The sequence below is a fragment of the Prosopis cineraria genome, unplaced genomic scaffold (assembly GCF_029017545.1).
Source record: "Prosopis cineraria cultivar Desert tree isolate PC_DT_omini unplaced genomic scaffold, ASM2901754v1 PC3, whole genome shotgun sequence".
Taxonomy (NCBI): domain Eukaryota; kingdom Viridiplantae; phylum Streptophyta; class Magnoliopsida; order Fabales; family Fabaceae; genus Prosopis; species Prosopis cineraria.
Window position 1 is genome coordinate 44,323,153 of NW_026555334.1, and position 58,509 is coordinate 44,381,661.

At 35.7% G+C, this 58,509-nt stretch overlaps 9 protein-coding genes and 1 non-coding gene across 17 annotated transcripts; 3 read left to right on the forward strand and 7 right to left on the reverse strand.

The window, feature by feature from the left end:
- The first annotated feature begins 5,040 nt into the window (after positions 1–5,040).
- LOC129306185 (serine/threonine-protein phosphatase BSL1) lies at positions 5,041–11,970 on the forward strand. Of its 2 annotated transcripts, XM_054946630.1 has the most exons (21): positions 5,041–5,623; positions 5,743–5,803; positions 5,914–5,992; positions 6,085–6,164; positions 6,257–6,351; positions 6,968–7,067; positions 7,162–7,231; positions 7,465–7,566; positions 7,703–7,784; positions 7,903–8,073; positions 8,266–8,443; positions 8,518–8,722; positions 8,796–8,963; positions 9,060–9,298; positions 9,645–9,729; positions 9,825–9,923; positions 9,993–10,192; positions 10,286–10,361; positions 11,035–11,170; positions 11,248–11,387; positions 11,470–11,970. In XM_054946630.1, the coding sequence occupies exons 1-21, from the start codon at positions 5,422–5,424 to the stop codon at positions 11,551–11,553; spliced, it is 2,652 nt and encodes an 883-aa protein (XP_054802605.1). In that variant the 5' UTR covers positions 5,041–5,421; the 3' UTR covers positions 11,554–11,970. The 2 variants fall into 2 exon arrangements, with proteins under 2 accessions (XP_054802605.1, XP_054802606.1); XM_054946631.1 differs by lacking the exons at positions 5,041–5,623; positions 5,743–5,803 and having other exon boundaries at positions 5,911–5,992; positions 6,271–6,351.
- A 3,354-nt stretch (positions 11,971–15,324) lies between these two features.
- LOC129307460 (peroxidase 3-like) lies at positions 15,325–16,861 on the reverse strand. Its single transcript, XM_054948431.1, has 4 exons — positions 16,526–16,861; positions 16,244–16,435; positions 15,926–16,091; positions 15,325–15,844 (listed from the first exon to the last, which is right to left on the reverse strand). Exons 1-4 carry the CDS (start codon positions 16,820–16,822, stop codon positions 15,438–15,440), a joined length of 1,062 nt encoding a protein of 353 aa, XP_054804406.1. The 5' UTR covers positions 16,823–16,861; the 3' UTR covers positions 15,325–15,437.
- Positions 16,862–23,958: 7,097 nt separating this feature from the next.
- Positions 23,959–26,547, forward strand: LOC129307492 (rho GTPase-activating protein 2-like). Its single transcript, XM_054948472.1, has 4 exons — positions 23,959–24,404; positions 25,070–25,190; positions 25,312–25,662; positions 25,809–26,547. Exons 1-4 carry the CDS (start codon positions 24,154–24,156, stop codon positions 26,232–26,234), a joined length of 1,149 nt encoding a protein of 382 aa, XP_054804447.1. The 5' UTR covers positions 23,959–24,153; the 3' UTR covers positions 26,235–26,547.
- Positions 26,548–26,588: 41 nt separating this feature from the next.
- On the reverse strand, positions 26,589–28,064 carry LOC129307494 (uncharacterized). Of its 2 annotated transcripts, none has more exons than XM_054948474.1 (2): positions 27,256–28,064; positions 26,589–26,726 (listed from the first exon to the last, which is right to left on the reverse strand). In XM_054948474.1, the coding sequence occupies exon 1, from the start codon at positions 27,870–27,872 to the stop codon at positions 27,462–27,464; it is 411 nt and encodes a 136-aa protein (XP_054804449.1). In that variant the 5' UTR covers positions 27,873–28,064; the 3' UTR covers positions 26,589–26,726; positions 27,256–27,461. The 2 variants fall into 2 exon arrangements, with proteins under 2 accessions (XP_054804449.1, XP_054804448.1); XM_054948473.1 differs by lacking the exon at positions 26,589–26,726 and adding an exon at positions 27,095–27,171.
- A 2,052-nt stretch (positions 28,065–30,116) lies between these two features.
- Positions 30,117–35,471, reverse strand: LOC129304452 (RNA-binding protein BRN1-like). 5 transcript variants are annotated; one of them, XM_054944115.1, is made up of 9 exons: positions 34,960–35,471; positions 34,715–34,797; positions 33,086–33,137; positions 32,805–32,930; positions 32,622–32,731; positions 31,503–31,682; positions 31,073–31,385; positions 30,827–30,970; positions 30,117–30,733 (listed from the first exon to the last, which is right to left on the reverse strand). In XM_054944115.1, exons 1-9 carry the CDS (start codon positions 35,129–35,131, stop codon positions 30,702–30,704), a joined length of 1,212 nt encoding a protein of 403 aa, XP_054800090.1. In that variant the 5' UTR covers positions 35,132–35,471; the 3' UTR covers positions 30,117–30,701. The 5 variants fall into 5 exon arrangements, with proteins under 5 accessions (XP_054800090.1, XP_054800087.1, XP_054800089.1 ...); XM_054944112.1 differs by having other exon boundaries at positions 30,117–30,717; positions 34,715–34,876; positions 34,960–35,468; XM_054944114.1 differs by having other exon boundaries at positions 30,117–30,717; positions 32,622–32,701; positions 34,960–35,466.
- Positions 35,472–39,575: 4,104 nt separating this feature from the next.
- LOC129307022 (uncharacterized) lies at positions 39,576–40,859 on the reverse strand. Its single transcript, XM_054947872.1, has 2 exons — positions 40,568–40,859; positions 39,576–40,063 (listed from the first exon to the last, which is right to left on the reverse strand). Exons 1-2 carry the CDS (start codon positions 40,817–40,819, stop codon positions 39,797–39,799), a joined length of 519 nt encoding a protein of 172 aa, XP_054803847.1. The 5' UTR covers positions 40,820–40,859; the 3' UTR covers positions 39,576–39,796.
- Positions 40,860–42,469: 1,610 nt separating this feature from the next.
- On the reverse strand, positions 42,470–44,586 carry LOC129305949 (probable indole-3-pyruvate monooxygenase YUCCA10). Its single transcript, XM_054946188.1, has 4 exons — positions 43,892–44,586; positions 43,542–43,775; positions 43,099–43,224; positions 42,470–42,969 (listed from the first exon to the last, which is right to left on the reverse strand). Exons 1-4 carry the CDS (start codon positions 44,501–44,503, stop codon positions 42,778–42,780), a joined length of 1,164 nt encoding a protein of 387 aa, XP_054802163.1. The 5' UTR covers positions 44,504–44,586; the 3' UTR covers positions 42,470–42,777.
- Positions 44,587–44,638: 52 nt separating this feature from the next.
- Positions 44,639–44,719, reverse strand: TRNAL-AAG (transfer RNA leucine (anticodon AAG)). The gene has a single exon. It is a non-coding gene; the product is annotated as a tRNA-Leu (tRNA).
- Positions 44,720–50,005: 5,286 nt separating this feature from the next.
- LOC129305951 (classical arabinogalactan protein 26-like) lies at positions 50,006–50,722 on the forward strand. The gene has a single exon (XM_054946191.1). The coding sequence runs from the start codon at positions 50,138–50,140 to the stop codon at positions 50,555–50,557; it is 420 nt and encodes a 139-aa protein (XP_054802166.1). The 5' UTR covers positions 50,006–50,137; the 3' UTR covers positions 50,558–50,722.
- Positions 50,723–50,974: 252 nt separating this feature from the next.
- LOC129305950 (protein NETWORKED 3A-like) lies at positions 50,975–53,733 on the reverse strand. Of its 2 annotated transcripts, none has more exons than XM_054946189.1 (3): positions 53,523–53,733; positions 52,837–52,952; positions 50,975–52,114 (listed from the first exon to the last, which is right to left on the reverse strand). In XM_054946189.1, exons 2-3 carry the CDS (start codon positions 52,931–52,933, stop codon positions 51,249–51,251), a joined length of 963 nt encoding a protein of 320 aa, XP_054802164.1. In that variant the 5' UTR covers positions 52,934–52,952; positions 53,523–53,733; the 3' UTR covers positions 50,975–51,248. The 2 variants fall into 2 exon arrangements, with proteins under 2 accessions (XP_054802164.1, XP_054802165.1); XM_054946190.1 differs by lacking the exon at positions 53,523–53,733 and adding an exon at positions 52,379–52,471 and having other exon boundaries at positions 52,837–52,958.
- Between the last annotated feature and the right edge of the window lie 4,776 nt (positions 53,734–58,509).

Below are 58,509 nucleotides of genomic sequence, written 5' to 3' on the forward strand. Positions count from 1 at the left end.
TTATCATAAAAAACAAAAGGTAAAATTTTTGGCATTGCATAAATTATTAGATTTCAAATTCAAAAACATAACAATATTTCCTATATTTATACTAATATTTGGTCCTAACAAGACTTAATTAACTCACAAGGAACATTCTAGAGCCCAAAATACATCCCAAGTTACAAAACATCAATATAGTGCTAGTATATACAAAAATGCACCTTAATTAATAATATTCTAACTATTACACAAAAATACATGAGGATAGAGGCTTTACAGTATGAACCTAAGATTCCTAAGCCTTAGAACCTTTTTCCTTTTTACACTAGAGCTAGAGCTTATAAAATATTAAGAAAGAGGAGTAAGTATAACTACTCAATAACTAAGGTACATCTATTCTATATAGTTGCATATCAATTAATAAAAAAACACATAAGTGGGAGTTGAATGCTTAAACATTTGAGATTGCATACAATACACGTTGTAATTTCACAAGTTAACTCTTTTTTATTTTTCATATGTTCATATCATGAGACATGTTGCCTCAATACAGATAACCATAGATAATGGTCTTATCAACAAAAGTGATACACATTACCACAATATAGACAACCGTGTGATAATGATACACTCAACTATTATGACTTTCCATAAATTTAACAACCATGTGACACGTTGGATACACATATGCATGATCAATACCTCCTTATAACATCTTTATTTTCTCCCACTGAAACTGTGAGATAGATTATTAATCAAGGCTTCATCCATATGACCAGACTACCCAAACTCACTAATTATGAGATGTGACCCACTAAAAGATCATAGCACTTACTCTCAAACTATGGCTTTCCCTACTCTCAAATCTCTGAGGTGTCCTATACTTTAAGCTAATATTCTCAACAAGCAGGTGGAGATAGTTAGGTTTTAATATTTTGACAAACTATAGGACAATCCTATAATAAATAGTGGGATAAAAGTAACCTTCATGCACCGAAAGGTGGCCATAAATACCATATAGATTTTATTTATTCCTCTCCTTATGTGAACTCCCACTAAATGATCGTGCAATGTCTTATGCTCACATATATTTTCATATGTTCATGATTCACATTATCAAGCTTATTGTTTTCAAATCACCTAGTCAATTAATATATATGAGCATAAACAATATTAACTCAACATGCACCTTCTAATCAACCATTCCTTACTAACACACAATCATCACATCACATATTAGACACTTATCATTCCAATACATATTCATAGTTTGAAAATCATTTTGAATTCAACTCCACATTTAGGTCAAATTAAGGTTAGTACATTATCATATGGTTTATAGCATGTTTTCACACTCGTAATTTTAATCATACATGTAAATAAACTCATTTTCACATTATAGCACAATTAACAAATAAACCTAAGATAGGTTTTGTCCAGTTATCTTAAACCTTTGAGAGATCAAAGGTTTACCCTAAACAGCTTGCTCCCAAGCTTGTTTTCCAAGCCAACTATAGCGTTCGAATGATTAATCTGTAATTAATCAAGTCTAAACTCATCAACATTGTTAAATACACACTTTTAACTCTTATTGTCCATAACTAAAATACTTAAAGCCCTTATTTTTCACATGCAGGATAACCTATTGGATGTATTAACTCTTTTTAACTCTAATTAGCTTTATTAAATGTTTCTAAGGTCATTAATGTCTTCTAACAATCTCATTATCCCTATTTTTTAGACATTAATGGTTCTCAACCATCATTAATGTATAAACCTATAATTTCTAGGTTTAAATACTCAAAACAATTCTTATTAACTCCATTTGAACCATCAAGTTTAGACACATAACCTATATGAACTCAAAATTGTCTCCTATTATCAAACCCTAATAAAAAACTTAAGAAAATGGGTTGGGAAGGAAGAAGAACAAGCTAGGAGACTTATCCTTAGAGTTTAGTAACTTTAAAATGTCCCAATCCCCTTCTATAAGTAAATCCTAGTAGAGCTTTCTTGGTGCTCTTTATTTTCTATTTCTTCTTTGTTTTTCAAGTCTGATTTGTGACTGCAGAAAAAATGTACCATACACTACAGCGCATGCACCACGCACTCATGTGATATAGAGAGGTAAATTAGGTGTTCTAGTGGCTTGTGCATAAAGCTGGGAATTTAGGTGGGCCGGGTCTATTCGGGCCAAACCTGAATAGACCTGACTCCTTGAGAAGCCCGAATAGCCAAGCCTGACCCGAATTTTTTTAGGCTTCAGGTGGCTCGAATACCCAAATTTATATTTTTAAAATCATTTTTAATTAAATTTTTCACTTTAAAATTAATTATTTTATTTTATAAAAATATAAAATATATTTTTTGATACTTAAATGATGTATAGGACTCAAATATATGGTATTTTAGTATAAAATAACCTAACACTTAATTAATTAATTAATATTTATCATATTTAATATATTTTGTAAAAATAAAATATTTTTATTTGGCTATTCGGGCCAAGCCCGATCTCGAGCCTATTTGGGAAAGCCGGAATAGGCCCGAACATAAAAAAGTTAAATTTTTTCTAAGCTCGGCCCTGACTTCTTTTGGGCAGATTCGGGCTAACCCGTTAGACTCGGTCCAAATTACTGGCTTTACTTGTGCACCGCAGCATGTGGCACAGAGTCGCTTCTCTTTGTTTTTCTCACTTTTTAATGTTTAGTGGCCCAACTTCATTTCAAACTCAATCCTAAGGTTACAACTACAATCCAAAATATTTATTAGCTCTTTGCAGCCACACACTACATCAATCTTTAGCCCTTCACTAAGTCCACTTAACAGTTTAAACTTGATTATTTCGCTACTTAATTAAAGATTTAAATTTTAGATGTTATAGAAGACACATTATCGATCGTCGAGTAAGGAAAAGGAAGGGACAAGGGGGAGAGAGACAGGTGAGGCAATTTTGATTGAATATTTTCAATCCCAATATTGATTTCGCAATGTTGGGGGTGGATAGTATTAAATATTCCCATGTAAGGTGGGATTGGGTTTGGATTACTCAATAATCTATACTAAACATGAAAAGTTAGGTTTTCTTAATGCTAGTTAGGGGTATGCAAAAAACCCACTGGTCTATATAACTCGGTCCAATCCAAGCAAATTTGATCTAACTTAATCTACGTAAAAAATAACTTGATGCAAGAACTAGACTAAGTAGACCAGGTGGATTGGTTGGGTTGGACTAGACTCCAAACTAAGCTGCTAGACTTTTAGTTTGGTTTGACCTGGTGTTATAATATGTAATATGTATATTACAATATTATATAATGTATAATATTTTATAATATATAGTATATCATATTAGTCTTTCCTTTTATTACGGCGTGTCACTTTCATTCAACCTAAGCATCACCTTTCTGCAAAGTCTTCATCCTTTAATTGGAACTACTCTAACCTTATCTCCCTTAACCTTCAATGCTTGACGTCTCCCTATCCTTTGTCCTTTCTTCCGTCTACAATTCCTCCACACAGCCTCTCTAGTTCTTTACATTGGTCATTTCTCATGTGCAAATATTGATGAGGCATCCCACTGACAATACGAAGAAAAACCAAGTCGATTTGCCTTTGTTTTGTCTTCATGGTCAGCTTCTTCATCATCCTCGCCGCCTGCTCTATGCTTCTTCTTCCTTTTTTCTCAATCGCTGTATTGTTGGTGGTGGTTAAAGATGTTTAAGTGAAGCCCATAGTCTAATAGAAAATTGTTCTTTTTCTCTATAACCTAAAAGTGATATGTTTGAGTGGTTTGATTATTTGATTTGTATTTGTAATATTTTTATTACAAATTTGTGATAATTGATATATTCTTATGTAGTTGTTCATCTTCTCTTGAGTATGCAATTCAAAACTTTTGTCTAGATTTAAAAAAAAAAGGTATAGTCTGTGAGACTGGTTTAATAACTCAAGGGACTTTATTTAGTTTGGTCTAGTGCTGGGTTTCATGCTGGACTGGATTAGACCATGGACTACCATGGCTAGCTCAATCTAAAATTAGATCATACCTTGAGTTTGGTTTTAACTCGATCCAGTCCAGTATTTGTGCAACCCCAGTGCCTGTCTCAATCCCAAGCCTTCAATCCCGTGTGCCAGCCTTTGGGTTTTGGGATTTTTAATCCATGTGTTTCTTTTGTTGGCTTGAACATGGAACGTGCTGAGAAATGATCGCCATGTCTATTGGACCACATCAGACGGACACATCAGCCAAAGGCTCCACATCAGACAAAAGCCAGAAATCATCCTCATGGCCTCTCTTATTTCTAGATTGTTTTTCATTTGTAACGTGTGTCAACCCGTTATTGTACGTGTCTCTGCATGAAGTATAAGTGTATAACTCCTGTTCATTGTAAATCAAGCCAATAATGTACAGAATCATTTTCGGGCTCCACCACTTTCACTTTTGCCTTATTAAAGACAAGTGAAGAAGCTTGCCTCCCAAAGTATCGGTTCAGAATTCCCTCCCGTCGCAGAATTAAAAGAAGTTCAGCTGTCCTAGGAAAACGGTACAGCTATTTAGCAATACGCTCATTTCATAAACATGGGAAAGAAAAATGACAAATCCTGAATTATCGCACACGCACTCGCTGTGCGTTGAAATGTTAGGGGACGTGATGTATATGCCACTCTGTGATCTCAATGCTACTTTCACCCTTCTTCCTCTGTTACTATTCCAGAGACCCAGCTGAAACTGTGACCCGTAACTATCAGAAGCCCGAAGGATAGCTTCCACGGCGACACTTTCTTCGTAAATGTAATAACCAGTGGATTGATTTCAGAAAATAATTTCATTTTCAATAAACTACAAGAATATAAATTAATAATATAGACAGAAGTAAAAGGAATAATAATCAATCATCAATGCAAAACATAAAATTCATATTAATCAGCATCGTCCATGAAACTGTGAAAGGATTGATTAATGGTTGCCAGAGTGTCCAAGTCTCGCGTTAGAAAAGAAAACGAAGCAGTCACATACTAGCCGTGGTCTCTCAGAAAGCGAAAGCGGGCGCACGTGTCATCTATACGAGCGCCTGAGTAGTTGACGTTCAATTCCCAATCACTAAGGGCGGCTTCAATAGGGAGCTGCGTGAGCGGGCGGGTGCTCTCTTTCTCCCTACAAGCGCCTTCATCGGCGAACCCCAATTTAAATCGCAATCATGAATCTTCTGAGCTCGACTGCGATCCCGATCCCATTCACACTCCGCTATCTAGGTTAATCAAGGAGATTTTATATTTCAAGTAAAAGACTACACCTTGTGTTGTGCTATGGGTCCGGGATTAGTCCGGGTCCCACCACTACCTGCCTTGTATGTAGGGATCTTCGATCTTTCTGGTGGATTTTAGTGTTACATTTGTGTGTGTGATCTGTGCCGCTGAATCTGGGATATTTGGGGAATGGGCTCCAAGCCGTGGCTGTACCCGGCTCCGAATTATCGAACTCTAGAGACCCTCTGGGATACCGATGAAGATGCCCCGGGTCCCCGAACGGGCCACACGCTCACGGCCGTTGCCGCCACCAAGACGCAAGGCCCCCGCCTCATCTTATTCGGGGGCGCCACCGCCATTGAAGGAGGCTCTTCCTCTACTCCCGGCATTCGTACTAATGCTTATTCTACTACAAACCCTTCTCTCTCTCTCTCTCTCTCTCTATATATATATATATATCCGTTCATTCCTGAATTCTGCTTACTTTTGGTTGTTTGCTGTGTTCTGAAGGATTAGCGGGAGTCACAAATTCAGTTCATTCCTACGACGTTGCCTCGAAAAAATGGACCAGGTGATTCCCATTTTCAATGTTAAATTTTTGAACTGAACTTCATTTCTGTTCTTTCTTGTTAGCGGTCGGAATGTTACTGAATAACGATCTTTGCTGTTTTGAATGTTCAGAATAAGACCCGCTGGCGAGCCGCCCTCTCCTCGGGCTGCCCATGCTGCGGCTGCTGTTGGAACTATGGTTGTTTTCCAGGTAATTTAGAAATAAATCCCTGTTGTGGGAAATTTGATGATTGCTAGTTTTGGATAGTATAATGATCTAATTGATTGATGCTGCATGGCTAGGGCGGGATAGGTCCTGCCGGGCATTCAACCGATGACCTCTTTGTGCTTGACATGACCAATGATAAATTCAAGTGGCACAGGTGAGCTTAATTAACAAAGCTTTTTCCTTCCTAATGTTTCCAGTTTAGTGAAATTATAGTTTTAGTCAATCTTGCAATTGACGTTAATGTAGAGTCGTTGTGCAAGGACAAGGACCTGGGCCTCGCTACGGTCATGTGATGGACTTGGTTGCTCAAAGATATCTTGTCACTGTTAGCGGGAATGACGGTGAGAGCAACTCAGACTTCATTACCATGTTGGCTGTTTAGATTTCTTTTTAATGGAAAATAAAAATTGGAACCTGCTGTTAAACCACTGAATAGGCAAAATGTTGCAACTTAGATATGAATAACAGCCATTATTGCTTGTGAAAGACAAGCATGGAGGTTGCCCGTTTTTCAGAGTTCTTTTTGTAAAAATTAAAGAGTTCTGATAACAGAATCAGTGTCTGATTTAGTCAATCATAGTTTTAATATTTTTAATCCTGTTCTCTTTATTCAATTCTGAATTCTTGTTAAAAGGATAAAAATAATAGCTTCTGATTTGATACTTGGGATTTTTCCCCTGGATGTCCATGAGTTGTGGGGACTGGGCTCAGTGGGAAGGATAACAATTGAACCCATCAAGCTTACTTCAATCTATTAGAATTAAAGTTGATGCCTGCTAGCTACTAGCTCATTGGGAGTGCTTGAGCTTCCTTGAAGTTGTTATATTTGTTTGGCCAATGCATTTATCTGGCTCTAATGCACATTTTATTAGTACATGGCTGTGTCACTGTAAATTTGTTGTTATCCATGACTCTTGCAATATAAAAATTATTTTATTATATTTAATCATGTTATAGGGAAAAGAGTCCTGTCTGATGCCTGGGCTCTGGATACCGCTCAAAAACCTTATGTGTGGCAGAGGTTAAATCCAGAAGGTGACAGACCTTCTGCTAGAATGTAAGTCTGTTCTGTCTCTTGAGAAATGAAGGTCTATTATGTTTTTCAACATAATCAGACTAAAAATTTTGCATTATGCTACCTCATTAAACAGGTATGCAACTGCTAGTGCCCGCTCAGATGGTATGTTTCTGCTGTGTGGTGGAAGAGACTCTTCTGGAGCAGTATGTTCTACATACTTTTTTCAGTAGCTCATTATGATGTTTACTTTTAGTGAACTATGAGAGTGATAGTTTATTATTCTTTCTTTTGTATATTTGACGTCACATTTTTTGTGTTTTAAGGTCACTGTCTGATGAATGATGATTGATATTATGGGAGATCATATTTTCTTAAAATTCATATTCATAACAATCTTGCTTGAGACACGTGCATTTACTGTATGTATCCTTCTCAGGCACTAGGTGATGCCTATGGACTGCTCATGCATAGGAATGGTCAGTGGGAATGGACTCTTGCACCTGGAGTTTCCCCTTCCCCAAGGTATCAACATGCTGCGGTAAGTATAGATACCTACAACAAATTTGGAATTTTGGTATTTGGGAATTTTAGCCCCTTTTCTTCTATTCACCAAGTTTTGCCATTTTTTTTATTTTTATTTTTTTCTAAATCGAATTTGTTGTTGGGATACTCAGGTTTTTGTAGGTGCAAGATTGCATGTTACAGGAGGTGTTCTTAAGGGCGGACGTGCAGTAGAAGGTGAAGCAGCCATTTCAGGTAATTAAGGCTTTCTCTTTTATTATGATATCTTATGATCTTATCATTGCATGTGTTGATATCAATGTTGTTTTTGCCAATTCCTATGGTAACCTATATTTTGTTTTTCATTTGATAGTATTGGACACTGCTGCTGGGGTTTGGCTGGACAGAAATGGCCTTGTGACCACCTCATCACGTGCAAGCAGAGGTTATGATTATGACCCTTCTTTGGATCTCATGCGTCGTTGTCGTCACGCAGCAGCTGCTGTTGATGCTCACATATATATTTATGGCGGTCTCAGAGGAGGTAAACACTCAGAATGTACAGTTGAGAAATGTTGTCAGCAAAGATTGAGAGCTTATTTTGATACTGAAAATCAAGTGTGGCACATTGAATTGCTAGTCTGACTTAGCATATGTAAATACTAAATTAGTTGTTGTGAGATGTGATTTCTTTGTCCATCATATCTAATGTATCCAAGCATATTATCCATTGCAGATACTCTGCTGGATGATTTCCTAGTAGCTGAAAATTCACATACGTCTGAAATTAACTCTCCTGTTTTAACGGCTGAGAGAGCTTCAACTATTGCAAGCCCCAACAGGAACCAAACTAATAACCTGAAAACACCAGGTTTGGGTGATGGATCAGACATTCACTCATCTGGTGGCATGGGGTATTTTATTTATTGCTTCTTTGTTTGAAACTCTGCTTCTTGAACGTGTGTAACTTGAAAACGTTTATCTTCAGCACCATGGATAAAAACTCCATGGAGAAACTGAGGGAAGCATCTGCCGCTGAGGCTGAGGTGGCAAGTGCTGTCTGGCAAGCTGTGCAATCTGTATCAAGCAGCCAAGCTGAAGTAACATCTGTGTCAGATGACAACTCACAAGCTGCAGAAACAGCTTCAGATGGCAGTGATGTAGAGGGGGATGTTCGCCTTCATCCAAGAGCTGTATGGGTTTGGATTCCTAATCTATAATTGATAATTCTCGCATGGCTGCAAAATCATATGAACCTTGTTGCAGGTTGTAGTTGCTAAAGAGGCTGTGGGTAATCTGGGTGGAATGGTGAGACAGTTATCACTGGATCAATTTGAAAATGAGAGCAGAAGGATGATTCCCATAAATAATGATTTGCAATGTTCTGCAAAAAGGTTCACCAGGCAGAAATCCCCTCAGGGCTTACATAAAAAGGCAAGAATTGTTACTGGCTTTAACTTGTCATTCTAAACTCTTCAATTTATCATAATTAGTAGTCAAGCTCACTTGTTTTCATCATCTTCTTGCCAGATAATTTCAACTTTGCTCAGGCCTCGCAACTGGAAAGCTCCTGCAAACAGGCGGTTCTTCTTGGATTCCTATGAAGTGGGTGAGCTGTGTTATGCTGCTGAACAGATATTCATGCATGAACCAACTGTTCTACAGCTGAAAGCTCCTGTCAAAGTATTTGGTGATCTTCATGGGCAGTTTGGTGATTTGATGCGGCTATTTGATGAATATGGATTTCCTTCAACTGCTGGAGACATAACGTAAGTTTGGCATCTTTGCTCATTGTAGTACTGCTTTTCTGTCTAAAATAGCTGATGAAGAGAACACAGCTCTCTCTTCCAACAGTTTAGTGAATCTTCCTTCCTTCCTTCCTTCCTTCTGATGGACTATCCAAGTCTGAACTGTCTGTTAACATGAAGCATGGTTTCATCGGCCATTTGGCCTGCTTCATTCTCTGTTTTTTTTTTGGTCAGAACACACTTGTCTAGCTAATGGTTAAGTGAGGGTGTGTTGAAGGCGTTTAGTCTCTTGCTTTGCTTTTCATATAAACTGGTCACAATGTTTTTTGGGATGTTTTAATGATAAGCCCCTCATTTGATATTTTAGGTATATTGACTACCTTTTTTTGGGGGATTATGTTGATCGAGGACAGCATAGCTTGGAAACCATCACCCTGCTTCTTGCTCTTAAGGCAGGCTACTCTCTTATTCTATTTTATTTTTAGCTTGCTACCTCCTGTTTACTTCTACTCAACAACTGACCGTGTACTGCCTTTTGACTATGCAGATTGAATATCCTGAGAATGTTCACTTGATTCGCGGAAACCATGAAGCAGCTGACATAAATGCCCTATTTGGTTTTCGCATTGAGTGCATAGAGAGAATGGTAGGAATGAATGCTTTCGTGGTGCTTCAGTTTTTAGGTTCAACTCTGCAACTAACTATGTGTTTGTAGGGAGAAAATGATGGAATATGGGCATGGACACGGTTCAATCAACTTTTTAACTATCTTCCTCTTGCTGCCCTCATTGAAAAGAAAATTGTCTGTATGCATGGTGGTATAGGAAGGTCTATCCATTCAGTAGAACAGATAGAAAAGCTTGAAAGGCCCATAACAATGGATGCAGGATCTATTATTTTAATGGACCTTTTATGGTCTGATCTCATTTCCTTTCTGAAAGTCATATTATATATACACACACACGTTTGTGTTGGTTTTGACTAAGTAGTTTAACATTTTACTTGTAGGTCTGATCCCACTGAGAATGATAGCGTTGAGGGTTTGAGACCAAATGCCAGAGGGCCAGGACTTGTCACATTTGGGGTATGTACGATATCATTCATTGCACGCAGGGTTTTGTCATGTGGAATTCATTCTTCCTACCCTTGCTCCCATGGTGTGTAGATATGTAATCTCATGCTTACAGCTTAGACTGTAGATAACTAGATAATGTAATGAAATTATAGGTCTTAGTTGATTATTTTACTGTCAGTATTGTGTGGAGGACTGGCTCATCCTCGTCCCACATGCGGCTGGGTCCAAACCATAATTGTGAGCCCTATGGCATGCTGCAGCAAATATGTAGCCAACATATTTTGGCATCACCCATGTGATCATAGATGGGAATCGCTATATGGCTTGCTTCTATTTGGAAATCATACTGCTACCCTTAAAATCAGAGTGATGGAATCATGATCTTGTGTATGATTTAGCCTTTAAAAAATATTGAATGACGATGGAAATTTAATAATCATACTGCTACCCTTAAAAGTTTCAGTTGTAGAGATTCCATTTAAGATTCTAAAATTATATATATATATATATATATATAAATGAATCTTATTTATTGAGAACATAGTGTTATCAATATGATCTTACACCAATATACAATAAGACAACGGAATGGTAATTCGATAGCAAAACATTACAGGATTTAAAAACTTTTTTTATTTTGGTACTCATTTAAACCCTTCTCTTGAATTCTTATAATATGCAGCCCGATCGTGTGACCGAATTCTGCAAGAAAAATAAATTACAGCTTATTATACGAGCGCATGAGTGTGTCATGGATGGTTTTGAGCGATTTGCCCAGGGACAGTTGATCACTCTTTTTTCTGCGACTAATTATTGTGGTAAGTCCAATTTTCATCAGTTTTCTGTTTTGAATGTGATATCATTTCGGTTTCACTTATAGCTAATTTGCATATAGGGACGGCTAACAATGCTGGAGCCATACTGGTAGTTGGAAGGGGCTTGGTTGTGGTTCCAAAATTAATTCATCCCTTACCCCCTCCCATTCAGTCTCCGGAGACATCTCCTGAGCGTGTCATGGAGGAGACGTGGATGCAGGTGAGCTTTTCCCTTGATCAGATTTCAAAATACCTGGTAAGTTAATTTGTTGAATGGCTAATTTTTTCCCCTTCTTTCTTAGGAGCTTAATATTCAGAGGCCCCCAACTCCTACTCGGGGTCGACCCCAGCCAGATCATGATCGCAATTCACTGGCGTACATATGAGTGACATTATTTATGACTTAGGCTTGCCGCAACCGGGGATTTTATTGGCAAGGCTTGATCCAATGTTCTGCTACTCCTATGTAGTCACTGGTGAGTGGCGATAGTATACAACGTATTTTTTGTTGTACTTCGTTTTTGGTTTTGTAGTGGCGGAAAAATCAATTCTGGCCGTTTCGTGTACAAAAAGCTTTAGAGTGCCTCTTGATGTACGGATGATGTTCCTGTTCATATTGATATAGCGCACGTCGGGCATGAAGGTGGAAGAAATGGAAACTATCTTCTGCTCAACATGGCCTTAACTACATAGTGAGGAAATTTGGTTGATTGGCTTGTAAATTGCTATAAAAAGGATTGTATACCACTTTGCCTTCGCATGGTGTTTATAACATTTTGATCAAAGCGTCTTTCAAGTTTGAATTGCTTTATTCACATTCCAAGAAAGAGGACGAGACCCAGACAATTATTAGATTTGGCAAATAAGCACATCTCTCCTTAGATAAGTAACCATCCATGTGGTCTCGGGACACTGGGCGGCGAATTTGCTTCAGCGAGTAACCTGTGTATATCCAAGTACTTTAGATTTTCCTCTTATCTGCCGGTAATGATTTCTTTTAGAAATTTGATCATGTTTGGTGTCTGAATTATGTTCATTATACTCATCATCTAAACAAATAATTGGTGTCAGAATCTCAACTTTTATATATTTAGCAACTTAATTATGAGATATCTACCTTTTGTCTTCAATATTTTCAGGAATAATCTTTGTTGTAGTGGAATTTACACTTCTTATGTTCACGAGATAAAGTTATTATTAGTATTATTATTAAAATGTCTTACGAGTTATATTAAAATTATGAAAAGAAAAATACCTTTTAAATTGTATTAAAACATGGTGCTTTTTTTTAATAAAGGTGTAAATTTAGTTATAAATTATTTTTCTGAATATTGTTGGGTAACTCACACTAGTAGAAAACAAATAATCAATTATAAAAAAGCAGAACATCTACACCTTTCGTTAACTTTTAATGAAGAGCCATTTAATTAAAATTGTGGGGTAACGGTCATTTAATTTTGTTCTCTCTTCCCCTCATTTTTAGAATGCACGCCTCTCTCACTTGTGCAACTCCTCATCTCTCTCTCTCACACACACATTCATGAACTTCTTCATCTTTCCTTCATCACAATCACACACATACATCCATAGATGGGAGGGTTAGGATCATTGGATGCGTGCAAGGCATTCTTGTTGCAGTTCTGGTCACAATATCATTGCCTTTTTCACCCAACACTTGCAAAGCTATTTTGAGCACATTCCCCAACTCCTCGCACTCCAAGACCTTCGTGCTCAGCTCCTCACACACGAACACCCTTTATCCACACAAACTCTCACATTCTGTTTCTCCATCCCCAAATTTATATATACAAGGGTCCCTTCTTCCTCATTCATCCATTTCAGACTCCAAACTACCTCCCCCACCTCTCACACCATTATGGAATTTGGTAGGATTGGACCCTCCGAGCTGGGCGGCTTCTACAGAGTGGCTATCCAACAAGAAGAAGCTTGTCCTTGCAATTGTCGCCCTCCTATTAATTGTTAACTCTGTCGTCTTTGCTGGGATTGTCCTCGGCGGCCACGCTTGTGGGTCCAGCCAAAGCGGGGCTGCTATTTGGGGCAAGCTCGTGGAGGCAATTTCTTGGACCTACAACAGAACCCACTAACCCAATTTATGAGCGAACTCGCTGCTTGACTTCCCAGATTCCATGACAGTGAAGAAGCAGGAGCTCGTCCACATTTCCTTTAACATGACCCTACAGCACTTGAGCAAAGCTCCCTACTCCTCCACCGGGATCTCTTACGCCCCAAATTTACTCCAACAATCGGCGTATGAGGATTGAGGACTGCTTCGAGCTTCTGGAGGATTCCGAGCTTGCACTTGAAAATGAGAGAGAGAATGAGAGGGGGAGAGAAAAATTAGATGGCCCTTTGTTAAAAGTCAACAAAAGGTGCCCGGTGCTTCATTTTTTTTATAATTAATAATTTATTTTATGCCATTTGATATTCAGTCATTTTTAAAAATTAGTTTGTGAACGAATTTATACTTTTACATTTGTTTTTTTTTTTGTGTGTGTATTTCGACCTAATAATAGCATTTAATTGGCACAAAGCTTGATATTAGCTGATAATCACATGACAGTTTATCATTCAAAATATGGAATGACTAAATTTATGACGCAAGAAATTACACCACTATCCGCGAGACCGTAACTTGAGGTGGGTGAATGATTCTTTTCTTGTTTTGGGACACGGTGAAATGTGAATGATTCTTGGGTGACTTGAGATCGAAGAGGGCCCAGCATTGGCATTGCGGCGTTGCGGTAATGCGACCGAACTGCGGCCACGATCCCCATCTGGAGAATCCTCCCCTGTCCCTCGCCCGAGGGAATGTGCGAATCTAGACAGTACATACTGTACAAATTTAATGTTTTAATTATTTTATTTTATATTTATTAAACTATAAAAATTATAAATTTTTTTATTTATTTGATCACATTAAAAATTTCATGGATTGAATGTCAAAATATATTTTCAACAGTGTAGATTTAATATCAAATATTTTATACATAAAATTTTTAATATTAAATTTAGATTGTCTAAATTGATGATAAGATTTATTAATAGTTTAAGGTTTTTGTAAATATAGCTTATGTTATATGATTAAATTAAGCAAATAACCTAACATTTATTATATTTTACATTATAACTAATTTATTATATTTTTCAGTGATATAACAAATCCCTTATAAATTTTTAAATTTTTAATGATAATTTTTTGCATATTAATAATAAACTCCTTATATATAAATGATAAACTCTTTATATATCAATGTAAACTAGTCATATTTTTAAATTTTTATAAATTTAGTTTATATTTTTTGGGGCACAAGATTTTTTCAATCAATGGACCAATTTATTCAAAGTTTTTAATTTTTATAAATTGACCATCTAAATATATTCTTAATAGTAAAAATTTAATATTAAATTTGTTATAATTTTTATAAACTTTTAATATTAAATTTGGTTTATTTATATTAAATCTAAACTACTACCCATTATCAGGTTTATTAAAATTTTATAATTTTTTGTAATAAATATAAAATAAAAATAAAAAATTTTATATTAAACCTGAACTATGAAAACGATCCAAATTTTTTTTTCAAATGAAGTGGAGGGGCGGAGGAGGAAAAGGGAGAGCAGAGAAGCCGAATGGCCCCATTTACCAAATGATCCAAATCTTTTTTCAAATGAACTACGAAAACGATCCAAACTTTTTTCCAAATGAAGTGGAGGGGCGGAGGAGGAAAAAGGAGAGCAGAGAAGCTGAATGGCCCTATTTACCGACTCAAAGTAAGTGGGGAAAATAACTTAACACTCGAGATTGGATCCCATCACAACTGATGATTCCACCGGTGGAGGAGGCCACGTGATTATGTGATCAAGTTTCTTCCAATCCCCTGACAAACTGCTCCTATCCTAATATCCCTCGCCTAGGATCCCTAAGGGGGTTTCCCGCTTACAGATGATGGATCTCGTCATGTGCAAGTGTAGGTGCTGTGTAATGCCTCAACTCTAATTAACGTTTAATCAGTCGAGGTTGAGTTTGTCGCTTATTATTATTATTACTTTTTTTAACTTTCTCTTCTGTTTGACCTTCATCCACAAACTTCCATGCACTTTACATTTACCCTGGAACCCATTTATTCATCACTATGAAAGATCACATTATCCACAAGTCCTTAATAAAATAGGCCTTATTCCAGAACGAATCCGGTCGATCATAGTTAACGCCAATGGAAGGCGAAAAGTGACAGAAGAGCAAGCATATTTACGAATTAACAAGCCCACAAACTGTCCTAATTTCACCAGCTTCGCCTTTGAGGACCTCGATGGCCGCCAACTTCTGCATCGAGGCTGCGAACTCTTTAAGGAATCGGTCTTGTTGAACCAACTGGGTGACGGTGGTTCTTGAATTCTGGTCAGTGAGAAGAGCAGCATCTGATGTGAACAGACCCTCGTTCTGAAGAAGGATCGAATAATAGTTGGTGTCGAAGGTGGTAGAGCTTCCGGGGTCCATCTCTACAGCTGTGGTGAAGTCGGTGAGGCCTCGGCACTGAGTCTTCAACAACTCAGCATAGGTGGAGTTCAATGCAGGATCTTGATCACCGTTCCCACTGAAGTTGAACAGCCTCTTGCTGAACAAGTTGCAATGCCCTCTTCCGATTGTGTGCGCACCTACATATATCCATATATGCATAAAGCTTAATTCATTTGTGTGTGTGTGTGTGTGTTGCAGCAGATGAGTAATTGATGTACCTGATAAGACAACTAAATCATGGACCGTAAGCTTTTTAGCGGCGAAGTTTTGTTTGAGTTGGGTGAAGTTGAAGAAAGGGGAGGGGAGATTGGCCAGGGCTTCAGCGCTGTTGGAGACCGTGCCATCTCTTCTGCCAGTGAGCGCTCGCCACAGTGGCTTATCGAACTGCACTAGTGGGTTGTGATCAATGTTATATTATATCCCAGGGTCAAACAAAAAAGCATTAATTGCAAACGAAGTGTGTATTTGAGAAACAGAAACATGCATGAATTGTGGAAAACTGGAAATGGAAAGAAGAAAGGTTTTGATGAGCTTACGGAGGAGGAAACAGCGTCCCTAGCAGCTAGTGCGAGTATGTCGGCACAGGATACCACTCCTGGACACTGGGCCTCCATTTCTGTTTTAATTTCGTCAATGACATCGAAACCTGCCAAACTTAGATTAGGAAGTGCGTCCCTCTCTGCAGTATTGTTGGCCGTGGAGTTCAGCAGCACAGACCCATCACAACCCTGGCATGTGTGTTCACCCCCGACAAGTTATTCGTGAATCATGATAAAGACAGAGAGAGACATGCATGCATACTCAGGTTTAATATATACCCTGACAAAGCAGTCATGAAAATGCAATCTCAGCAACTTGGCAGGCAAATCAGGCCTTTCCAACACACGCTTCTCTGTTATGCTCTTCACAATCTGCTTGGCGTTAGGACACGTCATCTTGTAAAAGTTCTTACGAAGCCCACCTCCTTCACACACTCCAATAACACCAATTACTATCACACACGCTAATACCGCAAATTTGTTGGACTCCATGTTTAAACTGTGGAAATGGAGAACACTGGGTGCCACAATGACGGTGTGATTCGCTATGAGGCCGCTGCTTCCCTTTATAGGCATTTTGTGTCATCTTTCCGAAGCAAGTCCAGTTCAGCATTCCATATTTTATTCGTGAGGGCTGGTTTATATTTTTCCAGTTCATTGCTTGCAAAGCGTTGCTGGTGGGATAAAGATAATCAGGTTTATTATTTTGCATTAATTGAATACACATATGTACACTCTCGTTGATCCAAATGTGTGAGTTCTCTCTTCTTCTTATCCATTGACTACTTCGCGATTTTTGCCATTGTGTGTTGTTCTCTTCACAGCCATTTGCTTAACTCAATATGCTGTTTAATCTGCCTACGCATGGCAGGTTGATTTAGAATAGTTGAGAGATTTTGCCCATTGTCTCAACTTGGTATGAATACCTTTCTTCCCCTCCCTAAACTTTGCCCTTATTTTTTTTTTTTTAGACTAGGCCCAACCCGAATTATCGTGTTCAAGTGAGATTAGAATTACCGGATCAATCGAGTTCATGTTCAATCACTTAACTCTCTAAGTTTTTTTTTTTTTTTTGCCCATCGTTTAACTTTAAACCAAATGAATGCATGTTAACATATTTTCCAAGTATATGTTTGGATAACTAAATCAATTTTAAAGGTTAAAACTATGGTTTTGTCAATATATCCAAACACCTCTCTTGTATGTCAAAATTAATTATAAATACAAAACAATAATTTTCTTAAAAATATCTAAACACCTATTATGCATGACAAAATTAATTATAAATTGAAAATCATGGTTTTTTTTTTTAAATCTATACTCCCCTATATATGCCAAAATCAATTGCGAACCCACAAGCATGATTTGTTAAATAGTTTATATAATTTTTAGATAAAATTTTAGAAATGTATAATTGAAAAATTGAATTAAAAAGCATGTAATAGTAGCTAATGGAATGTTTATAGTTTTTGATTCATAATTAATTTTGACATACATGTATAGGGTGTTTGGATATTTTTAAGAAAATTATGATTTTGAGTTCACAATTTTGGCATGTATGAAGAAGTCCAAAATTCAAACTTATATAAGATAACATTATTGTAGTTTAAAATAGAACAGTTGATTTGTGCAAATAAAGAAAACAGGTGCATTCAACGTGCTCCAGATTTTGGATGAATCTAATTATAGGGAGAGATTTCAAATGCGGAAACCTGCCGCAAAGCTCGTAGCTTGGTCAACAATCAAAGTGATCAAGTTGCGTTAATTATAGTGTAATTTAACTTCTAATTTATGTACAGAATAACGTGATGTTTATTTCATCATGTTCATTACTTACTAATCACACAAGAATATTATCTGTGCAAGGGCATAAATGGTCGTTTCGGTTGAAGCTTTTGAAACCATCTTCAAAGATTTACTCTATAGGGTTAGCTAGAGAGACCAGCGTTTGCTTTATATCACGCAAATGTATAACAGTGTTTAATTACTTGTAATATGACGTGATTAATGGCTGAAATAAAGCAGATATATTATGTTTCTTAGATGTTAAAGCGATAATCAACACGCGAAAGCAAGTTGTTGAAAAATTGTTGGACGGGTTACTGACGATGATGTTTTTAGAAGACAAAGCAGCGAGTGCCTTGAGATGGAGAGCATGCATGGCACGGTACAGTGTTCTATATTCTCGAAGACTAGAACACCCCTGCCTGTATTTAAGGGAAACAAGCGCACCCGAAATTTCTTGAAGCGAGGAGAAAATCTGAAAAGGAAAATGGCAGGGAGAGTCCCAAAAGAGAAGATTTTAAAATTTGATTTTTTTAAAAAAATTCAAATTTTATATATTTTAATTTTTGATATTATATTTATCAAAATAAAAATAGCGCTTTTTCTCTTTTCTTACAGTTGTAGGATCCAATAGCAATATCCTCTATTTGGACTTTGGAAGTATAATTGGTGATATATGGTTCCTGCCTTCCTGGATATTTCTTCCTCATTATTATTGGACAACCCATCAAAGAGAATATTTCTTTTCTGTAAAAAATCGATTTTATATAATATTAAATATTTTTCCAATGTAATTTCTTACAAAATCATCTTGTTAATTTGATGATTGATCTTTTACGAATTGTTGGGGAAAATCTGAAAGTTTTTTTTGGGCAAAACAGACTCATGAAGCATGAATGAAATATGATGAGATGTTAATGGAAAATATTTTTTGGTAAAATTTTAATGAAAAATATGATGGGATGAAAAAGGCAATGAAATAAGAAGGATGTGTTGAAGAGGAAGGAGGGCCCACCAACCCAAACAAGGCTTTTGTCGCAACGGTCATGGATCCTTAAAATTCAAACTGTAATGTGTGAGAAGAGAGTACCACCGACTCTTTCCAAATTGGATCCATTCTGCTTCCCACTTACATCCATCTCTCGTCCACGCAAAGTAGTGCCTTATTCCAACCTTTTCTTCCTTCACTTAAACTTGATATTCCCTTCTCCCTCATCGACGAGATAGTCAAGGACTTTGTTTTGATTTTAAATAATGTAACATCTTAATCCATTTTTATAAATTTTTTTTAAGCTACTCTTGTTGATTATATATATCGAACAGAGTTTTCATCAACAAGACTCATTTCTAACGTTATAATTAAAGTAATGCTTTAGAAAAACTAACGCACATTTGAAAAAAAAAAAAAAATCTAACGTTATAGATTAATTTCCTTGCCCAACCAGAGATGAAAAATATTAGCCCAAGCCCACAAAATAAAAACGGGAGCATTTTAGCTCGCCAAGAAAAAATGTGTGGACCCCCCCCCCCCCGGCCTTCTCTTTTTTTAAAGATTTGAGTGATTGGAAAGTTATGCATTTCACTTTTTTTTTTTTTTTCCTAAAAAGCCTTATCCACCAATCGTTTCAATCATCCCCGCCATAAATTCAGTGCTATTTTTTTTTTTAATAACATGCGATTTAACTTTAGATTCTTTTTGCTGGAACTCCAGACGAACTTTTGAGCTGAGGTTATTGAAATTTCAATTCATGAAATCCTGAATGCTGATGATGGGAAAAATCTAGGGGAAATGATAAATAGATCCTTCCAAAATAAAAAAAATTACAATTTGATCTCGTAAAATATGATAATATTTTCTAAATTTCAAAAAGTCTAATTGTTGTTATAATTTTTAATGGAATGATAAAAATACTTTTTAATTTAAAAGAGTGAAGGAAATGATTAAAAAAATTGTGAACGTCTGAATCATTTTAATCATTTATTGAACTAAATTTGTGAATTTCATAACTAAAATTATGAATGGAAAAAAAAATTGTTGCATTTTGTTAATTGAAAAAAAATGGTGAAAAAAAGTTGCCAATGTTTTGAAGTAGAATTGTAAATTTTAAAATTAAAATTGTGAACAAAAAAAACTTCATTATGCTTTACTAATTGAAGAAAAATGGTAAAAAAAAAGTTATGAATTTCTAAACCACTTTAATTATTTACTAAACTATAATTGTAAATTTTAGAATAAAATTTGTAAACAATTTTTTTTACACTTTTTAAATTAAGGAGTTTTTTTTATCATTTTATTAAAATTTTTAATGATAATTGAATTCCTTAAAATTTAAAAACATTATCATATTTTACAAGGGCCAAATTGTTTTTTTTTTTTGGCCAGAGGGGGCCAAATTGTTATTCATATGTTTTGAAGAAATTTATTTATCATTATCCCAAAAATCTAAGACCATTTTCATCTTAGGTGCCCCTTTTCTTTGGTGAGAGTGTACTTTTAATTCACCTTAACCATTTAGGTACATCTTTTTAACATATTTTTGAATGTTGGTTCATTTTATTATAAGATACTATTTGTTACATTTAAATCCAACACCCATTGATTATTTGTCATTTGTTTAATAATAATAAATAAGTTCATTTATATTCTTAGGCTAAATTAAAAAAAATATAAATCCATATTAGTTTGCAAATCATTTGAATTGATACGATTCTTTGAAGTCATAGTATTATATGTATTAGATAAATTTATAGATTAATATGCAATTTGAATTCTAAACTATAAATGGACGATTTGAACCATAAAATTTTAAATTGTACATTTTAAACTTTAAATAATTAAAGTTGAGATAATTTCATCCCTATTGTTAAATCTTGACAAACATCCATTAAATGAGGCTTAATGTGTAATTTTTATTAAATAAGGGTAGGAGAGAGAGGGTTTAAAATTTAAAAAAAAAATTACACATGATGTCCCAATTTGACAGACATTTGTCAAAATTTAATTGTAGGAAAAATTACCTTGATTTTAATTGTTTAAAATTCAGAATATACTTTTTAAAAGTTTAGAGTTCAAATCACCCCTAACTTATGGTGTAAAGTTTAAATTTAATATTAACCCTAAATTTATTAAATTTAAAATATACTTTTAGTTATTTAATTTTACATAAGATTTTATTTTTTTCTTTAATTTTAGTAATTATTTTTTTAGTCATTTAATTCTAACATTGTTAATTATATCAATAAAAATTTCTTACATTAAATTTTTTAAAATACAAAAAATATTATCAAATATTGACATATTAAATTTATTTGTTTAAAACTAATAATAATTGGCCAAAAATATCATTTAAGTAAATAAAAAATATTTTATAAAATTAAGAGATCAAACTGAAAATGTAACACACCAAATTTTTTTTTTTAATAATTTAACTCAACCATAGTTGGGTTACAGCCACCCAACACATTTTTATATCAATAATTTCAATATAAAATATTTTATCATTGGCTTCAACTCACACACTATAACATTTCAAATAAATTTTTACCTCCCACATGCCATTAGACTAAATCACATTTGTCCATCCTTATATTCCTAATAAGTAAACTAAATTATATTTGTCCATCCTTATACTCCCAACAAGTAAAATAAGCAATTTAGTCAATTTTTAACATAAGCCAGTTATTTGACCTTATAATCTTGCCATTTTAATCAATCCAAAGTAAATCTAATATTAAAATTACAGTCATCCAAATTGTACCAAAAATAGAAATAGTTTAAAAGACATAATTACATTTATATATTCATATAATTGACAATAAACAAAAAGCCCTAATATTGGCAATATAACACATTATAAATCATAAATTAAATACCCAAAAGAGACAGTCGATCTATACCACTAAGCCTCTGGGACTCCTTCACGTGTCACTCGTGGCTCTTCTCTTGAAAATTGTTAACCACATAATGAGACTCAAAAGTCCCAGTAACCAAAGCCAATTTATGATAGTGTATACAAACAGTTAAGTGTGTGCTTACTACGTGAGAATTAAAATAATATAATTCCAACAAATATAAGAAATATTACAATAAACACAAACAACCATCCTTATATCCCTCCATTAACCTCGAGCCGTAGCCCTCACTCGGTGCTAAATTACCCAGTCAAAGGTAGATTAGCCCGAGCCTTTACAAGCCACCTATTGAGCTCCAATAGGGGCGTACCACATGGCACATAAATACAACAATAATAGCAAGTTTCCCAACACTTCCCACAATAATTAAACAAATTCATAATAATATTGCACAATTATACAATATTACAAAATTCATAATTTTCTCAATAATCACCTAATTAACATGAAGTAACACTAATCATAAATTAAAAGCATGGTTACCTTGTGGCTTTTTCAATAAATTATTCCTTAAAATTTCTCTCTCATCACAATATTCACCAGTAATACAATCTACAGATAACATATTATTTATAAATATTAGTTTCAATTTTTGAAATTAATAAAATAATTCTAATAATAGAATTAAAAATATAACATAATTCCTAATCTCAATCTTAATACAAATCTAGAGTTAATACTATTAAGTAAAATTTTTTTAACTCCTCTTTTAATTATCAATAAACATTAATAATCTAAAAATTAACTTCTAAACTAATTTCTATTATTAAAATTTTCTTTTTATTTCATAAATTCGTACCTAAAATACTCAAAAATTAAAAATTGAGTCTCTAGTTTAGAATCATAATCCTATAGCCATAATAATTCATTTCTCATCCCAAATAATCATCTAAACCTCAATAAATCAACATATATTTTCAGATCTAGTTTAGAATTTGATCCATAAGTCACAAATTCAAAGATCATCAACAAATTTATACTTTAGAACATTTATTATACTACTAACAACCTCAAAAATCATATTTATTCAACATAAATTTATCTCTCTTCCAGATCTTAAATTTTCTACCACTACAAACTCAGAAACCAAAGAAGAAGGATGACTAAGAAAAATTTTTAGAACACTTACTTAGTCTTGAAAAGCTTAAAATCACACCCTAAATATCCTATTAAAAACTCTTACCTTAAAACCCAGCACCGGTGAACTTGGCTCAAACGCTCTCTCTGATCGCACACGAAATAGAAGAGAAATGAAGGAAAAATGAGAAGAGAACGGTGGCTTTTAAAAATGAACGTGGGTCCCACAATTTTTTTAATTAATTTTCTCTTTCCTTTCTCTTCTTTCTTTTTTTTTATTATTATTATATAAATATAATGATTACACACGCACAGTGGAAAGTTTTCTTGTTCTTCTCGTTTTGCTTGTTTGTTTGTTTTTTTACCTTTTCTCTTTTTTTTTTAATAATAATAATAATTTAATAATATTTTTTTTATTTTTTTTTATTTTTTTTAAATTTTTTTAATTTTAATTTATAATTATATTCTAAGTTAGATTTAATAATCATCTCCTACTAATTTGCTTACCTCTAAATATTTTTTAAAATTTTTATTAATTCAAATTAACTATTAAAATTTAAATTGAGGTGTTTCAAAAAACTTATATAAATTTAGAGAATTAAACGTACACTTTAATCATTTATTAAAAAATACTGATAATCTTTAATTACAAATAAAGGACTGATCATAACTTCTTTTTCAACTGAGACTAATTAACCTACTCCCTTCACGAGCAATCATTTAACAGTTAAAATAACAAACTTGACATTAAAGATTTCCAAATTGTAGTTTGTTGCCTTTGCTTTTTTAAGAAGCCAATTGAAATTGAAACTTAACCTTAATAGTTAATAATGCGTTAATTTTGCTGGCAAAAAAATCAATGCCATCACTTTAATTAAGCGAACCGAACTTCGGAATTTAAAAGAAGAACTGCAATTTTACAAGCAAATACCCAAAAAAAAAATGTGGGGTATAATATAATTAATGAAGGGGCGGGTGTGGCAATATAAAAGACGACAAGGGACTAGAGATGAAATCAAAGTGGAGGATCGGAACAGAATTTGAAAGAGTGACCGTTAGAAGTGCGGAAGGCAACAAAACCTGAGAATCAACATCGACAGATTTGTGAAGCCGAGCAGAGCAGAGCAGCCACGATGACCCAGCAAGACAAAGACCACACCAACTCCCTCGTCCCCTTCCTGTTAAGCGCTTTGAGAAAATCAATGGTGTCATGTCGGATGCAACCACCCGACGATGTGATCTCCGCCGTCCCTCATGACTTCGAAACCGGATGGCCCACCAACGTTCAGCACATCACTCACGTCACTTTCGATCGCTTCAATGGCTTCCTGGGTCTGCCTGTCGAGTTCCAGCTCGAAATTCCGGGTCGGGTTCCCAGCGCCAGGTTCCTGCTTGCTTCTTTCATTTCTCCCCATCTTGCTACACTTCACACGTGATTTCATTATCTGCTTCAATCTTACATGCCTGTTTATTTGATGAGGAGCCAAAGCTTTTATTGTTGTTAGGTCTAGTTCTGCCTGTGTGAGCGTGTGTGTGTGTGTGAGAGAGAGAGAGAGAGAGGCCCATTTTCATTCACAGAAACCTCGGCGTTCTTCTTAACTGGTTTTAAAGGAACCTTGAACTTCTTCAACGGTCGCGACCAAGCTCTTGTAAATTGTTATGACTGGGTTGACCGCGGAAAGCATCAGACATAGCATTCTTAGGAATTTTCTATTAACTGGGATCCCTTAAAATGAGAGGAATGCTTGTGATTGTTTGGGACATATCACATGCATAGGATTCACAGTTAACTCGAAATAAGCTCAGATTGGCATAAAGGTTAGTTCAAAAATCAAATATGTGCAAAATAGAATTTGACTGAACAATGCCTTCTTCTAGGCAAAGATTTGAACTTTGAGCTTCAAAAATATCGTAAACTAGTTAAACACCGCAGCTATTACTAAAAGCCGATTATTCTTTTTCTGAATTCCATTTTTCCTAAATAACCTCATCTCCTCATCTATGTTTAATTAATGCATTGTTCTAACTCGCAGTCATCTATAATTGCAGTAAAAGTGTGTTTGGCGTCTCAGCTGAATCAATGCAGTGCTCTTATGATTCAAAGGGGAATAGTATCCCCACTATTTTGTTGCTAATGCAGGAGCGTCTGTACTCACAGGGAGGCCTGAAGGTACTGACTGACTTTACCAATTACAAATACTTGTACACGTCGCTGGCCATAACAAAAAGATGTGGCAAGAAGGAAGTGAGTTACAGATTAGCAAATTCATTCTTATTTTAATGATTTTCAGGCGGAAGGAATTTTTCGCATAAACCCAGAGAACAGTGAAGAGGAGAATGTGAGGGAGCAGTTGAATAGGGGGATTGTGCCCGACGACATCGATGTGCACTGCTTGGCAGGCCTAATCAAGGCCTGGTTCCGGGAGCTTCCTTCCGGAATTCTTGATGGACTTTCTCCAGAGCAAGTTCTTCACTGCAACACAGAAGAAGAATACGTTGAACTTGTGAAGCGACTAAAGCCCACAGAAGCTGCCCTGCTCACCTGGGCTGTTGATCTCATGGCTGATGTTGTTGAGCACGAAGAACACAACAAAATGAACGCGAGAAATGTTGCCATGGTTTTCGCTCCGAACATGACTCAGGTTTGTCATTAATACATCCGCCTGATGCACTTACTGATATATATATATATATATATATGTTATATCATTACTTCTTTAGCTCCTTTCACATGAAAAACCTGCAACACTTATTATCTCTTCTAAAATCCGCACTTCCCCTGAAACAGATGTCCGATCCATTAACTGCTCTGATGCATGCGGTCCAAGTGATGAACTTGCTCATGACTCTTATAATGAAGACACTCACAGAACGAGAAGATGCCGCGGCATGTTCGCCCACGTCGTTTCATTCATCTGAGGATGAATATGAAAGTGGGGAAGAAATGGATACTAGTAATGACGAAGGGGAAGGGGACGAGGAAGAAGAGCAAGAGCAAGAGGAAGCCGAACCTTCATGTGAGAGAGAAAAATATGCTATGTCGTTTACTGAAAGCGAAACCGGGCAATCCTGTTCCAGTTCTTCATGCGAAGAAAAGTCCGTGAGATCTAGTGTTGACACAAGCAGTCCACCGATAAAATGTGCAGGCACTAGTAACGTGGAGATAACTGCTAAATTAACGGACCCTTCCCCTGGTGCCACTGTCTGCATCTAAAGAACTTTTTTGTTTTTCCTTTTTTTTTAAAAAAATTCAGATTATATGTCTCTAGGACAATTGTTCATCGTGTAAATTGATTGACAGGGCAGGAAATGTTTGCTTGTGGTGGTGGGTTATGTTCAGTTTAGGGCTGACCTTAATCCAGTTCTTCCCTTATTGAAGTGAAAATTTTTTATCTAGACGTGACAGATGGTGATGTACTGCCATATAGGAGAAACTTCATGTGATGTGCATATTTCACACGGGTGAGATTCATAGGCATTCAGTCTTCTAGGCTTGTATGGTATTTGCTTTGTATGTTATTAATGGATTCCAAATTCATCGCTGTGCTATCCTATCTTGCGCCGGATGTCTTTCCCATGCTCACGAATGAAAAGAATTTAATACTATAAATCAAATAATGAACTGCACATATTTTGAGTGAACCTTCGTGCTGGGGTGGTTGGTGCCTGGTGGCGGCATGTGATTATCTGCATTTCGAAAGATACCCTGTTGAAAGTTAAAAAATAAGTAATTTTTAAGTTCAGAGATTTTATTAAAAAAATTATCATATAAAAATTTTATAAGAAGCAGACATTATTTTATATTTGATTATAATAATAAAAAATAATTATTAATTAGTTATTTTTAAATTTTATAATATCTTTATTAATTTTTGCTTTATAAAAATGATTAATGATTATATTATTTTAAAATTTTATGATTCTTCACCTCTTTAAAATACCTGTTCTCCTCTACTTGAGAAATTTTTTTTGATATTTTAATTATTTTTAAAAATTTAAACAAATATTATAAAAACTCACAAAATAAATTTAAACAAAAATAAGTAATTTTTTCATAAAATAAGTTAAAACAAATGGCTCCCAGACCTTTTAGAACAGCTAAATTTAGAAAAGAGATACAAACCCAATACTCCGTGAAACTGATCCGTAATCTGTCACAGTAGAAACTGTAGAGATTACAACTTTAAATCAAACTAACAGAAAAAAGAAGGAAAATGCAGAAGTGACTTACGCACCGATTACGAATCTCCGAGAGGTGAGCAGCCAGCCGCATCATTTTAAGCAATTATGTACAATTAAATGCTACTTAATTGATCCACCGCCCCATTCTCTCTTTGAACACACGGGGAAAAATTACACAGAATTCTGGTAAAGCCTAGATTACACAGGAAGACGACCGATCGTATAAAGATCAAAGGCTCAGGAAAAGAAGAATATAGAGTCAAGATGCCAAGCAAGCTTCCCAGAATCGCCTGTTCTTTTCCATCTCGTCCATCAACTGCTGCGCCGAGTCCACCGACAAACTTGATCGGTGTTGGTGTTTCTGAATCTCATCATCGTCACAGTACGACGTTCCATGTACATCGGCTTCTTCTTCATCATTTTTCTTCCCGTCAGGATGCTCACACTCAGCATCGGCAACGCAAGGTGTATGTCCTCTGAGCTGTTGATCAACCAGATCCCAATTGTGACTCTCAGATCCCTCATAGCTGAAAGATTCGGCGTCGTCGTCGTCGTCGTCACCATCGGCTCCGTCGGATTGGTCATCCATGATGGCATCACCGTCGGCCTCGGAATCCCCAGTGGCTTCAAAAAGCATGAAACGAGATACATCCGTCGGCTTCCTGTCCATCGAGCCAGAACCTCGCACGAATAACTTTGGAATGCTGCCAGTATCGTATTAGAAATCGAGAGAGAATATCTGGGAAAAGCAGAGACGAAATTGAAATTGGAAAGTGAAATAACAAGCGAAGGTCATCGGGGGCTGTCTTTGTTTGACAGATTGAGAAAGAAGAAGGGGGGGGGGGGGGGCCAGATGAGAGGCGAGAATAAAAGTATTAATAAAGAAGTAGGAGGAGGAGCTTGAAATTGACGAGGGCGACATTCTTCTAGAAGCTTAACAAGCGGAGCATGCCCATGCTTTTACCCACTCTTCTAGATGGAATGGTAGGGGACGAATCAATGACGCAACGTATATGACTCCTCGTTTTCCTTTCTTAGGCCGTCCAAGCAACCATTATATATTTCTCCACAATCTCCGACTTTACGGTTTTTTCAACTTACATCCACGCTTCACTTCATTTCCTTTTCTACCTACGGAGTTTCTACTAAAGGGTGCACTGACTTCATCCAACTTGACGGAGACCCCATAAATAAATTAGAATATTCAATTTAGATGCCTATTTAAAAATACTTAAACGTACCTTTTCAATGGATGGGCGGGGAGAGTTGTTTGATTAAACAATTTTTAATTTAGGGCAAGAAATAAAATTCCCTCTTAAAAATTTTCAAACTCCTTCTCCTTTTCAATTGACCACTGCTCCTCATACTTCTTTCTCTGAAAAATAGAGGAGCCAAAATTGTAATAAAATCTAGACCATGAAAATTATTGTCCAGACTCAAGAAAAAAATATAAAAAATTGAGAATAAAATTTGAGAAAGAATTGTAAATGTAATAATAGAGTTAAATGGCACAAATGAGCAGTTGAAGACGTGAAGGGAAAAGAAAATGGAAGGGAGGGAGGTGAGACTGGGAGGAAAGAGCCGACAGAACAGTTGAAATGCCGTCTAAAGTAGGTGTCATGATTTTTGGAATTTGCGAATAGATGAATGACCGTTGGATAAAACTGCAAGTCTGTCACTGATCACGCTTCATACCAATCACCACTCCATCTGCCTCTTCCTTAGTTCCGCATTTTCCAAACAGCTAAATCACCATTCTTTTATTCCCTTGTGGATTTGATCCTTTCAAAAAAGAAAAAAAATCAACCCAAGTGTTCTATTATGTTCTTGGAGGCCTCTTATACTAACAAAGTAATTTAATATTTCATAATATTATATGTTAATAAGTTTTACAATAAATAATAATTTGTCAATAAAGTTTGTTTTAAAATTGTTCTTCATTCATTATTTCACTTTTTAATTTGTTTTCTTCCTTTTCTTATGTCTCGATGGGACTTTACGGACTCGTGGCAGTTTCAAACTCTAGAAATTCTGACAACATGAAAAAGTAATTTAAGAAACCACATGTTTGACACGTGTCTCCAAAATGATCAAAAGGAACAGAGTTGGTGGGTGAGGTGCCCTCCATGATCACAATTAGCATGTGCTCGGTGAGTTAAAAAATATAAAATATTTTTAATTAAATTTTAACTTTAATAAAATATTTATTTATTTTTAGGCTAATATTTTAACATATTTATATTCATTTAACAAGATATTTCACTTTAAAATAAATATAAAATATTTTTTTATTAGAGACACTTTTTAAAAAAATATAATAATAACACTTTAAAACACTAAAAATATTTTATATTTTTTAATATACAACTTTACACAAAATATTTTATATTTTTTAAAGGAATAAATTATTATATTAATATATATTCTCATGTTTTTTTCCTGAAACAACACGGTTGTTGATGCTATCTGATGTTCAAAACAAGCTAACATTTGATGATTACCTGAGAGACTTGTATTCTAATATTTAAATTCCATAACACGTATCAGCATTGCACTCACACTTACACCCCACTTGTGTATTTCCTACCCATCACTTCAAAATACGCCCAAAAAGAACAAGTTGGAGGGAGGCTAGTACCACGTGTTTTGATATAATAGATTAGCTTAGAAAGGCATATATATGCATTGTATGTTGATTTATAAACCGTGCCCCTTCTTATAAATTGTTTAATTTTATATTGACAGCAGCATTCACCGGGTTTTAGGTTTATTTAAAACATGAGTGGAAAAAAAAAAAAAAAGATACTCCATTAAGGGATTAAAACAGCGGTTAAAATCTTTTCCTGAAACAATCACATAATCCTAGCATATTTTGTCATGGACCAAAAGACAAAACAAAAAAACAAAAAAGTGGTACTCAAACGGGATTAGTTTGAAACAAAGCTGAGTCTGAAACTGTTACCGTCCACTAAGGTCCTATCTCCAAAGGGGAGGCTAAAGGCCACCGTCCATCGTGACCAGCAAATGAATTCTCGCCTTTATCACAACAATGGAGTGGGTTTACTGCTTAGTTTGATTTTTCTCCCTAAAAAAAAAAAAAGAGTTCCACTAATTTGAAACCACTGGATGGCTAATAGGTAGTTGATACTAGCTGGTGGAAACTGGAAACTGGAAACAATACTTCACCTTTTGACTCCTTTTAAAGAATGACAAAACTAAGTGGGAACCTGTGTCGTTTCCAAAGCAATCGACATGCCTTGTGAAGGGAAAATCAACAAGTTATTAATTATTAGTAATTAATAATCAATAGATATATATCATCAGTGAGGGGCTGAGGGGCCATGAATTGTACAGATCACCGTCCATGTTCATTCAGCTCTGTCATCGTCCGTAAGGCTTCCTCAGTTTGTTGTCCCTCTTAAGCTGAACCTTCATTTTCTTACCACCTAACTCGCATCCATTCATCCTCCTAGTAGCTGCTTCAGCTGCTTCTGGAGATTCATAGCTCACAAATCCTGCAAACACCACCACCTTATCACTCCAAATCATAAAAGCCACACAATTAAAAAAAAAAACACACACACATTAATAAACAAAATAACTGCAGCTTTAGGTTGGGCTCACCAAAACATTTGCTTGCACCAGCTGTTTTATCAACAAAAACCTTAGCACTCAAAACACTACCAAATGGTTGAAAGTATATTGCAAGCTCTTCATCACCAAATTCTTGAGGTATGTGATAAATAAAGAGATTGGCACCCGGCGGTCCTGTGTCATAGAACACGGAATAATGAGCATATTCTCCCACGGCAACCTTTCCATCTTCCTAGAGACACAGGAAAAACAAGTGCAGGTAATATTGAGAACAACCTTCAACCTGACTTTTGGAAACTTGACTGCCCCCTGAAGAGGTAGCAGAGTCACTGTTCCACGCAGGACAGGAACTACTCAAATGCCTTGGACCTATCATTCTTCCAGGATATGGATGCTGTAGAGCTGGTACTGCAGTGTAAGAACCAACATAATTTGCATGACGCAGGGGATAATCCCTAGGGCTCATATTAGGGCCAAGATTAGGCTGCAATGCATTTACTTGATTCAAGCGAGGCATCATATTATGGAAACCAGGCTGGTTCTGCATTGGTGGCAAACGGTAGGACACAATCCTGTAGCCCCCAGCAGCCTATCAAGAGAACATGATGCACAAAATTTCAGACCATGAATTTACGATGAAATTGAAGAAAAACAGGCCGAATTAAGAGAAAACCATTATTTTTAAGTGCATCTCAACAGAGCAAACCTGATAACCATATACATTATGTGGAGGAACATAGCCCATTGGCAGGGCTCCAAATAGAGATGGATGATGAGTATTAGGATGTGGCACCCTAGATGTTTGGGACTTTGCTTTCTGAGCCCTCCGAGCTTGCCTTACCTTTTCAGTATCTGCCCACTTGACAACCAAAGGTACACTTGAACCCTATAGAAGAAAATATAACACTCAGATCAACCCATTGTTAATGTTGGCAATATCATTGACAATTCTAATCAAGTGTGATCGGTCCAAATGTGAGCCACAAACCAAAAAACTTCAGGCACGTAAGCACACCGTATATAAAAATTGCCCACATGAAGATTGGTTGCCAGAAGTAATTTCTGAGTAAATTCAAAGTCAAATCCATTGTGATTGAATAAGATGTATGTGCAAGTCTGCAAGGGTTTCATTCAGCTAGCCTATGAGCTTATATATGTATAAATACATTGATTGACAGTGAATAGTAAATGAATGTGTGAATGCTTAACAATCCCAAGCTTTAGGTTTCAGCTTGGCCTATTTACTGTAAATGGTATTAAAAAAACTTCACAGGAGAAAGCCTGAGTTTCACTTTCCAAGCTCGTAACCAATCTGTTCCTGTTCAAGCCTGGACCTCGAATGTCAGGTTATACAAACCAATTCTGTACGTGTATAAAGCCAGATTTAGCTTTCTAGATGAAGAGAAAGGATTACAATGACATCTGAGGGATATGATTAATGGTTCACGTCCCTCACCAACAGGATTTTGTGGCTGAATGCCGCTTGAAGGTCGGAAATGCTGCAAACACGATTTACAACTAAAATTGTAATTGTGTTTAAACTTGCATGCTTCCATTCTACCACATCCAAGGAACCAGATACATGTTTCTCAATCTAAAATTAGCGCATAACATATATAGAGGATTAATCGTACCATGTATGCAAGATAGAGGTTTAATTACAAGTCTTTTATCAGCTAGTGAGTACTACAGTTACTTTACCTGATTCTTAAAATACAGGGCCAGATGAAAATTTTCAACAAAAATTCATGCTACCAAACAAAATCTAAATTGTCAGGAATTCAGTTTTTTGTTTTTTGTTTGTTTTGTCTTAAAAAAGCCGAACCTTCATTTTATGCTTTCCATTGATTTCCTGCAGGGCAGCAAGGGCCTGTTCTTTTGTTTCATACTTCAAAAATGCACAACCTACCACAAATTCACAATGGACAAGAGCAACTAATGTTGCTTCATGGTTTCAGAAAAGGACAATAGAAAAGAAATCAAGAATAATCTAAACTTGCAACATTACCCTTATTTGTCTGCTGGGAACCTCTTAAAATATGCAAATCCTTTATGTTTCCGTGCATGGAGAAAAGAGCGGATAATTCAACTTCAGAAACATTCTTTGGAAGCATACCAATGAAGAGTTTGTGTTCTGGATTCAAGAAAGACAAAAAGTACTTATCAAAATATAGTTTCTACCATCATGTATATTCAAGGAAAGCCAAGCTTAAATACGAACTTCTGCACATGAATGATTTCCAGAGCAAACTAAAAAAACAAAAAAAACAAAATACATATATATCATACCTAGCCTTTCCATCTCGCCATCTGCATACTTCACCTGCAAGGGTCTAGATGCCTGAATTGGACACAAAGATCAGGATACTTCCCTATCAGAATTAGCATAATAACATCATTTCATGCAGCTATCATCATCAGACATCAGTGATCCAGGGAAAACTGTGGGTGATTGTGACTCAACATTTTTTTGACTTTTATCAATTTGGTAATCCATGTTTAGATCAAAGGTTCACAACCATCTGGAACTAGTTTTGAACACAATCTATAACAGCCCTCTGGGTCACCACTGCCTCTCCAGGGTCTTTTCCCAACGCTGGACAACACACATGTCACCACATGATTGCCGGCTTTCCCTGACTCAATGGTACCAGACTTCGCCTCAACTTCGTTAAGGTGGTAGAGGTTGGAGGTTTGAGTCTGGGAAGGTTCCAAAAGACCTCTTTGGTAGGGTGAGAAATAACCACTGTACCACCAGTGGGAAAGCTGGCAATCATGTGGTGACATGTGTGTTGTCCAGCGCTGGGAAAAGACCCTGGAGAGGCAGTGGTGACCCAAAGGGCTGTTATATAAAAGGCATCTTTTATATAACAGCACGCGGTCCTCACCCCACCTCACCGGAGGTCTTTTGGACTGGACTCACCCCGCCTTCCAGAAGTCTTTTGTCCAAGCTGGGCCAGTTCCCCTCACGAGGCCCAAACCGGCATTCACCACAGGTGGTACTGTGGCTATTCCTCACCCCACTCAAGAGGTCTTTTGGAACCTTCCCAAACTCGAACCTCCAACCTCTACCACCTTAACGAAGTTGAGGCGAAGTCTGGTACCATTGAGTGGTTCAATGCTGCCAGGTTCAGCCTCAACTTTGTTATGTAGGAGAGGTTGGAGGATCGAACCTAGGGAGGCTCTCCGCAAGGGGAATAATCCTGCACACTACTGCGGGGAAGCCTTTGTCTCCTGATGCTCACCGTAAGGGGTAGGGTCACCCTTGTTGTGGGCCTGGGGAGAGAGTGTCCAGCGCCGCAAAAGACCTCGAGGAGGCGGGGTGAGCGGAGGGCTGTTACACAATCAATCGTGTGGGCATATCCCAATGATGTAGAAGGCTGCCTGATCGATCACCTTAAGGTCGAGCAAGGCTTAAAAAGGTCCTTCCAAAATTTTCACAAGTCCTTGTCTAGAAAGCACCATAGAAGCATATTTATAAATTTTATGAAAGAAGCTACAATTGATTCGCACATGATGACTTTAGCGGACAAAAGATAATTATCAATCTGAGGTTGCACGCAAATTGTGCCTCTTTTACTAGGATCGCAAAGGATATTCATCTTAAGTCAGTGGCCGAAGTGAGAATTTAGAGCTAGGATGCTCACAGTTTAGTTAAGTCGTAGTACCAGCCGCCAAGTTCGCTGCCCAGAAATAGCAATTACCAGAATAAATGGCCAAGTTAGATATTCATATTCTTTCCCAATTAAGATTTTAGATAGCCAACAGCATCAGCCACAATAGCGGCACCAACATTGTATTCCACTGTAAACAGTTTATTTTCAAGTTTCAACAATAAGAAACAATGCTAGCTCGAGGGGGAGAAAAGAAAGGGAAAATGGAACTCGACTCATGATGAGATGGAAAGATGGCACCAACCCAAGGTAGCATTTTCTTATCATGACACGCATTAACAGCCTTGTCTGCCTCTTCTCGGGATGGACAAATTACAAAGCAACACCCTGCAACCAAAACCCACGAGATTGGGGTTGGAATGCTGTAACAGAAGCTCAAACTCAAGGAATCTCTGCTCTGACTAGTCTGGCAATTACAGGAAAGGGAAGACACATTTTTTAATTAAATCAGGAGCGGAAAATGCAGGATTTGAGTTAAAGAAAGCGAACCTCGAGAAGCGCGAGTGGCTTTATCCTTGATGATGTTGATCTCGTCCACTGCAACAAACTCCTTGAACAATGCAAGCAGCTCATCTTCGGTTATATGCTTTGGCACTTGACCCACAAACAGCTTCACTCTTTCCTCGTTCGATTTTTTCACTTCCTTCTCCTCCGCCGCCATTGATACCCGAGCAAGCTCTCTTTGTTCCTGTGTCAGTGCTTCTCGCTAATAAAGTGCTCCTCCCCCCCCCCCCCCGGTCCTCAGATTTGGTGCATCTCTGTCAATCTTGCTTGGAGCCGTCTCATGATGGCAAAGGTTGGCTCTTTGGTTGGTGAAATCGTAATCAGTAGCTTTGAGTAAGGACTTGTTCAGTCATTTCTGAACTTTTTACGGGCGAATGCCCCTACATCTGTAAAATAACTAGGCTGTGTCTGTCGCGCCTTGTAGATAATTAAGTATTAAAAACGATTATCTGGAGAGCTAAGACGCTGGTTTATTTTATAGATATCGGCAGTGATGATAAAGTGGGGGTATGGCAATAAAATCTCTTCAAAATATAAATGATAAATAGGTTTTGCAAAATGTTAAATGTGTTATAGTCTCTACGACTTGTCTATCATTTTTTCTCTTGGACAAGTCTGTCATTTTAATTTGCTGTGAAATAATATATTTGTCCCACTCCATCTCTCTCTCTTTCTCCCCCTTCTCGTCCTCTTTACCCTTCGACTTCTCTCTCCCTCGCATATTTGATTTTCGACCAGCCATATGGATCTTCCTTAGGTTCACTAACATCGTCTACAACAAGTACATCCTCAACCACAAGATATATAATTGGCCCTTCCCGATCATGCCTTTCTCCTTGTTTGCATCTTGAAGTTATTGAACCCGTCTCCATGTCTCACGAACTCTACCTCAAGTCTGTCATGCCCATCAGTGCACTCTACTCCCTTTCCCCTTGGTTCTTCAATTATGCATATGTATGCCTCTGTTTCTTTTATTCTAATGTTTAATGCTCTTATGCATGTCTTTGTTTATTCGAGGGTTAAATGTCTCAACTTTAGTCAAAAAATTATTGGAAATCTTAAAACTCAATTATGAATTAATTTCATTGTTTAATTTTAAAAATTTCATCTCTCATCACCTAACATTTTTTTTACTATTAGCTGACCATTAATGAGCTCCACATTATATTTAATATTTTTATTATAAAATATTTGAGTTGAAAGTGTCCACCAACTCTTCAAATAAAAATTGAAAGATAAAAATAACTTTTAACTTAATAAGAAATATTAAAAAATAGTAGAACCCATTAATGACTTATAGACATTAAATGTTTTTATCGTCACGGTGATGAAAAAGGACATCTTTAACATTGAAGAATAAAATTGACATATAATTAAGTTGATAGTCCCCAGTGACTCTTCAAGTAGAGTTGAGGGATAAACCTTAACCCTCCATTTAATGAGAGGTCTTGTTTAAGAATAAGAATTTCAATGGCAAAACTGTGGCTAACATGATCTCAATTTCTCTTGGGGGTTTCGATTGCTTCATGCAATGAAGCTAAATTTGATGCTTAGAGCATTACTTTGAAGATTTTGCTATGTCACCTCTTGCTTGGTTTTCTTGTCCTTCCCTCGGTTCATCGTAGAGTTCCCATCCTTAAGGGATCATTCAAGTTTTTGTGTGGACTTCAAAATCTTGGGATAGATTCATTTTGTGCTTTTGCTTTAAATCTAGAGATATTTTTGCTATTTGAGAAGACATTGGCTTTGATCATGGATGCTGATTGAATGGTGAAGGATTGGTCATCGAAATCAGAGATGCAAAGTATTACATCATGAAATTTAACTCTTGAGTTAATTGAATTAATTAAGGGCAATTAAGTAATTTTGAATGTATTTGGCGGTGTGTGGATGGTTATAGAAGACTAATTGGCCTATTGGGTTATTGTTGTAGCCTTAAGATTAGGTTTAGAGTGGAATCAGGGAACTCATATCCTAAAATTGGAAGAAAACATAAAGGAATCACTTTTGTACCGCACACCATAGCTTATGCAATCTCCATGACAGTGCAATGATCAGATGCATGATACAAAGACTCTCTATACCATTTGTCACAAGCACCACGACGTGTGGTCAATTTTTGGTAGAAATAAGAGCACTATTGATTGAAAAATAAGCTCGAGAGCTTAACTTGAGTACAACTTGGATGCCATTTAAGAGTAATTTGGAGCTAACAAACATTAATGGTAAGTTTCCTCAGCCCTCTCCTTCCTTCCTCTACCATTTTCTCTAAGTTTTGTAGATGAGAGTTGATTTTCAGACTTTAAAAGCTATGGGTTTGAATTGATTGACTTAAATAAAATTAATAAAAGTTGTTTAAGTTATTTAAACTAAGAATTTAGGGTTTTATAAGCTTTTGGTTGTTAGGAGTCATTAATATATAAAAAATATATTTAATGAGGCAGTTAAAGGTTGTTTAGTACTACTAATTATGAGCAAAGAGTTTATTTATGTTAGTTGGGGCCATTAGGAGTTAAGAAACTTAGTGAGTATGATTGAATACAGAGATTGATATTTTGAGTAGTTAAAGTGTTGAGCTAAAGGATTGAGATTGTGTAAATAATGATATTGATGATTGTAATATGATTAATTATAGATTAATCACCTTGAGACACCATTCAAGTTTGGTAAAGCTTAGGAAATATTTGGTATAAAAGAGTAAACTTTTGATCTCTCAAAGGTTTGATATGATCGAGAAAAATCTAATTTATGCGTTTATTTGTTAAATTGATTATATATGCCTATAAGCTTCTTGGAAATATGAGATATGCCTTTGAAAATGTTCAATGCAAGCATGACATGATCTTGTTGATTTACATGATACTCCCTTCATCCTAAATTATAAGACACTTTTAAAAAAAATTTCACATATCAATAAACTTCATTAAATACACTTAACAATTTTATTTTTTCAAAATAAAAATATAAACTTTCAAAATGCCTATTATTTAATATATTGAAAAGAGAAATGATGAAAATTAATTATAGAGGGAGAAAGAGTAATACTATAATTGGAGCATTTAATGAAACCTTAATATATTCAAAGTATTTTATATTTTAGAATGAATAAACTCCTTTAAAAATACTCTATAATTTAGGATGGAGGGAGCATTTGTTGCAATGGACTTGATAAATATTGAGAAAAAATATTAATTTAATGTATTGTGAACATGTGATGATGATGTGATTTGATCGTAATTTCTTGCATGAATATATGATTTGAGGAGTGTGATGACTCGTGAAATGAGTTAAGTAATGAAGAGATGTGTATGATGTCTTGGGAATGGTGTTCTATTATTATGATGCTTTGATAAATTGCATGCCAAGAAACATGGTGATTAAAAATATGCATGATATGTGTTAAGCATATGTTGCATTACATGATCATATAAGGGGGAGTTCACCTAAGGAGAGGAGTAGAGACTTTAAATCCTTGTGGTACTTCCATCTTTTGGAGCTCAATGGTTTACCTTTCATTTATTGTCATACTTTTTTAATGAGAGACTGTCTCATGGTTTATTAAGCAACTTGAACCTAACTAATTTTTACTTGTTACATGAGAAGGCTAGCGTAGGGGCACAATACTCCATAATGTGTGATTTGAGGGAAGCCGTGATTCCAAAAGGAGTGTGGTAGCCTTAGCTAGATAGCCCCTCACAATTAGAAGGCTTGGGTAATCTATTCACATAGAAAATCCCCTTTGATTAAATAGCCCATAGTTTCAATCGAAAGTATCTAGATGGTATAATAATGAAAATGATCATGCATATCATTTTATAGTCACGTGGTTATTATTATTATAGCCTTGAATATGATGACATATTAGTCACATGGTTGTTATTTTTGTGGCATGTTGTGTATTGTTGTTCCCAATCATATGATTGTTAATTTTGTGGCTGAGAATGTTGATAAATGTTATAGATAGATGATGTTGTCTTTTAAGCCACATGTATTGTTATAATGGATTGACATGCATTTGTGTAAACTAGATTAACTTTAGTTACTGATTGATTGTACTCACTCTCTTTCTCTTTAATATTATAGGAGCTAGTTCAAGTCAAGATAGAGGTAAAGCGATATAAGCTCAGGATATGCTAATCTTAATTATAGGCCTTTAGTAATTTAATCATGTGTATTTTGAATTCATTATTTCCAATTAAGAGCGTATTTTGATTATACTTGCACTATTTGCACTCTGTGAGATTCAATTGCATTTTAAGCTTTAAGATATATGCATTATATTAATTAAATTAGTTAGGCTTAAGATGTTGGTATAAGTGTAATAGTAGTTTTGTGAATGCTTGTGTAAAGCAAATATTTGAATATCTTGAAAATTAAAATGCAATTGACCTCCACTTATTTTTGATTCTAAGAGATTGAGAATCGAAATTGAAATACGAATATTATTAGGTTGATATAGTGTCTACACATATCATTTAGAATCTATTGAATGCGGTCTAATAGTGGTGGCAGGCTTTTGATACTTGGTTGGTATTTTGGACCCTTAGTTATGTTTTAAAGTGAGAAAAATGTAATTGAGTATCCAACTTTTAACGAAGATATAATCTTAAAATGAAACTAATGTTATTAATTAAAACTTTGAAAGAACTCTTTATAAATCATCTTAATTAAATGTCTAAAAAAAAAATTTCCAAGCATCGAATGATTGCTCAAGGTTTTACAGGATTTGGTGAGGGATAACATTAGTTGATGAAGCAAGTTTCAGACCAACCAGCAGGAAGCAATCAAATCCATTCGGCTTATTAGGCTCGACCACTCAGGTTTACTGGAAGGAGTCTTCGATTCTTTGGGCAATCAGATTAATTGCTGCATTTGCAGAAGAGAACGCCCCGTGAAAGCTTTCCTGATAAGAAATGGATTCCAGCTCCCTGGCCATCTTCAATAAGATCTCACCCAGGTCTGTTTGTTTCTCCAGCAGAGATTTGTAGTACGACTGGGCTGCAACTTTGCTTATCTCCACGTTGGTTTCCTCCGGGCAGTACTCGTCGTCCAACCACTTATGCAGCGTAACCCTCAGCCACTCTGATTCCTGAAAGAGATGCCGGATCATGTCAGTTTGCGAGAGCACAAGCACCCTCAGGTGAACTTGACATTCACCCATCAAATTGGACAAGCGCAGTGTAAATAATTAGATTTCTTTTTTGAATAACAAATGCAGGCTGGCAAAGCTTGAAGGAAAAACAGGCACAAAAATGACATATAAAAAAAAAAAGTCAATTAGACCATGCCACGCCTTTATTCTACGAACAATGTCATGCATCCAGAAAAGATTTTTTATTTCGAATCGCGTGTCCATGACCTATGCACAGGTGTTCGGTTCACGCAGAAGCATGGACAAAGCAAGAGAATCAGACGAAAGGGGGCTTGAGATTTTGGTATCATATTTCCGAACTACAATAAGATATGTAAACAATTTTTTTTTCCACCCACCCTGTAACCTGTAGAGCAGAAAAAATGGATCCTTGTGGGGGAGTTAAATAGAATTCGAAGGAATAAAGTGGGAAACAGTAAGGAAAGGAATTCGAAGGAATACCTGAAAGGCGGTTGGTGGAAGTAACCAGTGAGGAGGAACCCTAAGGTCTTGAAGTTGGGCGCCGTCGTCGTCCTCATTCAGGGGAAGCGGAGCAGAGTGGGATCTGAGAAGGGTGAGAGAGGAAGGAGGAGGAGGGCGAATGGACACAGAAGCGAGGGGGAAAGCAGAGGGAAGAAGAGAGGAGCCAACCAAGCCAGAGGGAGCAGCGCCGGTGACGCAGAGTTGACCCCAGCTCAAGCTTAGGCTCATCATCGTTGCCTTCCTTCCATCCCCCTCAATCCAGCCTCTCTGCCCTAATAAATAATTCCATAACAAAACTAAAAATCTGAATCCTCAAACACGATATTTCTTTGATGACGACAAAATAACACGTATCCACCTGCAGATAATTTTTTATTTCTGTCAGTGCATGCGTTTTTATTTTATTTTATTTTATTACCTATTCACTTTAAAGTTTCAAATCCAATTTTTTTTTTCTGATCATTTTTTGTACAATTTTATGTCTTTGCCGGTCGTCTGATAAAATTCACTCACTTTATTTACAAAACCGATATATTTTTCATTAAAGATCTCTCTCACACACACACACACACACACACACACACACACACACACACACACACACACACACACACACACACACACACACACACACACACACACACACACACACATTGTTAAAACTTTTATAATAAAAAGGATATAGATAATTAGGCATAGATGATTTTTTCAGTAATATACATTTGTTATAAGAAATGCTACCTCCGTTTAAATGTAATGTCTTTTTAAAGAATTTAATATTAAAAAATATAAAATATTTTTAATCTTTTAAAATGTAATTATTATCTTTTTTTAAGTATTTCTTTTGAATAAATTAGTTTATATTTTTAAAGTAAAATACCTCATTAAATAGGGATAAATATGAAAATATAAAGTTAATTTAAAAATAAGTAATTTTTTTTATTGAAAAGTGAAATTCAATTAAAAATGATTTATATTTTTTTAAGCAAGGGAGTATCTATTTTTGTCTGCTATGATTTAAATTAAACAATAATAAAAATAAAGCTTATTAATTCAAAATTTTAAGTATGAAGTTCCACACGATAAATATTCTAACAAAACACATTCGATGTCTGTAACTTTTAAGTCTGATATTTTAATAATTATAAATAATGAGCATCCTATCTTAAATTAGAAGTACAGATTTAAAGACGGTAAATTGTAAACCGAGGTCATATCTCAAATAATAAAGTCATAGTAGGTATTTATTTATTTTTGTTAGAGAACTAATTTATCACATTAGTTAAACTTCAAGAAGGTCTATATGTCTGAATGAAATACTGATTTTACTTGAAGTTGGAATTCACAGTCATTAAAAACGTGTTCTGTACTCGGCAGTGGTACCGTGCCACAAAGCCTCCAGCCAGCCAACAGGGAGGCGATCTGTGATATTGGATCACAAGGCAAACGAGTGACTAACCTAATCCATTTTCTACGGATCAAAATATGAAGAGTTTTTAATAATAATTTATATATCAATAAAAATCTTATTTTTACAGAAATATATATTATTTTTTATTTTTATTTCTAGATCCAGTTTATTATAAGTGAAAAGAGGATCATAAATTCACAATAAGTTCACTAATTCGAGTTAATAAATATAATTGGTAAAATTGAAAGAAAAAAATTCTACAAATACTAAGTTACTTAGGTTTTAGTCCAAGATTAATTAGTTGAAAAAATAGCTTATGCTTTGAACTGGATGGAGTACACTGTATATATAATTTCAATATTTTTAACTATATTTATTATTTTGCATAAAATTGCGTCCGTTATCATTTTCCCCCATCCGTATTACACGGGTGCATGCTAGTTCTGTTTGTGTCAATTGAGGGACGAACATACTAAAATTCAATCGACATTTAAAAGGAAGCCCCTAGACGCCCGTTGGCTGACGCGGCAGGATGCTTTCTTTCACCTAATCCGCAAAATGTCATGACATAGAAGTGACGTGATGGGAAGAGTGGGAACTATTTCTACAGTCAATCCAATGTCATGAGCTTGAGTAGGCGGGGTTGAACATGGACACGGAATCCACTAGATTTGGCTCCTCTATCTACAATTCTACATCAGTATTATAAACTTCTGGGACGAAGAGTTCCATGGTATGCACGGAATCAATTCACCCACGCAAAGAAAATAAACGACAATCAATGATCCGTTCTGTCGCTTTGCGATTGCAATAGAGAGGCAATGTCGTTGGCTATGTTCTGTGCATCGAAGCTGGCTCCATAGAAGCCCCTCTGTGCCAGTCCAACGCAGTACAAACCGTTCTTTCCCTTCCAGTGGTTTGGGAATTTTTGCTTCGCAAGGCCGTCCTCGTTCAGAAGATGCCCATCCCCCTGTTCAAAAGTCAACACCAATTGGTCAACAGCACATCCTGGGAAACGGATGCCATGTATTTTCTTCTTGAGGTTTCACCACTGTGTCTTAAGAGATGAATGGATACATTTCATATGACATGCATTTACCTTGAGCCACTTGTGAGTTGATCTCTTGAAGCCTGTGCAGAAGACAATCGAGTCAAATGGAAGTGACTTGCCATCCTTGAACACTACCTCGTTGCCTCCAATCCGCTCTATTTCCGCCCGCAACACCTTCAGACACATATATGCACACATATCACCTTCATACACATTAAGCCTGTCCGAGGTTATGCAAGCTGAAACTTATCCTACTAGCTAAGAGCTAACTGGCTCTGCTCTGGCATATAGAGCTCAGCCTCGAGTTTTCCAATGGCAAAACATGTTCGAAATTCATCATTTGGGATTTGATCGCATCGAATGGACCACAACCGGGGAAACCCTTTAGTTCAATTATCAAAATGACAAAACCAGATTGAATCTAAACAGCAGGAGCAGTAATAAAGGAGGTGAATTCACATTCAGGTGCCACGTGTATTTGCACCATATACCTTTATCTCTCCAGACTTGATTTTCTGGACGGTTCCTACATCAATTACAGGGAACTTGCCGTACTTCATCTTCATGGTGAAAGGACCCTCGCTAGGCCAAGGTAATCCATACTTGGTGAGATCCCCAAACACGATCCTGCTAAGTATCACCAGCAGATTCTCCACTGTGCTCGGAGACAGATACTTTAACAGAAGCGAGCCGTAATACATCATGTCCCTTGTAAGAAAATGAACCTACAAATCATAATATATTGATATGTCTACTGGCAAGATTAACCAGCCAATTAACAAATTCGGAATAAAAGAATCAATGAATTCAGGTTGGCGACAAAAATTATGTAGTTAATTACCGGGCTTCGAACGATAATTGAAGGTCGGGCACCATAGTTGGCCAAGTCTAACGCAATCTCCATTCCAGAATTGCCGGATCCAACAATCAAAACATTCTCGTCTTTAAAATCCTTTCCATTTTTATACCCAGTTGAATGAAGCACTCTCCCCTTGAAAGTGTCCAAACCCTCAACCTTAGGCACGCGAGGCTCCGCCGTCTCGCCGCTGGCCACCACCAAGAACCTCCCGGCATAGTCCTCAAGCTCACCGGAGTCTCGGTTCCTAGCCTGGACTGTCCACAGGTCATGGGCCTCATCGTATTGGGCTACTTCGACGGCTCTGCGGTAGGAAGGGCGAATATGGAAGTGATTGACATAGTCATCCAAGTACTGGATGAACTGCTTCCTGGGAACATAATGAGGGTAAGATGGAGGGAACGGCATGTGAGGGAGCTGGCAAACTTGCTTCCTGAGGTGGAGGCAAACACGATCGTAGGCATATTTCTGCCATAGAGAAGCATAACAATCTTCCCTTTCGAGCAGGATGTGGGGAATGGATTGTCTGGTTAAGCAGGCGGAGGCGGCGAGGCCGGAAGTGCCGGCTCCCACGATTATGACGGCTGCTTCCTGCATCGTCGTCGAGGTGCGAGGAGGTGCTCCGTCAAGATTACCGAATAAATATGTGATCCAGGAAGGCGCACATGTGCCACTAAAAAAATTCCTACGTGCACGTCACATAAACAAATTAAAAACAAAAAGTTTAGTTTCTGTTGAGAGTGGGATTTGAACCCACGCCCTTTCGGACCAGAACCTTAATCTGGCGCCTTAGACCAACTCGGCCATCTCAACTTGATAGTTGTGGTAAAATATTATTGATATAAATAGTTGACAATTTACCAATCACTTTAGAAGGAAAACATGAGATTTTTCGAACGGCCCCATCTCCACCTTCGTTCTTCACGCGCTGCCATTTCCCATGCAATTCGATGTCATGTCCTTCCTGTGACTTATCTCCATTGTTTCTGGTTTATTAAGGATTTAGGATTTCCTTTATATTTGCATTATTGTGACATGAAAAAAGTAATGACAGCTATCACAATATTTTAAAAATAAAATTAGTCTTTGGGCCAATTGAAATATCAATTCATGATTCATTGGTCAAATTGCTGTCCATTCATAGTCGAATAGAAATAATGGAAAATATTTTCGTTTAAAAAAAAAGAAATAATGGAAAATATATTTTTTCAGTTAGTTCACAATGATAAAATTAATTCAAAATTAAAGTAGTTAAATATTAAATTTTTGATATATGTAATATAATAAATAAGATAACAACAAAAAATTTATACGCAAAAATTAATCTATTTGTAATACATATAAAAAAGGTAAAAGATTTTAGGAAAAATGATAATGAAAGCTCTTTAAATTATATAAATAAAAATTTAATCTCAAAATGCCATAATTTCACTAAAATTTTTAAAAAAATTCTGTCATTAATAAATTTATATAAATGACTAAATTGCCCTTGTTGTAAATGATCAAGTGCTATATCAAGAATTTGACATGCGAACTTGTGATTTGCTATTGCATTGTTGTGAATATAAAAAAATTATGATTATTTAAACCAAATTTTTAATTGACACTTGTTATTTTCAATAGTTATAATAATATTAGCAATTTGATATGTGAACTTATGATTTGTCATTGCATTGTTGCTAATATAAAAATAAAAATTATGATTATTTAAGCAACTTTTCTTGATATTGCTATAAATGTTGAAAATAACACATTTTGTTTAAATAATCACAACTTTTTTTTTATATTAGCAATAACACAAAAGCAAATCACAAGTTCACATGTCGAGTTCCTGACATGGCATTTGGTCATTTATAACAATGATAATTTAATTATTTATATAAATTTATTGATGACAAAAAAATTTTAAAAAACTTTAATAAAATTATGATATTTTTAAAAAAATTAAATTATCATTTATATAATTTAAAGAAATGTTATTATTATTTTTTTAATATTTTATTTTATTTTTGGATGAAAAGGCAAGCAAAAGCTTGAGAGTTTACTGGTTATGTACTAGCGGTCCTATTGGACCTATTCAAATCATCTAAATAGAACCCAAAACGAATAGAGACGAGGTCCTGCTTGATGTTCTCGGAGCATCCTTAGCAATAAAATTAGCACATATAATCCAATGCACTCTCTAAAAGAGTGTTGAAGCTCCACAGTTTTAAAAAGGAAGGTCCGTTATCGCGTGATTGTAACGGAGAGTTAGGGGGCGACCATGAATTTCTTACACGAGTACATTCTGATCATCACCAACGCGGGTTTGCACTGAAATCTGAAGCTGATTATGCGATGGTAGAGCTGGGGAAAGTGAGATGAGTTTATTCTTTTGTTTCTGATCCACTAAATAAAAGGGATTGATCTGACCTAAATTTTCACTTACCACGACATCAAGTCGATGCCCATCTCCTTTGGGCCTTTTTTGTGAATTGGGCCAATGTTAGTCCTACCTTTGATAACATCATTCCTAGCTGCTCTATTGGGTTGAAGTAGGCTTCAATTGTTATTAATTTTAGGTTTAATATTCCCTTTACCTGTCACAGGATATCCTCCCTTTTGCTTATGAAAAGCTCTCTTGTCACCAATGGCCACTTGTCTTAATAGTTAGGGACCTAGATAGTTTAATTTAGGGACTCGAGTTTGAATCTCAGGGCATGCAGCAACACAGTTGAGCATGCAAAGAATGTCTCGTCAATGATACATGTGAAACTTCATCAAAGAAGGCCCTACTTAAATGAAAATTTAAATTAGTTTAAAATAAATTAGGTGAATAATGAATCCAACATATCCGGAACAATTCACGGTCCTTGATGTGAAGGGAAAAAAAAAAGCAAAAAAAAAAAAGCTCTCTTGTCAGAACTTCTTCTCCAGCCCTCTGCCCATTGAGTGTCAGGTGTATCGATCAAGTTTTTCCTTTCTTTATTGGGAACAAGCTCTTTACCACAGCCGACAGGCTGCTCTCTTTTTCCATCTTGTTCGAGGATTTGGAAGTCTCTTTCTTCCTCCTCGTCCCGCAGATCTGCAAGCGCAGCAAACCAAGATTGTGAAGCCTTTATTTTTTGGTTTTTTTATCAGGGCTTTTCTGGTTCTTTTGGAAGGATCGTTGGTTGCACTTCCTCAATAACCGAGAACAGTATCCATCGGATGCAAACATCGAGGTGCCAAAAAATTCATCACCAATGGGGGTTTTCTTCTCCAGCATGGCATTAGATTGCTTCTCAGTATGCCCCTCATTAACAGAAGTGCTCGAGCCACACTTCCAGGGACAGGCTTCTCGTTTATGACCATATCTACCACAGTTGAAGCAAATCAAACCAAGTCCCTCATATTCCACATTGAAGATGTTGCCCGCTGCCATGATTTTGCGAACTAATTTCTTTTGAAGATCAAGCTCAACACAATTTCTAGCAAATCTACCCCTCTCAATCGTAGCATCTTTAGCCATAAGATCCGATAGAGTCCTGCCTGTACAGTCACCGAGTCTAGCGATAAAATACCCATTGTAACAGTGTATAGAGATGTGAGGTATTCTTTCCCACGTAGAAATTCTTCCCGAGGGGTTATGGTGCGGATCGAAGAACGAAGACCATCTTTGAACAAGCACACAATGTTGTTAGACCATGGGCCTTCATACAATACCTTCTTGTGGCGCTGCTACTATAAATCTTTATCCAAAAACCTATTGGAGAAGTATTTGTTAGGTAGATCAATGACTTCTAGGCTGTTAAGATTGATGTTCCAGATACGAGATAACCATTCTTTGATGCCGTAGAGGTTGTATCTTCTGCGCAAAACCGTGACTGCCGGAGCATAATTCCATGGCTGGTACCATTCATTAAATTCTTCTTGGGATATTTAGACAACTGGGCAAGATTCCATCAGCTTTTTAACTTCTTCTGCAGGTTCTGGCATTTTCTAGAAAAAATTCTTGTTCTTTATCAATAAAATTGTCGCTATCTAAGTGCCTTGCCCGATTAGAAACACCGTTGAAACCCAGTAGGGAACCATGGTAGGAGGCTGGGTGGGGTTTCTTTGTATGTTCTTGGTCACTTTTCTCCTCCATGATCTGTTCAGTAATCTCTGCGACTTGAGGTTTAGCTTCTGGTTCTGCATCTTCTAGCATAAGGTAGTCGGGCACAGGAGGTGAGTCACCATTATTTGGTGTTTCTTTTGTTTCTTCATTTTTCTTCCTTCAAGGATTAGAGCATCTGAAGGACAATCCTGTGGCACCTTGCGGGTGCTGGAGCCGTCCATACAAGTTAACATTAATATTTTATTTAAAAAAACTAACTAAAAAGGCTTGATGGCCGAAGCAATGCGCATCACTTGAGAATGTAGACTCTTCGTCCTTTTCTCGCTGATACTCAGATTATGTTTTTCAAGTTGAACAGCTAGTTTTTTGAATTTTTCGTCCTCTCCCCTGCAACACTGATTTTTTAACCCTTTCCTTCTTTCTTCTTCCTTAGTAATTTCTTCTACTTCTTCTTCTTCTTTCCTCTTGTTAAAGGCTAGCCATGGAAGAGAGTTGATGTCACATAAAGACGATAGTGGATCCAGGATCTAGAGTCTAGGGTGCGAGACAACCTAATTTATAATTTTTAAAAATAATTATGTAGACAAAGAATATAATAACATAAATAAAATTATGTATATTGTTATTTAAAAAAATATACTGAGTATTTATTTGGACAAAAATTTACTGAAAAAGTTGATAGAGTTTAGTTTGAAAAAAAAAAATAAAAGAAAACTATTATTCAAAAAGATGACTTAATTTATTGTGTTTGGATTTTATTATAAAATAAACAACTTTTGACCCTTTTTTTTTATAATATGTCAAATAACTCTAAATTTTTTGATTTAAATCTATGGAATATGAGTTAAAATATTATTCATTTAAAAAAAATTTAAACTTAAATATTTTTTATTAAGTCTAAAGTGTCCAAAATTTTAAAACTAAGGGTGCAATATTGTAATCATTATATACCATTTACGTAATTTTCTTCATGTGAGCAGGTGCATTTGCTCCCTCCTCACGCATATGTAGTTCCATCATTGCATAAATAAAGAAAAAATTGCTCATTTGTTGGGGTGAAATGTTAAAATCTTAAGGTTAAAAGAAGAAAAAAGGAGGACATTTTGAACTGGTCTAATGCTTGATTTTGATTTTCAATCTAAGAGTTGATCCAGGGTGGTCTAACCCAACCCAACCTTCCAAATAATTTTTCTTTGCTAACCAAATCGCTAACTTGATTGGATGGCAGTCCGATGGATATGACTTTAAAATCATGGGTTGTTAGTAAATTTTTTTTGATATTTTATATGAAAATGAAATTAGAAGCATATATTTTCACCAAAAAAAAAATAAACATGTATGTATGGGAATTGCTTTCTGTTAATTTCTTTTTATTAAAAAAAAATGTCTATTACATGAGGAAGGGTGCGATTGTATGCTATTGTGTGAGGAGTCGGGAGTGGGAGAGGTGAGCAATTGAATTATTTAAACAGTCTGATAAATAACTAGACCATCTTGTACTTTATAAAGTGATACGCGACAGGGTATCAGCACCAACGCCAAATGCAGCATATAGCCATGTATGTTATAATGTTAGTAAGTGCTAACAAGTGACCCATCCTTTATTTAACTTCATTTATTCATTTAACTTCAGGCTTGTTGCAGTTATTATAGTTCTCGCTCGCTGTTTGTCCTTGTGAAGTTTATTTTTCTTGAGCTCTGGAATTGGCAAAACATGCCCAGAAAGAGGACATGCAGAGCAGAGGCACAGTGTGGAGAGATAGGAGAGGAAAGACCACTCGTCCTGGGAAATTACCCAACAGACTGTTCTGTTGAGATCCTTGAAGAATTGTTTTCTTTTCGTCGGCCCCTCTGTAGCTTTTTTTTTTTTTTTTTTGGGTTCAAACTCGCATACAGATGGTGAGAAGGAAAGACAGACACCGATTATTCACGTGGTCCAGAAGGAAATCACGTACCAAATTTGTCTCGTAGCACAGGATACCAATTATCAGTGAACCCCACCCACCACCACATCTAAAGGCTCCTTTTAATGCCTCAATCATGAACCTCCTCCTTGGTTTCTCCACGACACTTTTGTTTTCCCTTCTCTCTCGCAGACACATTAGTTAAAGTCCCATTATTAAGTCAACATATATTTGATTCTCTCATCATTTATGGCTTCCTTTTGGCCATTCCCTGCAATCTTCCTGGCCTTGATGGCGTCCAATTGTTCGTCATGCCTGGCTTGTCCACCGAGTGTGCGTTTTTCCGCCATATCAGCGGCACCAACAGTATCACCCGCTGCTCCTCTGGTCTCTGCTCCTCTCTCTCCAGATATTGAGCCTCTCTTTCCCTCTCCTGGTAAAGCAGCTTACTCTCCTTCTGACTCTTCGTTGCCCACCATCCCTGCCAGCCCGAGTCCTCCAAATCCCGACGCCTTCGGTACTCCAGGCTCAGTAATGGCGTTTCCTCCATCAGAGTCTATGCCAGCCCATGATGCCCCTGCTTCACGCTCTTCATCTCTCCCTCTGAATCTCCTCTCATATCTGGCTTTACTGGTAATTTGCTTGGTGCTCCAGCCTCATGGCATGTGAATCTGAGTAGATGCTGCTGTTTCTACTTTATTGTTCTTGTCGCTATTAGAGCGTTCCCTTTTCTTTTATTATTTTTGGTACATTGTATGAGGCACTGTTGAATGATGCTGCTTCACCAATATCAACAATCTTTCAAGCCTGGCAAGAGTTATCTTTAACTATTAACTGGTGTCTGTCTTCAGTTATGTATGCTGGAAATTTTCTTCGAATTTCTTGTAGGAAAGTATAACACCTGTCAAATGCAATCCCCTCTCGCTCGAGAGACCGAAGGGAGATAAGGGACCACAGATCACTCATCACTTTGATGTTGCTCCGAGAGCCTTTTGATGACTAATGCGCGCATTTGGCTACAAGAAACAAGGTTTTTTTTTTGGGGGGGGGGGGAATACAGTTCAGGGGAGCAAAAAGAGATGGGAATTAGAGTGGGGAGGCATTATAAATAAATAAATTGAGACGATGGGTATGAATACAATATAACTCGGTGACAAAAGTAAGGACCACTAACATACCCTATCTGGCTTGTCTTTGCTAGAAGGAAAATATGTCAAATTACACAACTACACTTAGATCTAAGACGGACTAGTAAAATGTATGAAGCTTCCACCGGACAATCCTAAATACAGATTTTCGAAGATATACAGGGGTGCATTTCCACTTGGTATAACGCTGCATGCCTACTTGTAAATCACATCTAGAGAGCTACAACACTGGGCTGATTCCATGGATATCCATTAAACAGCTTCCCGGACAATGCTCCCATGAGTTTGTTGAACTCGAAGGGGTGCTTCCATTTTTTGGCGCAGTCCTTAGCAATGAAGTTTCTCATCTTTGAATTCTCCTGCTTGATCACATCTATTGCCAAACTCAGATGTTTTATCACCTCTATCTTCTCCTCATCTTTCTGCCTCAGTTCATCCTGCTGTGCCCTATTCTCTTCTCTCAGTCTCCTTATTTCTTCCCTCAACATCATTGCTTCCTCGCTCATGGCATCTTTCTTCTTCAGTTCATCTTTCTGTTCCCTGCTCTCTTCTCTGAGTCTTTCTGCCTCCTCCTTCAAAATCATCAGTTCATTATGCATGGCGTCTTTCCGCTCGACTTGATCCTTATAGACCCTGTTCTCTTCTCCGAGTCTCTTGACTTCTTCACCTAACCTCTTGACTTCGTTATTCACGGCCAGAAAAGGAGCTTCCCCTTCTGCGCAGTTGTCAAATTCAGTTTCCTCATCTTGTTCAGGATCTTCAACTTCAGACTCCGCAGACTCCTCCACATCACAGTTCTCAGAGGAGTTGTCATAACTGCGATCGGTGGAAGTCATGAATTTCTCGGACTGGTACTTGGCCGAGGCAAAAGGAGATCCTCCTGAAATCAGGAGGCGAAATCCAGAATCAGGTTTGACTTGATCATATCGCTCGGCAAGAGAGCGATGAGTCCGATAGAAATCCTCAACCATGCTAATAAGCTCTGGTCGCTTTTTGTAATACATCTCTGCACGTTGCGCAAAGGAATCCGCATCTTGTTCAATCAATTTTAACATCGCCTTTGTCTTCTCATTTAGCTCTGTCATCAACACAACACACAGAAACAGGCAAATATCAACATGTTTTTCGCATTCCTTTTAATCTTATATATTGATTCGTTGCTAAAATCATTAGCCGTTGTAACCCTCCGGTATGTGGCCACAAAGAGGTCCAGACATAAGTCTCAGCTCACTAAAGAAAAAAGGGGTAATCGCAACGGTTAAATCTAGAGGCAAAAAGTAGTAAAAGAAAAGAGCTCGAAAGGAACAAGCAGGAACCACGCTTCTTAAAATAGGCCCACAACCTTTTTTCTTGTTACCAGTACACCTGCTTTCCTCTTCACTCTTTTGACAACGTGTGGTTTGAGCTTCCCAAGTGCTTACGTTTATAGATCATACTATGCCATAAGGAAAATCAAGTATCATTCCGGAAAACACCCGTGGGCCCAAAACTTCAACATACTACGAGCACAACATTTAGAGACAAATTGAAAGCCAAATAACAGAGCCAGACAAATGTTTAGTGGGATCCTCAAGCAATCAATGCAACATTAAATTTGGATAGGCCATGAACCATAACCACGAAGATACATCATACGGTTCAACCCAACACATATGCTCACAATCAAGCGAATTGCTCAGCTGCAGATATTTTCCCCAAAATTTGCAGGGCTTCGAATAATGAAACTTTTCTACTTTCCACGGGTTCAGAGTAAACACCTAAGTTAATCGAACATTAACTACAGAGGAAGAGAAATGATACCAGAGAGAGCGGATTGGAGCCATGGGGATCTTTTAGAGGTACTGTGATCGTCAAGCCACCACCAGTGTGAGGGTTGATTCATCCTCATTTGTGCCATCTTCTACGTCACTCTTCTCCTGGTTATCACCGAAGCCTTTTATATATGAAAACCGATATCGAAAAACAACAAAAAGGAACCTTGAATTTTCCAGGCAGCAAAATAAGCAGCCCGTTTTATAGCTAAAAGATATCAACAAAAATATATTGAAGCATCAAGTTTATGGTATTTTCATGAAGGGTCAAAATCAAATGCACCGACAAGAGATGGATACCGCTTCTTCGTTATTAACAAAAACAAGACCGCAGAAGCATCGTAAAAGCCATATAGAGGCATTCCCGTCCTTTCAAAACAGACCACAGGAATACTTCAAATGAAAAAAGTTAACAACACAAAATTGCATCATATCTCTTCCCTTTTTAAAAAAAAGGGGGGGGGGAGAAGAAAAAAGAAAACGGAACCACAGATATGGTGATATCAGGATGACAAATTGTAAGCGATTCGTCAATATTTTCAAAAGAGAAGAAGGATATTGAGGTTATGCCAGCAGATGAACCGACAGAGAGGAAGAAAGGAAAGTGGAACTCGGCTGTGTGGGCGTGAGAGGGGGGGGGGAGAGAGAGAGAGAACGGGGGAAACAATGGAGGACCTGATTCAAACTTGAAAGTGTTGGAGAGAGTCGTTTAACTCGTCCACTGTCTTCGTCCCCGGCTGATGCAGAGTGTAGGCTTCGCTTCCCAGCCTAGAGACTCTTCAGCCCTTGGCTGGACAAATCATATCCTCGATGCAGTGATTTCTGGTTTTGAATTCGTTTGTCTCTTTCAGAGACGGGGGAATTCAAGCGCTCCTCTTGTGCCGAATTGCAGCTGGCCATAGCCTTTATTACCAGCGGCAACTGCTGAGTGGCTCACAATTTTCTAAAGACTTGAAGGATATTTGAGTCATTCCATAGACTCCATCTAAATCAGGTAGCATTTGGTGGCGGATTTTTGGAAAATAATACTACTATATTTATTTTAATTTCAATTAAAGAATGAAAAATATTTAATAGGAAAGCCAGAAATCAGAAAGTCAATTATTAATATGAATATGATATGATGATTTTTATCAAAAAAAAAATTGATATGATGATTAATTGAAAAACACAGAAATGTGGCTGATGATTAATTGTAGGAACGTGACAGCGCGAGGGAGCGTGAGTCCGAGGCCAGGATTTAGGAGTAACGGTCCGAAGTGTGGCTCAGGAAACTTCAATTTTTTATTTTTGTGTTGTCCACATTTAAGCATATAGCAGTGTTTTGATAGCCTGGCCTGGCAATTCAAAATCTCGTATGCAATAAATAAAACTTTTTATATTTTCAAATGTCAGCTCTTCGTTCACAATGTTATGTCTCATTTCTCCTGTCAAAATAAAAGCTGCAGACTTTCAAATGAAAATGTTATTCACTGTGCAATAGCTCGTCATTCAAGTAAAAATAAGGTCATCTCTTTTACATTGATGTTTCATATTTTATTTTTAGGTTAAGGTTTAATTTTATTTTTGTATTTATTTTTTAAGAGTGCTAAACACCCTATATTTTTAAGTGAGGTAATTTTATCTTTCAATTATTTTTTCAAGAAGCAAAAAACTCCTCCATTAATGAATTATTAACTCTATCGTTATATGTTGATGTATCATGTCGTAGAGTGCACGCACAATGATAAGTAAGAATCTGACCATGTTCTTTCGTGTTAATCTACCCCTAAACTTTTTTTATAGGAGCACTGAGCACCCTAAAATTTTTTTTTTAAGTATCGAGTACCTTGAAATCTTGTTAAAATAAAATTTAATAAATATTATTAAAATATTAAATATTTACTTATTTAATAATTTAAATAATATTATTTATAAATATTCATTCAAAATTTATAAGTTACTTTTTATATATTAACAACTCAAACTAACATTTTATAAATTTGTAGATGACTTTTTATTTTATATATATCAATCTTTGATCTTTTTTTTTTGAGACAGTGTTTAAATCATTATACTTTTTGCGCACATCAAAACTTGCTTATATTTTTAATATTATTTAAATTCCTTACTGTTTTTAGTTAACTAACGATTTTTGTCCAAAATATTTCAGTACCTAAATTTAATACTCTCTGTTTGTACATTGCAGTGTTATGAGTAAAATCAAAAATATAACAATAAGGACTAACAAAAATGTTTATTTGAAAGACATCGATTATTCTATTAATGTGCTATACAAAAAGTTAATTAACAAGAAAAAAAATGGAGAGATGAGAAGAAAAAAATTTTCATTAATTTTGAGATTCATTCCCTTCATTTTTAATACAAAATTATAAAATATTAAATTAGGTGATGTAATATTTTAAATAACAATATTTCAATTATTAAATATTAAAATAGTTAATATTTTAACAATATTTATTAAATTTTATCTTAACAAGATTTCAAGGTATCCAATACTTTTAAAAAAAGACTTTAAAGTGCTCAATGTTATTGAAAACAGGATTCAAGCAAATTAAACTCAAAAAATATGATCAAAATTTTATATATTACTGTACATGACCACCCACGTACATGTCACATCAACATATAACAGTAAAGTTAATGATTCATTAATGGAGGGTTTTTTTTATCATCAAAAAAATAATTTAAAAATAAAATTACCCTACTTAAGAGTATAAGATGTTCGACACTCTTAAAAATAAATATATAGATAAAATTAAATCTTAATTCTTTATTTTTTAATAAAAATAGAATTAAAGTATAAATTTATTTTTAAAATTTTTTTTGAAAACACAATTGATATCTTAAAATATTTAACGTGCAATTTTACCTTGGTATCTTTCAAAACAATACAGATGCGCCCTGCCCGTATGACTATTAACCCTAGCTTTTTGACTATATTATGCCGGCATGTCATTCCCATCTAGCATCTCTCTCTCTCTCTCTCTCTCTCTCTCTCTCTCGCTCTCTGATCAAAGGAAAATCAAAATGCAAGGCCGTGAAAATAAAAAGCAACAAAGCTTAAAAAAAAACAATAAAACTTAACCAAAAAAAACCCGCAACGTCTTCCTTTCATCATAAAAAAAAAAGTAAGATTGGCAAAACAAAAAAAACGCAACAAAGCCAAAAAAAACAACAAAACCATAGTGACATAATAGCCAACAAAATTGTCTTCCCTTATCGGTATACTGGCCTCTTCACCAATTAAAATATGCAATGCAATAGTTTAACCCAAGGCCAACGTAGACATATAATTCAATACCTCATTATACACATTATCAATAATAAATTATATTCCTTACATCATTTTTATTCCCTAATTCTTGATTTTTGACACTTTTTGAGCATCATTTGAATTTATTGAACTTAATTTATAATTTTAAAATTTTTGGAATAAAAGTGTGAATAATGATAATTCTTGAAAAATTAATTTGGCACGTAAAATCAATCCAGACTGTACATAATTGGGCATTTGGATGAGATTTTTTATTACAAGACACAAATAAAAATAAAGAGAAGCCTAGGGGCAAGCTTGTTAATTCTTAATTTCCCATCTTATTTCTTTGTCTTTTTTTTTTAACTTGTATCATCATATATCATGCATACATATAATTAGTCGCACTTTGATTTATTAATTCTCTCACTTGTTACTTTTATTCTTCCTGCGCTTAAATAAGTTTTTATACACATTTTATCATCTTCACATATATCCTTAAACGAACATATACTCACATTACTTTAAGACACCTGCACACAATAATACCTTTTTGTCATTTTTCATGCTTGCCAAACATGTCCTTAAGCAATTTAACATCACTTTACGTCATCTTCTGCAATTTGAATTTTCTACAAATTTGGCTCATGCTCCCTCTTCTCTATATCTCCACATCTAACCATTCAACCTTAAATTCAAATTTATCATTACCTTCCTCACTCAGTCCATACCAAAACCTTACAAATCTTGTTTTGATTTGTTGAATATTTTGCTATTTGAATTTCTTCATATAGAGCGCATGGATGTGTTTTTCAAGCTGTATGGAGTTTTTGGAGTTCAAATTCATGCGTAGCTAGGCTTCTTCCATCCCTTGGAGATTGGCGCACCTATGAGCTATACTTTAGTCAACCACGACACAACAATTCAGCAACTTGGATATGTCTTTAAAATCTTGCAATGCAAATTCAATCTCCCGCAACTTCAAAAATGCAATTGAGTATTTCAAGTTTATCTAAATACAGGTTTTTTAGAGATGAATTTCATTTAGAAGACTAGAGAACATTGAAAAAGTGCGAGGGAGAAAAAGACCTAATGTGCTAGTGATTAAAAAAAATCATTGATGATTGTTATATTAATTTTTTTATTTCTAATGTATATTCCATACCTTTAGATTATGGATACTTCAAAGGTTTCTCTTAAAAATAAAAAATCATTGATGATTGTTATATCAATTTTTTTTATTTCTAATATCTTTTTATGATTTGCTTATAAAATAAGATATTAGATTTGACGAATGTGTCAACTTTGATGATATTACAATTTTAGAACTTATGAAATTATATTTTAAATAATCTCAATATAGCAGGCAATCATGTGTAGACAGAGTATTGTTCCTAGCATGTTTTGCTGTTAAGGGATTACTATGTTAGCATGCCAGTTTTTTTTTTAAAAAAATTTGGAAATATATTTTTAGCATGTTTTATACATTTTCTATGAATATATGTTTGTATATCATATATATATACACACACACACTCCCTCCATTTAAAAATGTAAGATATTTTTTAAAGAGTTGGATATTAAAAAATATAAGATATTTTTAAGGTGCAATTAGTACCTTTTTTTTAATATCTCTATTAATAAATTATTTTATATTTATTATAAAGTGTTAAATGACGATGAATATAAAAAGATAGAGTTAGTTTGAAAATAAGTAATTACTCTGTTAAGAATGAAATTCAATTAAAAATACCTTATATTTTCAAATGGATGGAATATACTCCCTCCGTTTAAAAATATAAAGCATTTTTAACTGAATCTCATTCCCTAGTAAAGTAATTGCTTACTTTTAAATAAATATTATCTTTTTATATTTACTTATATTAAATACTTTATAATAAATATAAAATCAAAAAAAGTAATAATTACACGTCGAAAGTTTAAAAATATTTTACATTTTTAAATATCAAACTTCTTAAAAATATCTTATATTTTTTAATAGATGAAGTATATATTGTATCCTATATTTTTTGAAAATAACAATGCTGACATATATGATACATATCTTTTTTGGCCAATGATATAGGAGACATATTACATCTAACCTGCGAATCATGTTTGTATGCCACATATCATGATATAATGAATCTAAGTAAGGTTATTAAACTCACGAGCTTAAATAAATTCATAATAAAAATGTAAACTTAAAATGTAGATTCAGACAGTAAACTTACAAAAGTTTACCTTTGTTAATAAATAGTATTTAAAAGTATATAATTAAATAATTAAAATATAAAATATAATCATACTTTAATTAAAATGTATTTTAAATATAAATTGTTAAAATTAAATTCATGTACATTTAAAAAGTATTATATTCAATATAAAAATTTTAAAATATGGCAA

Excerpts from the sequence above, each read along its gene's own strand:
- LOC129306185 (XM_054946630.1), top strand. The coding sequence starts at position 5,422 with ATGGGCTCCAAGCCGTGGCTGTACCCGGCTCCGAATTATCGAACTCTA. Across the intron at positions 7,068-7,161 it reads GACAGACCTTCTGCTAGAAT|GTATGCAACTGCTAGTGCCC; the intron begins GTAAGTCTGTTC and ends CTCATTAAACAG. Across the intron at positions 10,193-10,285 it reads ATTTTAATGGACCTTTTATG|GTCTGATCCCACTGAGAATG; the intron begins GTCTGATCTCAT and ends TTTTACTTGTAG.
- LOC129307460 (XM_054948431.1), bottom strand. The coding sequence starts at position 16,822 with ATGCCTATAAAGGGAAGCAGCGGCCTCATAGCGAATCACACCGTCATT. Across the intron at positions 16,436-16,525 it reads TTCATGACTGCTTTGTCAGG|GGTTGTGATGGGTCTGTGCT; the intron begins GTATATATTAAA and ends CACACATGCCAG. Across the intron at positions 16,092-16,243 it reads GGGACGCTGTTTCCTCCTCC|TTCGATAAGCCACTGTGGCG; the intron begins GTAAGCTCATCA and ends CCACTAGTGCAG.
- LOC129307492 (XM_054948472.1), top strand. The coding sequence starts at position 24,154 with ATGACCCAGCAAGACAAAGACCACACCAACTCCCTCGTCCCCTTCCTG. Across the intron at positions 24,405-25,069 it reads GGTCGGGTTCCCAGCGCCAG|TAAAAGTGTGTTTGGCGTCT; the intron begins GTTCCTGCTTGC and ends CTATAATTGCAG. Across the intron at positions 25,191-25,311 it reads ACTCACAGGGAGGCCTGAAG|GCGGAAGGAATTTTTCGCAT; the intron begins GTACTGACTGAC and ends AATGATTTTCAG.
- LOC129307494 (XM_054948474.1), bottom strand. The coding sequence starts at position 27,872 with ATGGACAGGAAGCCGACGGATGTATCTCGTTTCATGCTTTTTGAAGCC.
- LOC129304452 (XM_054944111.1), bottom strand. The coding sequence starts at position 35,131 with ATGGCGGCGGAGGAGAAGGAAGTGAAAAAATCGAACGAGGAAAGAGTG. Across the intron at positions 33,138-34,714 it reads ATAAGAAAATGCTACCTTGG|GCATCTAGACCCTTGCAGGT; the intron begins GTTGGTGCCATC and ends TGTCCAATTCAG. Across the intron at positions 30,718-30,826 it reads TGGTGCAAGCAAATGTTTTG|GATTTGTGAGCTATGAATCT; the intron begins GTGAGCCCAACC and ends TGGTGTTTGCAG.
- LOC129307022 (XM_054947872.1), bottom strand. The coding sequence starts at position 40,819 with ATGATGAGCCTAAGCTTGAGCTGGGGTCAACTCTGCGTCACCGGCGCT. Across the intron at positions 40,064-40,567 it reads TTCCACCAACCGCCTTTCAG|GAATCAGAGTGGCTGAGGGT; the intron begins GTATTCCTTCGA and ends CATCTCTTTCAG.
- LOC129305949 (XM_054946188.1), bottom strand. The coding sequence starts at position 44,503 with ATGCAGGAAGCAGCCGTCATAATCGTGGGAGCCGGCACTTCCGGCCTC. Across the intron at positions 43,225-43,541 it reads TCAAGTCTGGAGAGATAAAG|GTGTTGCGGGCGGAAATAGA; the intron begins GTATATGGTGCA and ends ATGTGTCTGAAG. Across the intron at positions 42,970-43,098 it reads CAACTCACAAGTGGCTCAAG|GGGGATGGGCATCTTCTGAA; the intron begins GTAAATGCATGT and ends ACTTTTGAACAG.
- LOC129305951 (XM_054946191.1), top strand. The coding sequence starts at position 50,138 with ATGGCTTCCTTTTGGCCATTCCCTGCAATCTTCCTGGCCTTGATGGCG.
- LOC129305950 (XM_054946189.1), bottom strand. The coding sequence starts at position 52,933 with ATGGCACAAATGAGGATGAATCAACCCTCACACTGGTGGTGGCTTGAC. Across the intron at positions 52,115-52,836 it reads GCTCCAATCCGCTCTCTCTG|AGCTAAATGAGAAGACAAAG; the intron begins GTATCATTTCTC and ends TGTTGATGACAG.